Source organism: Coregonus clupeaformis, unplaced genomic scaffold (genome assembly GCF_020615455.1).
Source record: "Coregonus clupeaformis isolate EN_2021a unplaced genomic scaffold, ASM2061545v1 scaf0294, whole genome shotgun sequence".
Lineage (NCBI taxonomy): Eukaryota > Metazoa > Chordata > Actinopteri > Salmoniformes > Salmonidae > Coregonus > Coregonus clupeaformis.
Window position 1 is genome coordinate 152,755 of NW_025533749.1, and position 72,089 is coordinate 224,843.

Consider the following 72,089-nt stretch of genomic DNA (forward strand, 5'->3'; position numbering starts at 1 on the left):
GTTAGAGTGAAACTGACACTACAGTGAGACATAGGAGAGGAAACATCTGTACATCCAACAGAACACATTAAAACACACCACTACTACTAATCTAACTGTCTGTAGGTCCAACAGAACACATTAAAACACACCACTACTACTAATCTAACTGTCTGTAGGTCCAACAGAACACATTAAAACACACCACTACTACTAATCTAACTGTCTGTAGGTCCAACAGAACACATTAAAACACACCACTACTATTCTAACTGTCTGTAGGTCCAACAGAACACATTAAAACACACCACCACCACTAATCTAACTGTCTGTAGGTCCAACAGAACACATTAAAACACACCACTACTACTAATCTAACTGTCTGTAGGTCCAACAGAACACATTAAAAACACACCACTACTACTAATCTAACTGTCTGTAGGTCCAACAGAACACATTAAAACACACCACTACCACTAATCTAACTGTCTGTAGGTCCAACAGAACACATTAAAACACACCACTACTACTAATCTAACTGTCTGTAGGTCCAACAGAACACATTAAAACACACCACTACCACTAATCTACCTTTCTGTAGGTCCAACAGAACACATTAAAACACACCACCACCACTAATCTAACTGTCTGTAGGTCCAACAGAACACATTAAAACACACCACTACTACTAATCTAACTGTCTGTAGGTCCAACAGAACACATTAAAACACACCACTACTACTAATCTAACTGTCTGTAGGTCCAACAGAACACATTAAAACACACCACTACCACTAATCTAACTGTCTGTAGGTCCAACAGAACACATTAAAACACACCACTACTACTAATCTAACTGTCTGTAGGTCCAACAGAACACATTAAAACACACCACTACCACTAATCTAACTGTCTGTAGGTCCAACAGAACACATTAAAACACACCACTACTACTAATCTAACTGTCTGTAGGTCCAACAGAACACATTAAAACACACCACTACCACTAATCTAACTTTCTGTAGGTCCAACAGAACACATTAAAACACACCACTACCACTAATCTAACTGTCTGTAGGTCCAACAGAACACATTAAAACACACCACTACCACTAATCTAACTGTCTGTAGGTCCAACAGAACACATTAAAACACACCACTACCACTAATCTAACTTTCTGTAGGTCCAACAGAACACATTAAAACACACCACTACTACTAATCTAACTGTCTGTAGGTCCAACAGAACACATTAAAACACACCACTACTACTAATCTAACTGTCTGTAGGTCCAACAGAACACATTAAAACAATCTAATTGTAGGAATGATTCCAGAGGAAAACACATGATAAAACATTGCTATGACTCACCTTTGAATGTGTTGGTCATCTATCTGACACAGGGTCACTGAGGAGGAGGAGGAATAAACCCCAAACCCAGGATAGATGGGTTCAGTGAATGTGGTGTGTCCTGTGTAAAGGTGTGTCAGTGTACCAGAGGAGGACACACTATAGAAGGACAAAGTACCAGCTGGCCAGTCCAGATACACTCCAACTCTGTTAGAAACAGGACCAGGGATGGATCTGTTGACTCCAGGATGGTAAAAGTGATATCCACTGTCAATGCAGAATAAACACCAGGACTTCCTATTGGCTCCAATCCAACTGTCCTCCTCTCCCTTCCTCTTCTGTCCTTTGTACACCACACCAATGTCAGCCCCGCCACCATCCCTCTCCACCTCCCAGTAATAACGAGATCCAGATAAGCCTTCTCTGCAGAGAACTTGGGGATTACAGTCAAATCTGTCTGGATGGTCTTCATAATGCTGGTTCTCCTCCACCCGTGTCACCTTCTGTTCCCCTCAGACAGTATCAGGTTTGGGTTTGCTGTATTTGGGTCCAGGGTGAGATGACAGGCATCTGTAGACAAAAGGAGAGTTTAATCAAACCACATCTTCATATAAAATGTTGTTTTGTAGGTAGAGAACAAGTATTGATTAGTTACTATGTTACTGTAGTTCTGAATATGCAGTTAATTAGGATTGAAGAGACTTACATTTCCTCAGCCCTGATTTCAGCCTGAACTCTCCACCATGATCCACACTGTAGGAGAAACAGGTTATTGACTGACAAAGACTTAATAAAGCAGTCAACATTTAAACCATATTGTTGTGTTCTGGTGCACTATCCAAGTTCATTACTAGAGAAATACAGGTATTCTATCCTACGTACTGCATACAGAACAGAGTACAATTCAATACTAGAGACATACAGGTATTCTATCCTACCTACTGCATACAGAACAGAGTACAATTCATTACTAGATACATACAGGTATTCTACCCTACCTACTGCATTCAGAACAGAGTACAATTAATTACTAGATACATACAGGTATTCTACCCTACCTACTGCATACAGAACAGAGTACAATTCATTACTAGAGACATACAGGTATTCTATCCTACCTACTGCATACAGAACAGAGTACAATTCATTACTAGAGACATACAGGTATTCTATCCTACATACTGCATACATAACAGAGTACAATTCATTACTAGATACATACAGGTATTCTACCCTACCTACTGCATTCAGAACAGAGTACAATTCATTACTAGATACATACAGGTATTCTACCCTACCTACTGCATTCAGAACAGAGTACAATTCATTACTAGAGACATACAGGTATTCTATCCTACCTACTGCATACAGAACAGAGTACAATTCATTACTAGAGACATTCAGGTATTCTTTCCTACCTACTGCATACAGAACAGAGTACAATTCCAACAGGATATCAGAGATGCAGAAGAAGAGTATTCATGTGGTGATGATGTATGCTGTGTTGGAGTGCTAAGCCTGCTGGGTAAACTTCCCCTGTATTCTACCATCATGTCCTCATGTTACTGAACCTACTACACTACATAGGACACAACCACTGCTCACACTATTAGGACATCTATTCTGACTTACTTCAGCTTCATCAGTTTATCTGTGGGATCCACCAGAGCAGCTGAAAGCAGTCCCCCTGCAGAGTCTCCTGGGTGATTGTAGCTCAGGTCCAGCTCTTTCAGGTGGGAGGGGTTTGACCTCAGAGCTGAAGACAGAGCAGCACAGCCCTCCTCTGTGACCAGACAGCCAGACAGCCTACAGAGAGACACAACAGCTGTCTAGGTTGGTGAACTGGTGTCAATCATCTTGTAGGACACCCATACATTTGTCCATGACACAAACATTGTCATGAAACATCAGATGTTCAGAGTATTTGTTTTACTAAGCTCAGTACCGACCTGACTGAAACAGCTGTACTTACCCCAGTGTGTGTAGTTTACAGTCTGGATCCTCCAGTCCAGCAGAGGGCAGTGTAACTCAGCTCAGTACCGACCTGACTGAAACAGCTGTACTTACCCCAGTGTGTGTAGTTTACAGTCTGGATCCTCCAGTCCAGCAGAGGGCAGTGTAACTCAGCTCAGTACCGACCTGACTGAAACAGCTGTACTTACCCCAGTGTGTGTAGTTTACAGTCTGGATCCTCCAGTCCAGCAGAGGGCAGTGTAACTCAGCTCAGTACCGACCTGACTGAAACAGCTGTACATACCCCAATGTGTGTAGTTTACAGTCTGGATCCTCCAGTCCAGCAGAGGGCAGTGTAACTCAGCTCAGTACCGACCTGACTAAAACAGCTGTACTTACCCCAGTGTGTGTAGTTTACAGTCTGGATCCTCCAGTCCAGCAGACAGCAGTGTAACTCCTGAGTCCTGCAGGTCATTGTCTCTCAGCTCCAGTTGTTTCAGTTGTGAGTTGGGTGAACTCAGGACTGAGGCCAGATCTGAACAGCAACCCTCTGTCAGACCACACTGACCTAGACTAGAGGGCAGAAGAGCAAATTATTAACAAATGTTTAAAACATCCACATAATAACTCATACTGAAGAAAGTTAACTCACACTAGTGTCTGTATGTTGCAGAGTGGACTGGTTAGTCCAACACAGAGCAGCTCCACTCCTCTGTCTCCCAGGTCATTGTTGCTGAGGTCCAGTTCTCTCAGGGGGGAGTTTGGTGTCTGCAGAGCTGAAGCCAGAGTCTCACAGGATTCATATGTGAGTTTACAGCCAGACAGTCTGGAGAGAGGAGATATGTTGATACACTGTTAAATATGCAAAGCTTTAAGAATAATGAGATGCATTAAGATAATAACAGAAGGACACATACTAACTCACTCAATATATTTACCTTAGTTTTATATATGTTATGTATGTTTCTGGATATGTCCCAAAATGTTAAAATAATTTTAAAAACATACACATACTAACTATACTGAACAGAAATATAAACCCAACATGTAAAGTGTTGGTCCCACGTTTCATGAGCTGAAATAAAATATCCCAGATATGTTCCATACCAGTGGCGGCTCCTGAAAAAATTCTCAGGAGGGGCAATTTTTCTGATGATTTAGGTGACCTACACACATTTAAAAAAAGATATGTCCAGCAACAACATGAAGACAGGGGCAGCATATAAGTCAATACCAGAAGCATTTATTGACTGATCTCAAAAGTGTTGGCTTACCAGGGTTGGTGGAGCCCTCAGTTTCATCTTTGCCTCGCAAAGTTAACTCAAACACTCCGCAAAACTTCACACACTGGATTAGCCGGCTGAGGATGTGGCGGTTCTTGCTAATGTCGTAGTAAATATATTTGTTATAGTGAATATGGAATATGATATGTTGAGTAAAATGTTGTGCTAAGATCTATTTAGGTCAGGAGCTGGTTATAAGTTCTGTTCCTATCCAATAACAATGGACAAAAGGGTCCTATCTTGTCAGCCTTGTCAGCAGGTGGCCAAGGACAACACCCACGCCATAGGCCTCTCAGTTCTTCCAACTCACGAGTTCTTGCTCTGAGGACACACACACACACACACACACATCATCACTGTTAAACACACACACACACACACACACACACATCATCACTGTTAAACACACACACACACACACACACAAAAATCCCCTCTCTTAGGCTGAACATTTGAAGACAGAGAACCCGACTCAGAGCCAATGCAACAGTGACAGTAGCCTGCAGGGGACCTCGCCCAACTCATCAGGACCAATCAGAAGATCAGAACTACTAGATTGAACCTACTTCATTTATTGCATAAAATGTCTGCACACAATGTTTCGGGGCTCTCTTCAGATAATAATAATAATAATAATAATAAGCCATTTAGCAGACGCTTTTATCCAAAGCGACTTACATGCGTGCATACATGCGTGCATACATTTTTGTGTATGGGTGGTCCCGGGGATCGAACCCACTACCTTGGCGTTACAAGCACCATGCTCTACCAGCTGAGCTACAGAAAGTGGATACTCATGGATGCGCATTGCAATTGTAAAATGTCAACACAATTGGAGACACCACGTCATTTTTGGAGACATGTTATTGACAGTAAACTATTGTAGATGCGACTGCTAACTAAATAAAACATTTTAGCTGGCTAGCTAATCATCTTAGCTAAATGTGGGGCAAACAATTCAGTTATTTACCGTTAATTTGAGGGATTGGGGTGAAAGAAATCGAGTTACATAGTGATACTTTACGATATACTGTATTGACAATATCGCAATATTTTAGCGCTAGTTGGCTGTACCTGCACCAAAACACCATTATTGTTCCTTCATAGCTTGTTCTCAATCTTTTCACATTGGGAGCAAATTTGTTTTCAGCACTTTTATTTCCATGACTGATCAAAACTCGTTCTCATGGCTTTCTGATCGCTCTGCAACAGACATATGGTGCGCAATAAAATCACAGTATCGAATCGCAATACGTATAGAATCATGAGACTCGCAATGCTGATGCATATATCTTATCGTGAGGTTCCTGGCAATTCCCAGGCCAAGTTCATTTGCCACAACAAATCTCTTCGCTAGCAAACGCGATGTCTTCTCCAAAACGGAAATGTGTCTCCAGCAATGTTTACTTTTTTGACGTTCTATGGCATCTCCACTTTCCAAGCATATATGACCACATGTAATATTTTGGTAAGTGATGCAAATAGTGAACTATGTAGGGCCAGGATGTAAAATATATGTAGCTGCAGCAATTTCTCTTATCTGATATGGTAAGTAATGGGGCTTAATTTATAGCTCCCTAAGAGTTTGACGAACGGGTCCGTGAACGCGATTCCAGATATATTTACCTCTGAATAAACTGCCTTTATTACACCATATCCACATCCAGTAAACTTGTGATTATCAACACTAACCTCATCGTTGTGGCGGCGGACAGCTAGCCTGTATCCCTCGTCATCCAGTTGAGTGAGTGGCAATGTCTTTTTTCGTTTCGTACCAATTTTTGGAAAATCCTCGGGTGTAGGACTTTCCGCCTTTAGTAGAAACCTGTTGAATTATTAAATTTGGTCTGGGAGGTCCTAATTGTTTCGTTGCCAATTTATCTCCATTTGTTCGCCGACAAAAAGGAACTTCTTTCAAACAATCCACTCTTTTCTCAGTTACGTTCATGGTTACGTAACGTATGACGAAAGCGCGTAAGTGCAAGCCCACAGACACCCATTGAGATTGTATTGAAGGCTCTGAAATTTGAAAAAATAGATTTTACATGGGAGTCTATTACAGACTTCTGGGCGATTTTCAACCTGACTGAAATCGCCCCAAAAGGGGGGGAGCCATTTGAAGCACGACTTTAGCCTGATTCGACATTTAGTGGCAGTGTGGCACTGTGGCAGATCAGACGTATAGATTACAACACTGATAACTACTGTTGCCGTGATATAATTGATTAGAAAAAAAATCCCTTCCTTTTCCCGTTTGGCAGTGCGTCGCCCATATCGCCCTATTGAACAGGCCGCCCCTGCTCAAGACATTTAACCTTAGTTTGATATATTTATCACATTTTATGTATGTTTCTGCATATTTACCAAGACGTCAAATAATGTTAAAAACATACACATACTAACTACATACATAATATATAAACACTCACAGTGGATACTGAAGATATTTAACTCACACTAGTGTCTGTATGTTGCAGAGTGGACTGGTTAGTCCAACACAGAGCAGCTCCACTCCACTGTCTTCCAGGTAATTGTAGCGGAGGTCCAGTTCTCTCAGGGGGGAGTTTGGTGTCTGCAGAGCTGAAGCCAGAGTCTCACAGTATGTATATGTGAGGTCACAGCGATCCAGTCTGGAGAGAGGAGATCATCTGTTAGATATACAAATCCTTCAGAATAATGATAATGTATACATCAACTCAATAACAGAACTTACAGTGCTCTCTTGCAGGTTTTCACTACCGGCAGCAACCTCTGATAACCTTCCTCTGATGTGGTGTATGTCTTCAGGTCAAACTCCTCCAGCACCTCCTCTGACATCAGTAACAGGTAGGCCAGGGCTGAACATTGGTCACGTTTTAGTCTTGTTTCTGAAAGAGTTCCTGATCGCAGGGAGGTTTGCATGTCTTCAACTAGAGAGTTGGCACCAAGTTCATTCAGACAGTGGAACAAGTTGATGATCCTTTCTGGTGAGGATTCCCTTTTGATCTTGTCTGAAATGTACCTGACTGTTCTCTCAACTGTTTCCTCATTGCTCTGTGTTGTACTTCCTGTCTGTGTCAGAAGGCCTCGTAACAGATTCTGATTGGACTCCAGTGAGAGACCCAGAAGGAAGCGGAGGAACAGGTCCAGGTGTCCATTCTCACTCTTCAAGGCCTGGTCCACTGCTCTCCTGTGTAAGTCATACAACGGGTCTGACTTCATGTCTCTGTCCTGTTGTGTGATGACATTTTGGAGTAGGGTTGGAGTGGCTGCTTCATCAGAGTCATCGTCAGAGGAATCATCATCACTATCACTAGTGACTGCTTTGGGGGGGAAAACATTTTCCTTCTTGTCCAGACATGATTCTAAAGCATGCACTGCTGCTAGAAACTCCTGAATGCTCAGATGCACAAAGCTGTAGACCTTGTCTTGGTACAGCCCAGATTCTTCTTTAAAGATCTCTGTACACAATGCTGAGTACTCTGATGCCTCTGTGACATCAAGGCCACACTCTCTCAGGTCCTCCTCATAGAAGATCAGGTTGCCCTTCTGCAGCTGTTGGAAAGCCAGCTTTGCCAGTTTCAGGATCATCTCTTTGTCTGACTGAGACAGTTCCTTTGGGTTTGTCTCTGTGGCTTTGTTGTACTTCTTGTTCTTCACAATGATTTGGATGAGCGTGAAGTGTGTGAACATCTGGGTCAGAGTTTTGGGGACTTCATCCTTCTCTGCCTCTTTCAGCATAATCTCAAGGACAGTGGCTGATATCCAACAGAAGACTGGCATGTGGCACATGATGTGGAGGCTCCTTGATGTCTTCATGTGTTTGATGATTTCATTGGCCAGATTCTGATCTGTGATTTTCTTCCTGAAGTACTCCTCCTTCTGTGGATCATTGAACCCTCGTACCTCTGTCACCTGGTCAACACACTCAGGAGGGATCTGATTGGCTGCTGCAGGCCGTGAGGTTATCCAGAGGAGAGCAGAGGGAAGCAGATTCCCCTTGATGAGGTTTGTCAGCAGCACGTCCACTGAGGTTGGCTTCGTGACATCACAGCACCTCTCATTGTTTTTGAAGTCTAGAGGAAGTCGACACTCATCCAGACCATCAAAAATGAAAATAGTTTTGGTTTCACCATCTTCAATGTTGTCAATCTCTTTCAGCTCTGAGAAGTAGTGGGAAAGAAGTTGCATCAGACTGTATTGGTCCCTTTTCCGGTTCAGATCACGGAAAGGAAGAGGAAACATGAAATGAACGTCCTGATTTGCTTTTCCCTCTGCCCAGTCAAGGATGACCTTCTGCACAGAGACTGTTTTTCCAATGCCAGCGATTCCTTTTGTCAGCACAGTTCTGATTGGTTTGTCTTGTCCAGGTAAAGGCTTGAAGATGTCGTTGCATTTGATTGGTGTCTCTTGTGTGGTTTGTTTCTTGGATGCCATCTCTATAAGTCTCACCTCATGTTCATAATTGACCCCTCCACTTCCACCCTCTGTGATGTAGAGCTCTGTGTAGATGTCATTTAACAGACTTTGGTTTCCATGGTGTCCAATTCCTTCAGATATGTGTTGATACTTGTGTTTCAGTTTAGCCTTAATGTCTTGTTGGACTGTCAGAAGAGTTTGACCTGTAGGAAAACAATGAGAGTTGGGACTCATAAGTGCATGTGTGTGTGTGTGTGTGTGTGTGTGTGTGTGTGTGTGTGTGTGTGTGTGTGTGTGTGTGTGTGTGTGTGTGTGTGTGTGTGTGTGTGTGTTAGAGGGGCCTTTGTCCCGTTCTTTGTAATATTGTATGAAACACAGTCTTACTTCTTCTGTCCAGAAGGTTGTGTGTGATCTTTAATGCATCCTCACTGTCCAAACTCTCCACTTCCTTATTGTCATCTGGTAATGGTTCCTGGCTGAAAGCAGGTGGCTGATCACTCTTCATTGATAGCAGGCTGGGGGCAGGTGACTCTGCTCTGGGCTTCTGGACACTGAACAAAACAGGGAGGCAGATCACCTCATCAATATCTCATCAATACCTCATCTACATCATTTCAACAACTGTATAGCTGAACTCATAGAAGTCCTGATGTTTCTTTATAAAGCTACAGTCTGCAATTGGTAAATCGGTTTTTGGCCTTTTAAATGAATGATATAGGCCTACATTTGATGTAATTTGTGAACAATTTTCTCTTCATTAGTTTGATATTTTTAAGAGAACTGTATATTTTACAATTAATCTCTTACCTCTTAGAACTGGTGTCTTGAGTCATTTTAGAGGTAGTGGTCCCCTCCTCTCTCTCCCCAGAGAGACTCATTTTAGAGCCAGTGGTCCCCTCCTCTCTCTCCCCCAGAGAGACTCATTTTAGAGGCAGTGGTCCCCTCCTCTCTCTCCCCAGAGAGACTCATTTTAGAGGCAGTGGTCCCCTCCTCTCTCTCCCCAGAGAGACTCATTTTAGAGGCAGTGGTCCCCTCCTCTCTCTCCCCAGAGAGACTCATTTTAGAGGCAGTGGTCCCCTCCTCTCTCTCCCCCAGAGAGACTCATTTTAGAGGCAGTGGTCCCCTCCTCTCTCTCCCCCAGAGAGACTCATTTTAGAGGCAGTGGTCCCCTCCTCTCTCTCCCCAGAGAGACTCATTTTAGAGGCAGTGGTCCCCTCCTCTCTCTCCCCAGAGAGACTCATTTTAGAGGCAGTGGTCCCCTCCTCTCTCTCCCCAGAGAGACTCATTTTAGAGTCACAGCTCACTCAGCTACAATAAGAAATAACAGAACAGTCAATATTTCTGAACATTGTTGAAGAACCATTAACAATGACAACACTTTTACTGTCTGTGGTCAAAGTTCAAACAGAGACTTCATGTTGCATTTAAACATGCACAGTTAATTTGATTTGATTTGACTTGGATCCCCATTAGCTGACGCCATAACAACAGCTAGTCTACCTCGGGTAAACACAACTAAAAATACCTTACAGCTTAGATTGACAGACATTATAAACATTTACCAAGTAGACATTACATACAGTTAAAATAGCTGACAGGTATTTCTTCTATACCAAGGGAAGCCAGGCTATAATGTATCTTTCGTCTCTCTTTGCTTCATAATTGTCCTTTAATTCGCAAGAGGCTGAATGTATCTCACAGGAGAAAGCATCCGAGCGAGCTAAACAGCGCCCCTCTGTCTCTCTATGTGTAGGCCATCTATCTGATGCTGTCTGGTCCAAACGAGTATGACATTGTTGCCCGTAGCATTGAAGACAAGGGAAGCCTGCGAACATTTGGCCTTTGATTTAAAAAACTATTAGAAATGAGCCAATCAGCGTTGAGCTAAACTGAGCGAGCTCAACTGTGATTGGTTCTGGTGCTCCAATAAAAGGTGTCAAGGTAAACCAGCTTGGATTTTGACAGAAACTACTTGAATTGTTGCATCTCGTTGTGTTGTTGTCCTCTGGTGTCTAGCTAGTTAGTTAACATTGGTCCTTTCCTAAATGAACCATGGATGGAGATAGGGATTCGGACTTGTGGTTTTACTTAATTCTCCGTACTGGCCAATGATTATAACAGCGATTCTGATCCAACCATTAATTCATACATTGCTGTGCCCCCGGCCTGAGAGGATGGAAGTTCAATATGTAGCTAGATGTAGAAGGCTAATGTAAACTAGCTAACCTTGCCCATGAATGGAAGTTAGGCTAGTGAGCAAGCATTTTAGCCAGGTAGCCTAGGACAATAAAAAATAAAAGTGTGTACTGTATGACAGAGTGATAGACCGTGTACTGTATGACAGAGTGATAGACCGTGTACTGTATGACAGAGTGATAGACCGTGTACTGTATGACAGAGTGATAGACCGTGTACTGTATGACAGAGTGATAGACCGTGTACTGTATGACAGAGTGATAGACCGTGTACTGTATGACAGAGTGATAGACCGTGTACTGTATGACAGAGTGATAGACCGTGTACTGTATGACAGAGTGATAGACCGTGTACTGTATGACAGAGTGATAGACCGTGTACTGTATGACAGAGTGATAGACCGTGTACTGTATGACAGAGTGATAGACCGTGTACTGTATGACAGAGTGATAGACCGTGTACTGTATGACAGAGTGATAGACCGTGTACTGTATGACAGAGTGATAGACCGTGTACTGTATGACAGAGTGATAGACCGTGTACTGTATGACAGAGTGATAGACCGTGTACTGTATGACAGAGTGATAGACCGTGTACTGTATGACAGAGTGATAGACCGTGTACTGTATGACAGAGTGATAGACCGTGTACTGTATGACAGAGTGATAGACCGTGTACTGTATGACAGAGTGATAGACCGTGTACTGTATGACAGACTGATAGACCGTGTACTGTATGACAGAGTGATAGACCGTGTACTGTATGACAGAGTGATAGACCGTGTACTGTATGACAGAGTGATAGACCGTGTACTGTATGACAGAGTGATAGACCATTTTGTCAAGCTTTAGGCTTCTGTAGGACTGAACCTGCCGAGTTGATGTATGAGCTTCGGAATGTTTTAATTATAGGCTGTGCCCGGCCTTTTCTCCGTTTATTTTACAAGTTGTATCATGTTTAAATATCAGCCACTATCGAGAACCACCGTCAGTAAAACCCACATACATTTATAACTGTCACTTTAGTGTTCGTTTTCTTCCATTTGTAGCTTACATTTAGCATAATTCCATTCTGTTTCCCTTTCTTTCCTCTGTCACGTCAGTTGTTCCTGAGGGTCGTTAGCATTAGGCTAACGTTGTGCAAGAATTTAGGACATGTAGCCTGTTTGAATCATTATGGAACTCAGACCACACGTAGCAGGTTAAACCTGTAGCCTGGTTCACGGTTCACGACGACTGAACCGGTTTCATACAGTTCCATGATTAGTGAGAATTAGGGTAAATGTATAGGACCCCCCTATTCAACCCCTATTGTACACTTTTTTCCATCTTCCAATATTTCTGAATAGAAACTATGAGCAGTGCGTAGGAAAGGCGTAATTTCATAAGTTGGAATAGTGCCCTTAGTGAATACACCCATGCACTGCTTGACTTGGTGCCAACAGTTTATCTCGTCCGTTGCACCCGGGCTTGTATTCAGGTGTGCCGACAACGATGCGGAACATTACGCAACAGTGCGCTGGCCAAGTTATATGAAGCGTAGAGCACTGAGCAAAACGGACCACAGCCTTTCTGATCGGTGTCGCCAGAAAGCATTTTCAACTTGAACTTTGATTTATCCCAACATTTAAATAGTTTGTATGCTATTGTTGCGCGTCATTTTTACTTGACTGACTTGTCGAAACAGACTATTTTCTTTAGTGACAGCTTTACATAATTCCGATGCACGTCTTTCTAACGCAGTTTCGACATGCGGATAATAATCACGATAATGTGATGTCAATCGCCTTTACCAATAATACCCTACCTCATAGCCCTGTAGCCTATCACATCACATCACATTGGATCATATTGATTAGGCTAAGCAATATGAATCAACACCAATGTACAGTAAAATTATCATTCTTGAAAGTTGAAATCAGTATTGTATTAACTTTACATTTCTGTAGATGTCTTACCCCTAAATCATCTGTCTCTCTATGATAGCCTAACTTCTCCAGAACACTTTTCTACATTAAATTGTAAAATAAAGCTACAAACCTCCGATGTTTTTGTCTTCTACCCATAACGTCCATTTCTTCCTCTACTTCCTTATACATGGACTTCCTGTGTTGGGACATTTACAACGCCTCGCCTTAAGAGGTGACGTCACTACATTTACAACACCTCACCTTAACAGACTGACTACACTACATTTACAACACCTCACCTTAACAGACTGACTACACTACATTTCCAACACCTCACCTTAACAGACTGACTACACTACATTTACAACACCTCATCTTAACAGATGTGACTACACTACATTTACAACACCTCACCTTAACAGACTGACTACACTACATTTACAACACCTCATCTTAACAGATGTGACTACACTACATTTACAACACCTCACCTTAACAGACTGACTCCACTACATTTACAACACCTCACCTTAACAGACTGACTACACTACATTTACAACACCTCACCTTAACAGACTGACTACACTACATTTACAACACCTCACCTTAACAGACTGACTACACTACATTTACAACACCTCACCTTAACAGACTGACTCCACTACATTTACAACACCTCACCTTAACAGACTGACTACACTACATTTACAACACCTCACCTTAACAGACTGACTACACTACATTTACAACACCTCACCTTAACAGACTGACTACACTACATTTACAACACCTCACCTTAACAGACTGACTCCACTACATTTACAACACCTCACCTTAACAGACTGACTACACTACATTTACAACACCTCACCTTAACAGACTGACTACACTACATTTACAACACCTCACCTTAACAGACTGACTACACTACATTTACAACACCTCACCTTAACAGACTGACTACACTACATTTACAACACCTCACCTTAACAGACTGACTACACTACATTTACAACACCTCACCTTAACAGACTGACTACACTACATTTACAACACCTCACCTTAACAGACTGACTACACTACATTTACAACACCTCACCTTAAGAGACTGACTACACTACATTTACAACACCTCACCTTAACAGACTGACTACACTACATTTACAACGCCTCGCCTTAAGAGACTGACTACACTACATTTACAACACCTCACCTTAACAGACTGACTACACTACATTTACAACACCTCACCTTAACAGACTGACTACACTACATTTACAACGCCTCGCCTTAAGAGGTGACGTCACTACATTTACAACACCTCACCTTAACAGACTGACTACACTACATTTACAACACCTCACCTTAACAGACTGACTACACTACATTTACAACACCTCACCTTAACAGACTGACTACACTACATTTACAACACCTCACCTTAACAGACTGACTACACTACATTTACAACACCTCGCCTTAACAGAGGTGACTACACTACATTTACAACACCTCACCTTAACAGAGGTGACGTCACTACATTTACAACACCTCACCTTGGCAGACTGACTACACTACATTTACAACACCTCGCCTTAACAGAGGTGACTACACTACATTTACAACACCTCACCTTAACAGAGGTGACTACACTACATTTACAACACCTCACCTTAACAGAGGTGACTACACTACATTTACAACACCTCACCTTGACAGACTGACTACACTACATTTACAACACCTCACCTTAACAGACTGACTACACTACGTTTACAACACCTCACCTTAACAGAGGTGACTACACTACATTTACAACACCTCACCTTAACAGACTGACTACACTACATTTACAACACCTCACCTTAACAAACTGACTACACTACATTTACAACACCTCACCTTAACAGAGGTGACTACACTACATTTACAACACCTCACCTTAACAGACTGACTACACTACATTTACAACACCTCACCTTAACAGAGGTGACTACACTACATTTACAACACCTCACCTTAACAGACTGACTACACTACATTTACAACACCTCACCTTAACAGACTGACTACACTACATTTACAACACCTCACCTTAACAGACTGACTACACTACATTTACAACACCTCACCTTAACAGAGGTGACTACACTACATTTACAACACCTCACCTTAACAGACTGACTACACTACATTTACAACACCTCACCTTAACAGAGGTGACGTCACTACATTTACAACACCTCACCTTGGCAGACTGACTACACTACATTTACAACACCTCGCCTTAACAGAGGTGACTACACTACATTTACAACACCTCACCTTAACAGAGGTGACTACACTACATTTACAACACCTCACCTTAACAGACTGACTACACTACATTTACAACACCTCACCTTAACAGACTGACTACACTACATTTACAACACCTCACCTTAACAGAGGTGACTACACTACATTTACAACACCTCACCTTAACAGACTGACTACACTACATTTACAACACCTCACCTTAACAGAGGTGACTACACTACATTTACAACACCTCACCTTAACAGACTGACTACACTACATTTACACCTCACCTTAACAGACTGACTACACTACATTTACAACACCTCACCTTGACAAAGGTGACTACACTACATTTACAACACCTCATCTTAACAGACTGACTACACTACATTTACAACACCTCACCTTAACAGAGGTGACTACACTACATTTACAACACCTCACCTTAACAGACTGACTACACTACATTTACAACACCTCATCTTAACAGACTGACTACACTACATTTACAACACCTCACCTTAACAGACTGACTACACTACATTTACAACACCTCATCTTAACAGACTGACTACACTACATTTACAACACCTCACCTTAACAGACTGACTACACTACATTTACAACACCTCACCTTAACAGACTGACTACACTACATTTACAACACCTCACCTTAACAGACTGACTACACTACATTTACAACACCTCACCTTAACAGACTGACTACACTACATTTACAACACCTCACCTTAACAGACTGACTACACTACATTTACAACACCTCACCTTAACAGACTGACTACACTACATTTACAACGCCTCACCTTAACAGAGGTGACTACACTACATTTACAACACCTCACCTTAACAGACTGACTACACTACATTTACAACACCTCACCTTAACAGAGGTGACTACACTACATTTACAACACCTCACCTTGACAGACTGACTACACTACATTTACAACACCTCACCTTAACAGACTGACTACACTACATTTACAACACCTCACCTTAACAGACTGACTACACTACATTTACAACACCTCACCTTAACAGAGGTGACTACACTACATTTACAACACCTCACCTTAACAGAGGTGACTACACTACATTTACAACACCTCACCTTAACAGAGGTGACTACACTACATTTACAACACCTCACCTTAACAGACTGACTACACTACATTTACAACACCTCACCTTAACAGACTGACTACACTACATTTACAACACCTCACCTTAACAGAGGTGACTACACTACATTTACAACACCTCACCTTAACAGACTGACTACACTACATTTACAACACCTCACCTTAACAGACTGACTACACTACATTTACAACACCTCACCTTAACAGACTGACTACACTACATTTACAACACCTCGCCTTAACAGAGGTGACTACACTAAATGTACAACACCTCACCTTAACAGACTGACTACACTAAATTTACAACACCTCACCTTAACAGACTGACTACACTACATTTACAACACCTCACCTTAACAGAGGTGACTACACTACATTTACAACACCTCACCTTAACAGACTGACTACACTACATTTACAACACCTCACCTTAACAGAGGTGACTACACTACATTTACAACACCTCACCTTAACAGACTGACTACACTACATTTACAACACCTCACCTTAACAGAGGTTACTACACTACATTTACAACACCTCACCTTAACAGAGGTGACTACACTACATTTACAACACCTCACCTTAACAGAGGTGACGTCACTACATTTACAACACCTCACCTTAACAGAGGTGACTACACTACATTTACAACACCTCACCTTAACAGACTGACTACACTACATTTACAACACCTCACCTTAACAGACTGACTACACTACATTTACAACACCTCACCTTAACAGAGGTGACTACACTACATTTACAACACCTCACCTTAACAGACTGACTACACTACATTTACAACACCTCACCTTAACAGACTGACTCCACTACATTTACAACACCTCACCTTAACAGACTGACTACACTACATTTACAACACCTCGCCTTAACAGAGGTGACTACACTAAATGTACAACACCTCACCTTAACAGACTGACTACACTAAATTTACAACACCTCACCTTAACAGACTGACTACACTACATTTACAACACCTCACCTTAACAGAGGTGACTACACTACATTTACAACACCTCACCTTAACAGACTGACTACACTACATTTACAACACCTCACCTTAACAGACTGACTACACTACATTTACAACACCTCACCTCACCTTAACAGACTGACTACACTACATTTACAACACCTCACCTTAACAGACTGACTACACTACATTTACAACACCTCACCTTAACAGACTGACTACACTACATTTACAACACCTCACCTTAACAGACTGACTACACTACATTTACAACACCTCACCTTAACAGAGGTGACGTCACTACATTTACAACACCTCACCTTAACAGAGGTGACGTCACTACATTTACAACACCTCACCTTAACAGACTGACTACACTACATTTACAACACCTCACCTTAACAGACTGACTACACTACATTTACAACACCTCACCTTAACAGACTGACTACACTACATTTACAACACCTCACCGTAACAGACTGACTACACTACATTTACAACACCTCACCTTAACAGACTGACTACACTACATTTACAACACCTCACCTTAACAGAGGTGACTACACTACATTTACAACACCTCACCTTAACAGACTGACTACACTACATTTACAACACCTCACCTTAACAGAGGTGACTACACTACATTTACAACACCTCACCTTAACAGACTGACTACACTACATTTACAACACCTCACCTTAACAGACTGACTACACTACATTTATCCTGTGGTATATATTAAGAATATATTACAATAAAGATATGCTGTATTTAGAATATATTACAATAAAGATATGCTGTGGTATATATTTATAATATATTTTCCATATTGACTGACCTTCATGTCTTAAAGTAATGATGGACTGTCGTTTCTCTTTGCTTATTTGAGCTGTTCTTGCCATAATATGGACTTGGTCTTTTACCAAATAGGGCTATCTTCTGTATACCTTGTCACCACACAACTGATTGGCTCAAAAGCATTAAGAAGGAAAGAAATTCCACAAATTAACTTTTAAGAAGGCACACCTGTTAACGGAAATGCATTCCAGGTGACTACCTCATGAAGCTGGTTGAGAGAATGCCAAGAGTGTGCAAAGCTGTCATCAATGCAAAGGGTGGCTATTTGAAGAATCTCAAATATATTTTGATTTGTTTAACACTTTTTTGGTTTCTACATGATTCCATATTTGTTATTTCATAGTTTTGATGTCTTCACTATTATTCTACAATGTAGAAAATAGTCAAAATAAAGAAAAACCCTTGAATGAGTAGGTGTGTCCAAACGAGTGTATATTTAGAATATATTACAATAGGACCACACATATGAAACATATTAATGTACAGTCAGGTCCAATAATATGGACGTATCTTTTTTTTAAATTACTTGTTAAACAGAATTCTAAAGGCACTAACACATCTGAGCTATCTTTTTTTTTTATCACTGCTCTTGATAGTATCACTGCTCTTGATAGTATCACTGCTCTTGATAGTATCACTGCTCTTGCTAGTATCACTGCTCTTGATAGTATCACTGCTCTTGATAGTATCACTGCTCTTGATAGTATCACTGCTCTTGCTAGTATCACTGCTCTTGATAGTATCACTGCTCTTGATAGTATCACTGCTCTTTAATAAGCTTCATGTATCCGCCTCAAGGCCTTCATCAGAGCTTTTGTGAGTTTTTTTAAAATTAGCACCCTTATGTAGACATAGCTCCACCCACATCCGTTCCACCATCCAATAGGGTTGGAGTCGAGGGAAAACAAGTAAGGGCTACCAAATATAAAAATGTTCATTTCATAAATATTCTAATACAGTGTGTACATAAACGTATTAAACACGTCTGTAAAACCACAATAAGGACGTCGACCCACTGAGCAAGTTTTCATAAATCATTGGGTACAGCGCAAGAAATACGTCAGAGTAATCTGAAATGGGGGCATTAATTCATGTTCACATTTACAACAGAACATACATAGGCATTACATCATTACGACCTTCAGGAAATAATGTCTGGAGGGTGAAAATCCAAAAACATTCTCTTTTGCTCAGAGTATTATTTATATCACCTCCCCTGTCTGATATTTTAACTTTCTCTATGCCACAAAATCTAAAAAGGTAGAAATGTCATGTTTTAGGAAAGAAAGAAAGACAGAGACAGACAGACAGACAGACAGACAGACACACTCACCTTCCCGTTAACTTTAGACCATGCGTATTCACAGTTTCTAGTGGTTGAAGTATTGCGTTGCAAGAAGGCAAGTAGATTAGTACATTTACATTTACGTCATTTAGCAGACGCTCTTATCCAGAGCGACTTACAAATTGGTGCATTAGTATTTTGTGTAAATGTGGGATATGATGGACACGCTTATTCATAACAATAAAAAGGTTAATAACAAGATGCCGTCAGAGAGAAGAGAGATAATGTATTTCGTTTATCTTTGCAATTTAAAATAATTAGAAATAGCCATCTATTTCCTAGGCTATTATTTATTTCGTCTCCATGCTCATTGCATAATAAATTCCTCACCTTTTCTGTGATGGTTTCATACTCACGAGGTAGCATATAGACCTACAAGGTTACCATTCGTCCCATCTCTCAATTGGACCCACTTTCACAGCAGTAAATAGATCAGCTATTTCAAGTATTTTGCTCTATGCAAAATACCAGGGGTCTCATTTATAACCGTTGCCTACACACAAAATATACCACAAAACATGCATGTGCCACTTTTCACGCAAATGTTTTCATTTATAAAAACTGAACTTGATTTTCTACTATGTGCTAATCCTCCTGCAACCTTTAGACCATGCGTGCGCACAGTTTCTAGTGGTTGAAGTCTTGCACATCAAGAAGGCAAAAGTAGCTTTTTGCAAATGGGGAATATATGACGAGACTCTTATTCAGAACAAAACAACCGGTAGGCCTAGCTAAATACAATAACAACCGGTAGGCCTAGCTAAATATAATAACAACAGGTAGGCCTAGCTAAATATAATAACAACCGGTAGCCCTAGCTAAATATAATAACAAGATGCAATCATTTGCTGCTAGTGAAAATCCATTCATCTTTACATTCTAAAATAATTAGAAATAGGCATAGGCCTACATTGCCTGTTATTGCAGAATAAAGCCTATACTCGCCAAATAGCTTATAGGCCTATAACAAGTTAGGATTGGCTACCATTCGTCCCATCTCTCATTTAATAGGACCCACTTCACAGTAGTAAATAGATCAGCTACAGTATTTCCAGCAGCCTATTTTGCTCTATGCGATCCGATCCGAAGCGCAGTTTAACGTTAGAACAGACGATTCACCTTTTCCATTGACGTTTGTAGGCGACGTCTGAATGATGTAATGTGACATTTCTTGCGTAGACAATATTTCATTTATAAACATAATACATTATCATAATCATTGCATAATAAATTCCTCACCTTTTCTGGCCATGATGAGTTCATATTCCCGATGTAGCCATACAACAAATTACCATGCGCATTTCTCATTTAATTGGGCCTATCAGAGAGGCTATTATTTAAAGTGTTTGCTCTATGCAGATGACAGGGTGCGCGGCGCGGTTTATAACATACAGCAGAATGGAACAGGTGAACAGACAGCTGATCTTTTGTATTGAAGTGTGTAGGCTACCAATAAACTCTAGTTCATTTTTATTTTTTCGAGTAGACAACGTTTCCGAATTTGTGGGCAGTGAAACATATTTAGTTTCGGGAAAAAGTGAATGCAAAACATTACTTCATTCCAACGATCTGTTTACAGGTCCACAACAATTTGCAAGTGTTTTTGTCTTTCAGAAACGGTCAGATAGACCGACAGCAAATGTCACTGTAAAATAAAACATTCTGTCAACACCTCCAAAGACATTTGAAGTTCTCCATGGATATTTCCTTTAGATATACTGTCTGGGCCTAATTCCAATCCTTCCCAACTATACCGCAAATAAGGTCTTTATTGTCACCATGAAGGGTGAATGATGGGCGTATTTCACGTGGAGTTATAACTCTCATTGTTACTCATCAAACAACAACTGAGTGAGACAAATAAAACCTTAGTGGTTTGATGAGTAAAACTAAAAACAGCTACAAAGAGACCATTAGGACAATTCAAGTTGCTTTAGCGATGACAAATATACTTTGAAGTGTTCTAATGGTCCTCTTTTTGTAGCTATGTTTTTTATTTTTACTAATCAAACCACAACTGAGTGAGACAAATAAAAACCTTTTGGTTGTATTCAATATCTGACACTAGCAGTAGGCAATCCTCACCAATACGCCATCCATCCTCAACAGCTCCCCCTGTAGGCGGATCGGCAACATTGCTGTTCTGCAGAATGAACAAGTCGTGCTTTCCACCTGGCCACCACATTCAGTAGCGTCTTTTGCACATAACATCACCTATCACCTGCTCATTAAGAGTAGAAGCCTTCTCTGTTCACATAGCCTTGTTGAACTCGTTTTGGGATGGTGCTTTTATGGCGATGTGGGGGCCGTCTATTTCTCCGTTCGTATTTGGGAACCTATTGATGGCAAAGAAACCCCTCTTAACCTGTTGCGCGATGGTGGGAATTGTATGTTACAGTACGTTTTGCTGATGATTGCATCCAAAACATTGGCTCATCGAGGGATGTGAGATGCCGCTGGCCGATCGGCAAGCTCCGGCTGAAAAGTGCCCGTTGCCAAAAACCCGAGGATGGATAACACTTTGACGCGCACCCGAATGGCATGGGTTTTACTTTCTAAAATAGGTCTTAAATCCTCGCAATGATCCTATAAGATTGGTTTTGGGAAACGATATCTGTTGAGCCAATCTGTACTTTCTGCTAAAAAGTCCCACCTGTCTCTAAAAACGTGCTCTCTGTGAAATGCAGCCGTGCCAGATCTTCCAACAGAGCAAGATCAGCCATCTCTCATTGGATTTCCATTATCTCAGTCTTTTATAGGATTTACACAATAGTTTCACTTTCACACGTACCTCTAATTTAACAAATGACTGTACTTTATATTTATTTATTTATGTCATTTAGCAGACGCTCTTATCCAGAGCGACTTACAGGAGCAATTAGGGTTAAGTGCCTTGCTCAAGGGCACATCGACAGATTTTTCACCTAGTCGGCTCGGGGATTAGAACCAGCGACCTTTCGGTTACTGGCACAACGCTCTTAACCACTAAACTACGGATTATTATCGTTACCAATGCACCAATCTGGTCAAATTATATTTAGCCTGTCAAGCCGTTGCATGAAATCACAATGTCAATACAATACAATAAAATAAATAATGTCATTATTACTCTCACAATTAAACCCATTTTCAACATACAGTATATTTTCCCCGTTCTACGCTTGACAAGCAGTTCCCTTATTCCACCACTTGGCACTGATCGTACTCATGGTCATGGGGCTGAACACTCTCAAGCTAACATTTATATTGATCAATCTCACAACTATCTAGTAATCATTACTTTTAATGCTGTTAACAAATGTCGATGCTATAATATTATTTTTGCTATAAAGGCGATGGACTTTATTGCTTTTTTCATATTGTTAAACAACATTCTAAGTCTGCTAACATTTCCTAATTAAATGTTAAGAATTTCAGTATAAAAAAAATCACTATCATCATTGATCTACAATCAGAGGTGGACCCGTTCCTCTACTTCATTATAAATGGACTTCCTGTTTCAACACAGTGGGAGGATTCAACACCCATAGGTTCATGTAAAGTCTTCATACACTTAATACAAGTATTCAGCCTATAGGTTAAGATTCTATCTAGTAAAACTGAAATTACATTTTGTATTTAAAAAGGTGATGTTTTGCAGTGCTACCAGGAGGGGGCAGTGTGACACAACAACCAGGTTTGGCAGAAGGACTCCAGACCAGTGGTTCCCAACCTGTGGTCCTTGGGGGGTGGTGCAGGTGGTCCTCAATTATTTTTTAGATTGTAGTATTTTATTATTCAAAAATAATAACAGTTGGGAGTATTAATGGTATTATAAGCAATTTTACATTCCTTTTCACAATGCAACTAGTTGGCCTCTGACCGCAAGGCACTACAGAGGGTAGTGCGTACGGCCCAGTACATCACTGGGGCAAAGCTCCCTGCCATCCAAGACCTCTATACCAGGCGGTGTCAGAGGAAGGCCCTCAAAATTGTCAAAGACTCCAGCCACCCTAGTCATAGACTGTTCTCTCTGCTACCGCACGGCAAGCGGTACCGGAGTGCCAAGTCTAGGTCCAAAAGACTTCTCAACAGCTTCTACCCACAAGCCATAAGACTCCTGAACAGCTAATCATGGCTACCCGGACTATTTGCACTGCCCCCCCACCCCATCCTTTTTACGCTGCTGCTACTCTGTTAAGTATGTATGCATAGTCACTTTAACTCTACCCACATGTACATATTACCTCAACTACCTCAACTAGCCGGTGCCCCCGCACATTGACTCTGCACCGGTACCCCCCTGTATATATAGCCTCCCTACTGTCACTTTATTTTACTTCTGCTCTTTGTTTTTCTCAACACTTTTTTTGTTGTTGTTTTATTCTTACTTTTTTTGTTTAAAATAAACGCACTGTTGGTTAAGGGCTGTAAGTAAGCATTTCACTGTAATGTCTGCACTTGTTGTATTCGGCGCATGTGACCAATAAAATTTGATTTGATTTGATAATAAAAATAATAGACCTTTACAGGCTTTGTTACATTCTCATCTATTGATAGAATTTGACCGGCAATATATTTGATGTGAAAAAAGAACAGCGACTCCGTGAATGGTGGTCCTCAAGAGCTTTGGACGGTGATTTGATGGTCTCCAGAATGGGAAAGTTTGGGAACCGCTGAGCTAGACAGTCACATCTGTGTGGTAACATGATAGGATGGAAAACCAATGATATACAATGATTCTGCAAACCCAAAACAGACTGATTATAATGTATAGTATATGACGTTACATTGAACTAATCACAGTAATCAGAGACCAACTCACACACATTATATACAAAGACACACACACACACAAAATACATTCCTAGGTGAAGAAGTGTCTTAGTCCACAGACTAGGAGACAGGCCTCAGCGTCTTCAGATTAGGTGAAGTAGTGTCTTAGTCCACAGACTAGGAGACAGGCCTCAGCATCTTCAGATTAGGTGAAGAAGTGTCTTAGTCCACAGACTAGGAGACAGGCCTCAGCATCTTCAGATCAGGTGAAGAAGTGTCTTAGTCCACAGACTAGGAGACAGGCCTCAGCATCTTCAGATTAGGTGAAGAAGTGTCTTAGTCCACAGACTAGGAGACAGGCCTCAGCGGCTTCAGATTAGGTGAAGAAGTGTCTTAGTCCACAGACTAGGAGACAGGCCTCAGCGGCTTCAGATTAGGTGAAGAAGTGTCTTAGTCCACAGACTAGGAGACAGGCCTCAGCGTCTTCAGATTAGGTGAAGAAGTGTCTTAGTCCACAGACTAGGAGACAGGCCTCAGCGTCTTCAGATTAGGTTCTATAAGAAAGAGGATGGAGGAGAAGGGAAGAGAGAGATCAGAAAGTATGGAGGAGATGGGAAGAGAGAGATCAGAAAGTATGGAGGAGAAGGAAAGAAGAGAGATCAGAAAGTATGGAGGAGAAGGGGAGAGAGAGATCAGAAAGTATGGAGGAGAAGGGAAGAGAAATCAAAAAGTATGGAGGAGAAGGGAAGAGAGAGATCAGAAAGTATGGAGGAGAAGGGAAGAGAGAGATCAGAAAGTATGGAGGAGAAGGGAAGAGAGAGATCAGAAAGTATGGAGGAGAAGGAGGAGTTCCACCTGAGATAATGATGTGATGATGATGTGATGGTCCTATGATGTAACTACAATAAGATAACAGTCATTTATTACAGACAGAAACACTAAAACATGCTTCCATTCTGGAAAAACAGTTCCTATTTGATCTGGGTAGCTGTGTTTTTATTTGACCTATATTTAATCATTACACATATTTAAGGGAGGGAGCAATGAAAACTGTCTTACCCAGATTCACTCAAGTCCTTAACAAGATGGTTTTCATGTTCAACGAGAGCTTTGAGACAAGCTCCCGTCACTTCTGGTCCTTTGGGGATGACTGCTTTCAGTAGTTTTCTCATTCGGTCCTGTTCAGTTGTTTCAGCTGTTATTCTGGAGTGCTCTTCTTCACCAATCATGTTCTTTGACCACAGATCATCTGCTATTGGCATTGAGTTTTTGGTTCGCTGAATTAGTTTAGCCCAGTGTTTCTTCAGAAACTCCTCAGCAGGAATGTCAGGGACTGTTAATGCTGAAGGGGGGGTAAATTAAATTAATATGGCTTTAGGGTTAACAGCAGATGTTTCTACATCTTCCAGTCTCTCCAGTTATCATTCCTCTGATAGTCATTTCTTGTATAGAGCCGACTCCAGGGTTGTGGTCAATTCCAATTAAAGTCAGTCAATTTAAAATAAAAAATTGAAATAATAATTTTTCCTATTAGGTTTATTGAGAAGTCATTGAAAATAGATTATTAATGTTTTATCAACAATCTACTCAGAATAATCTAATGTCAAAGTGGACTTGTCCCCCATACATTCAACATCTGGAAGGTCCCTCAGTCAAGTATCGCATTTCAAGCACAGATTCAACTATATACAAAGACCAGGGATCTTTTAGAAAGCCTCATAAAGAAGGGCAGTGATTGGTAGATGGGTAACAATAACACATCAGACATTGAATATCTCTTTAAGCATGGTCAAGTTAATAATTATCCTGTGGGTGATGTATTAAACCACCCAGACACATCAAAGATGCAGTCGTCCTTCTGAACTGAGCTGCAGGACAGGAAGGAAACTGCTTAGTGATGTCACCATGAGGCCATTGGTGATTTTAAAACAGCTACAGAGTTCAATGTCTGTGACGGGAGAAAACTGAGGATGGATCAACAACATTGTAGTGACTCCACAATAATGACTTAAAATAACACAAATATACAGAATAAAAATATTCCAAAACATGCATCTTATCTGCAACAAGGTACTAAAGTAATACTGCAAAAGGAAACGGCAAAGGAATCCACTTTTTGGCCTAAATGCAAAGCCTCATGTTTGGGGCAAATCCAACATTTTTTGCCTCTTGCCTCCTTATTTTCAAGCACGGTGGTGGCTGCATCATGTTATGGGTATACTTGACAATACTGAGGAGTTTTTCAGGATAAAAAGAAACGGGATGGAGCTAAGAACAGACTAAATCCAAGAGGAAAACCTGCTTCAGTCTACTTTTCACCAGACACTGGGAGAGGAATTCACCTTTCAGCAGGACAATAACCTACAACACAAGGCCACATCTACGCTGGAGTTGCTTACCAAGAAGACAGTGAATGTTCCTGAGTGGCCGAGTTACAGTTTTGACTTAAACCTGCTTGAAAATCAATGGTAAGACTTGAAAACTGCAGTCTAGCCACGATCCCCAACATCTTGACAGAGCTTGAAGAATTATGAAAAGAATAATGGGCTAATATTGTACAATCCAGGTGTGGAAAGCTCTTAGAGACTTACCCAAGAAGACTCCCAGCTGTAATGGCTGCCAAGGTGTTTCTAACATGTATTGACTCAGGGAGCTATTTCATTTCTATCAATCCAAATATATATATATAAATATTCTTCCACTTTGACATTTGAGTATTTTGTGTAGATTGTTGACATAAAATGACAATTAAATCCCCTTTAATCCCGCTTTGTAACACAATAAAATGTGATGCAGATACTTTTGCAAGGCACTGGGTTTCTGTCTGAATGTTCTGTAGCATTACACACTACTGAACACGACTCATGAAGACCTTCATCACCCCACTGAACACGACTCATGAAGGTCTTCATCACCCCACTGAACATGACTCAAGAAGACCTTCATCACCCCACTGAACATGACTCATGAAGGTCTTCATCACCCCACTGAACATGACTCATGAAGACCTTCATCACCCCACTGAACACGACTCATGAAGGTCTTCATCACCCCACTGAACACGACTCATGAAGACCTTCATCACCCCACTGAACATGACTCATGAAGACCTTCATCACCCCACTGAACATGACTCATGAAGACCTTCATCACCCCACTGAACATGACTCATGAAGACCTTCATCACCCCACTGAACATGACTCATGAAGACCTTCATCACCCCACTGAACATGACTCATGAAGATCTTCATCACCCCACTGAACATGACTCATGAAGACCTTCATCACCCCACTGAACATGACTCATGAAGACCTTCATCACCCCACTGAACATGACTCATGAAGACCTTCATCACCCCACTGAACACGACTCATGAAGGTCTTCATCACCCCACTGAACACGACTCATGAAGACCTTCATCACCCCACTGAACATGACTCATGAAGACCTTCATCACCCCACTGAACATGACTCATGAAGACCTTCATCACCCCACTGAACATGACTCATGAAGACCTTCATCACCCCACTGAACATGACTCATGAAGACCTTCATCACCCCACTGAACATGACTCATGAAGATCTTCATCACCCCACTGAACATGACTCATGAAGACCTTCATCACCCCACTGAACATGACTCATGAAGACCTTCATCACCCCACTGAACATGACTCATGAAGACCTTCATCACCCCACTGAACATGACTCATGAAGGTCTTCATCACCCCACTGAACATGACTCATGAAGGTCTTCATCAGTGTCCTTCATCACAACTTGAAGAGACGTTCGCTCTATAACCCGTTTTATAAACCTCGTCCACAAAAACAAACGTACCTATTGGATGAGAGTCTTTGCTGTATTCATCTAAAAGACAAACAAGAGAAAACATCATAAAAACATTTTAATAGCATCTGTAAGAAAAGGACATTTATGATTGACATACTGTTCATGTATAGTATTTCTTACCTTTTGATACCACTGATTTCCATACTGTCCTCTCATCATCCCCGATTAACTCCATCTCAATGTCAACCCCTGTGTTTCTCATAACCATCTTACAACAGCTTGGTGTGGTGTCTGCAGGTAACAGCTGAATCTTCTGTAGAAGGTCATATGGTGCAACGATTGAGACAACAGACAGAGAAAGAGAGAAAGAAATAGAATGATATTCCAGTTATTAATATATTATATGACAGATTCATGTCCTCAGCCTGCTAAAACTGCACCTCTGGATAGATGGAGGAGGAATGGGGATTCTTGACTGCAAACCAACTGTTCAGCTTTAAGGACCCGTTTGGACTTGACAGCAGAAATTCTGAATATCCTTGGGACACCTGATTCTTCTCCCGGTCCCGAACAGCCTACAAAATGAGCAGTGTAGTAGTTAGTCTGAACAATGTAGTCTAATAATTCACACAACATGCAGCTCACTGAGCAATCCTTTTTTGTCAACATCAAAAAAATGTGTACACTATTTTTTATTTATTTTACCCTTATTTTACCAGGTAATTGACTGAGAAGAGAGTCTATTTTACAGCAACGACATCGGGAAGTGTTACAGGGGAAAGGGGATGAATGAGCCAATTGGAAGCTGGGGATGATTAGGTGGCCGTGATGGTATGAGGGCCAGATAGTGAATTTAGCCAGGACACCGGGGTTAACACCCCTACTCTTACGATAAGTGCCATGGGATCTTTAGTGACCACAGAGCGTCAGGAAACATGTTTAACGTCCCATGCGAAAGACAGCACCTTACACGGGGCAATGTCCCCTTCACTGCCCCGGGGCATTGGGTTCTCCTTCGAACAGAGAGAAGAGTGCCGTCTACTGGCTCTTCAAATGAATGAGACAGAAATAGATTTCTCACAGAGCTGCATGTTGTCTTTGTAATCTATAGATTTTCAACAAACTATCAGCTTTCCTTTAGTAAGTTTCAACATACTGTTGTCACTTCAATGATGGTGCCTCACCTCTTTCTGACTGGAGTTTCTGAGGAGCATGTACAGCCGTGAAATTACTGTTGCCTTTTTTACTGCCATATAGAGGACCACGTCACAGTGGACATCTACGTTCCAAAAAAAGATATAGCTCAGTATAACAGCGATAGCTGAGAACTTGGGATGGAGAATTTTGGCATGGAATCTGGTGACCTCATGCACTTCCTCAACAGACACTCCATGTTCCTCTACATGAAGAATCTTCATCTCATTCCTCAGGGAAGGGTTGGTCCCTGAACAACACAATAAAAAAGGAGACAGAAAGACAAATATTATATTATTCATCCAACTAAAACACAAAGAATATGCAGTATCAGATCACAGTAAACTCAAACTCCCAGAATATTCATTTATTCATTCAGGAAGTGAAACTCAGTTACATGGAAATGTCTTTCTGAATACTATGTCTATATGCTTTTACCTAAACAGACAAAGTGTGGCAGATGAACTTCCTCCAGTTCACCTAACTCCATAGTGATGTCCAGCAATGGACCACCTTGTCCGTACTGCATGTCTTTCAGAAGGTGACTGTAGGGTTCCCAGTTCCTGAAGTGATACTTCAGAATGACATCTCTGTCACACACCCAGCGGAGCCCAGACACTGTGCACTCATAACGCCCTTTGGGTGTCCTGTGCCTGAGGGCAACAACAAGATATGGTAGAGAGGGTCAATCGTCAAATGGAGAGGTTGGATTAGAAGCCTATTCCCAAAGGTAATGGGGAAATACACTAGCAAGTGGAATGAAATGTTAAAAGTAGTTATTTTACCTGAACATTGTCACTCCCTGGACAGTGGAAGTCAAGGGTTCAATCTGAAGCCAGTGTGTGGAGTCCTGAACAAGGACAAGCATGTCAGTTATACATATGGGGCCAATTTCCTGGACACAGATTGAGTCTAGTGCTAGACTTAAAGCATGATCAATAGAAGTTTCAATAGAAAGTTATTTAAGGTCTAAGACTAGGCTTAATCTTTGTCCGGGAAACTGGCCCATTAAATGAACAAAGTAATTTATCGAATGTATTTATTCAATGTTACATGGAATGCTGGCGATTGATCCAATTAAACTGTCTAATGACAAAATATGACAGCAGTTAAAATCCTGAACACAGGACTGTCTATATCCCAGTATGATTGGTTGGTCAGTACACACCTGGCTTTCAGACTGTGTTTATATTACTAAAGCAGAACACAGGACTGTCTATATCCCAGTATGAATGGTTGGTCAGTACACACCTGGCTTTCAGACTGTGTTTATATTACTAAAGCAGAACACAGGACTGTCTATATCCCAGTATGAATGGTTGGTCAGTACACACCTGGCTTTCAGACTGTGTTTATATTACTAAAGCAGAACACAGGACTGTCTATATCCCAGTATGAATGGTTGGTCAGTACACACCTGGCTTTCAGACTGTGTTTATATTACTAAAGCAGAACACAGGACTGTCTATATCCCAGTATGAATGGTTGGTCAGTACACACCTGGCTTTCAGACTGTGTTTATATTACTAAAGCAGAACACAGGACTGTCTATATCCCAGTATGAATGGTTGGTCAGTACACACCTGGCTTTCAGACTGTGTATATATTACTAAAGCAGAACACAGGACTGTCTATATCCCAGTATGAATGGTTGGTCAGTACACACCTGGCTTTCAGACTGTGTTTATATTACTAAAGCAGAACACAGGACTGTCTATATCCCAGTATGAATGGTTGGTCAGTACACACCTGGCTTTCAGACTGTGGATATATTACTAAAGCAGAACACAGGACTGTCTATATCCCAGTATGAATGGTTGGTCAGTACACACCTGGCTTTCAGACTGTGTTTATATTACTAAAGCAGAACACAGGACTGTCTATATCCCAGTATGAATGGTTGGTCAGTACACACCTGGCTTTCAGACTGTGTTTATATTACTAAAGCAGAACACAGGACTGTCTATATCCCAGTATGAATGGTTGGTCACTACACACCTGGCTTTCAGACTGTGTTTATATTACTAAAGCAGAACACAGGACTGTCTATATCCCAGTATGAATGGTTGGTCAGTACACACCTGGCTTTCAGACTGTGCCTGACTCCTGAAGGTATGTAAAAGTGAGAATTGACATTATGACTTACCTCAACATGGTCACAAGTCTTACAGCTCTGAGGAATCCCTGAAGTCAAAAGTAGTTGTTATTTAAAACTGACAATCTCACGTAATAATGAATTAATAAATATTAAACAGACTTGTAATAAAAATGAATGTAAGTGAGCAACAGTCTCAGAATGTACACTCATTATCATACCATAATCTGACATTAGTGTTATATTAATGAATGTTTGTGGAAGCAGGAAACAACATGGTTCTGGTCCATGTTTTGGAGATGTTGGGGGCCTGATTTCTGGTAGATCCCAGGATGAGAGCTTAAAGGTAGAGTCAGCTAAATGATGTTGTGCGAGCAGCACCGCAGATATTGTGATGAGCAAGATGCCTGACTTCTCTCTCACACAGTATCTGCCCAGGTGCACGGGGTTCTCTTCACTCTCTTATAGCGTGGTAGCCACGGGACCAAAACAGAGGAGTTTAGCATCGTGCTCCAACGCCCTTAGTTGTTGTAGAAGTTTACCCACTATGATGTTTACTTTGTGCATCTACATCATATTGCTGACTCTACCTTTAAGTTTGTTTTGACCAAATAGATCGTGATTGTGTTCCTTGCCTGGGACTCAAGAACGCTTTAATCGTATTTTGATTTTAAAACATTTATCAGTTAACACTCACATATCTGGTCTCTGGTGTTCTCAGGTCCAGGCTTGATACAACACTCTCCACCATGGTCTCTGCTGTTGGGAAAGCAGATGGATAGACTGTGATTAAACTAAATACAACTTATAAAGGCTTTATATAGCATACATACAGTCTTCATAAGCAATACTAAGGGTGTATAAAGGGTGACAGAACAGCTCCCTATGTAGGGTGCATTGCCAAATGTGACATAACACTATGTCAACTTCCATGGAGTCAATACTGATGGTGACATTACAGGTGACATTGCTTATCTTGATGAAAGCCCCTAGAGACGTGATGTCACCCGGTATCATGAGTTACTGTCTGTAGGTCCAACAGAACACATTAAAACACACCACTACTAATCTAACTGTCTGTAGGTCCAACAGAACACATTAAAACACACCACTACTAATCTAACTGTCTGTAGGTCCAACAGAACACATTAAAACACACCACCACTACTAATCTAACTGTCTGTAGGTCCAACAGAACACATTAAAACACACCACTACTAATCTAATTGTAGGAATGATTCCAGAGGAAAACACATGATAAAACATTGTCATGACTCACCTTTGAATGTGTTGGTCATCTATCTGACACAGGGTCACTGAGGAGGAGGAATAATCCTCAAACCCAAACCCAGGATAGAGGGGTTCAGTGAATGTGGTGTGTTCTGTGTAAAGGTGTGTCAGTGTACCAGAGGAGGACACACTATAGAAGGACAAAGTACCAGCTGGCCAGTCCAGATACACTCCAACTCTGTTAGAAACAGGACCAGGGATGGATCTGCCGACTCCAGCATGGTAAAAGTCATATCCACTGTCAGAGCAGACTAAACTCCAGGACTTCCTGTTGCCTCCAATCCAACTGTCCATCACTCCCTTCCTCTGCATTCCTTTGTACACCACACCAATGTGAGAAATGCCACCATCCCTCTCCACCTCCCAGTAATAACGAGATCCAGATAAGCCTTCTCTGCAGAGAACTTGGGAATCATGGTCAAATCTGTCTGGATGGTCTTCATAATGCTGCTTCTCCTCCACCCGTGTCACCTTCCTGTTCCCCTCAGACAGTATCAGGTATGGGTTTGCTGTATTTGGGTCCAGGGTGAGATGACAGGCATCTGTAGACAAAAGGAGAGTTTAATCAAACCACATCTTCATATAAAATGTTGTTTTGTAGGTAGAGAACAAGTATTGATTAGTTACTATGTAACTGTAGTTCTGAATATGTAGTTAATTAGGATTGAAGAGACTTACATTTCCTCAGCCCTGGTTTCAGCCTGAACTCTCCACCATGATCCACCCTGTAGGAGAAACAGGTTATTGACTGACAAAGACCTAATAAAGCAGTCAACATTTAAACCATATTGTTGTGTTCTGGTGCACTATCCAAGTTCATTACTAGAGAAATACAGGTATTCTACCCTACCTACTGCATACAGAACAGAGTACAATTCAATACTAGAGACATACAGTTATTCTATCCTACATACTGCATACAGAACAGAGTACAATTCATTACTAGATACATACAGGTATTCTATCCTACATACTGCATACAGAACAGAGTACAATTCATTACTAGAGACATACAGGTATTCTATCCTACATACTGCATACAGAACAGAGTACAATTAATTACTAGAGAAATACAGGTATTCTATCCTACATACTGCATACAGAACAGAGTACAATTCATTACTAGAGAAATACAGGTATTCTATCCTACCTACTGCATACAGAACAGAGTTCAATTCCAACAGGATATCAGAGATGCAGAAGAAGAGTATTCATGTGGTTATGATGTATGCTGTGTTGGAGTGCTAAGCCTGCTGGGTAAACGTCCCCTGTATTCTACCATCATGTCCTCATGTTACTGAACCTACTACACTACATAGGACACAACCACTGCTCACACTATTAGGACATCTATTCTGACTTACTTCAGCTTCATCAGTTTATCTGTGGGATCCACCAGAGCAGCTGAAAGCAGTCCCCCTGCAGAGTCTCCTGGGTGATTGTAGCTCAGGTCCAGCTCTTTCAGGTGGGAGGGGTTTGACCTCAGAGCTGAAGACAGAGCAGCACAGCCCTCCTCTGTGACCAGACAGCCAGACAGCCTACAGAGAGACACAACAGCTGTCTAGGTTGGTGGACTGGTGTCAATCATCTTGTAGGACACCCATAATTTTGACACAAACATTGTCATGAAACATTAGATTTTCAGAGTATTTGTTTTACTAAGCTCAGTACCGACCTGATTGAAACAGCTGTACATACCCCAGTGTGTGTAGTTTACAGTCTGGATCCTCCAGTCCAGCAGAGGGCAGTGTAACTCAGCTCAGTGCCGACCTGACTGAAACAGCTGTACATACCCCAGTGTGTGTAGTTTACAGTCTGGATCCTCCAGTCCAGCAGAGGGCAGTGTAACTCAGCTCAGTACCGACCTGACTGAAACAGCTGTACATACCCCAGTGTGTGTAGTTTACAGTCTGGATCCTCCAGTCCAGCAGACAGCAGTGTAACTCCTGAGTCCTGCAGGTCATTGTCTCTCAGCTCCAGTTGTTTCAGTTGTGAGTTGGGTGAACTCAGGACTGAGGCCAGATCTGAACAGCAACCCTCTGTCAGACCACACTGACCTAGACTAGAAGGCAGAAGAGCACATGATTAACAAATGTTTAAAACATCCACATAATAACTCATACTGAAGATAGTTAACTCACACTAGTGTCTGTATGTTGCAGAGTGGACTGGTTAGTCCAACACAGAGCAGCTCCACTCCTCTGTCCCCCAGGTCATTGTAGCTGAGGTCCAGTTCTCTCAGGGGGGAGTTTGGTGTCTGCAGAGCTGAAGCCAGAGTCTCACAGGATTCATATGTGAGTTTACAGCCAGACAGTCTGGAGAGAGGAGATATGTTGATACACTTAAATATGCAAAGCTTTAAGAATAATGAGATGCATTAAGACAATAACAGAAGGACACATGATTAACCAATGTTAAAAACATACTAACTCACTCAAGATATTTACCTTAATTTTATATATGTTATGTATGTTTCTGGATATGTCCCAAAAATGTTAAAATAATGTTAAAAACATACACATACTAACTATACTGAACAGAAATATAAACCCAACATGTAAAGTGTTGGTCCCACATTTCATGAGCTGAAATAAAAGATCCCAGATATGTTCCATACGCACAAAAGCTTATTTCTCTCAAATGTTGTGCATAAATTTGTTTAGATCCCTGTTAGTGAGCATTTCTCCTTTGTTAAGATAATACATTTTGTTAAGATAATCCATTCACCTGACAGGTGTGGTATATCAAGAAGCTGATTAATCTGCATGATCATTACACAGGTGCACCTTGTGCTGGGGACAATAAAAGGCCACTCTGAAATGTACAGTTTTGTCACACAACACAATGCCACAGATGTGTCAAGTTTTGAGGGAGCGTGCAATTGGCATGATGACTGCAGGAATGTCCACCAGAGCTGTTGCTAGAGAATTTCATGTTAATTTCTCTACCATAAACCGCCTCCAACATCATTTTAGAGAATTTGGCAGTACATCCTGCCGGCCTCACAACCGCAGACCACATGTAACCACGCCAGCCCAGGACCTCCACATCCGGCTTCTTCACCTGCAGGATGGTCTGAGACAAGCCACCAGGACAGCTGATTTAACTGTGGGTTTTCACAACCGAAAAAGTTCTGCACAAACAGTCAGAAACCTTCTCAGGGAAGCTCATCTGCGTGCTCGTCATCCTCACCAGGGTCTAAAACTGACTGCAGTTCAGCGTCGTAACCGCCTTCAGTGGGCAAATGCTCACCTTCGATGGCCACTGACACACTGGAGAAGTGTGCTCTTCACGGATGAATCCCGGTTTCAACTGTACCGGGAAGATGGCAGAAAGCGTTTATGGCGTCGTGATGGCATTGTGTGGGCGAGCGGTTTGCTGATGTCAACGTTGTGAACAGAGTGCCCCATGGTGGCGGTGGGGTTATGGTATGGGCCGGCATAAGCTACGGACAATGAACAAAATCACATTTTATCGATGGCAATTTGAATGCACAGAGATACTGTGATGAGATCCTGAGGCCCATTGTCGTGCCATTCATCTGCCGCCATCACCTCATGTTTCAGCATGATAATGCACGGCCCCATGTCGCAAGGATCTGTATACAATTCCTGGAAGCTGAAAATGTCCCAGTTCTTCCATGGACTGCATACTCACCAGACATGTATGTTTGGGATGCTCTGGATCGACGTGTACGACAGCGTCTTCCAATTCCCGGAAGTTTTCAGCAACTTCGCACAGCCATTGAAGAGGAGTGGGACAACATTCCACAGGCCACAATCAACAGCCTGATCAACTCTATGTGAAGGAGACGTGTCGCGCTGCATGAGGCAAATGGTGGTCACACCAGATACGGACTGGTTTTCTGATACACACCCATACTTTTTTTTAAGGTATCTGTGACCAACAGATGCATATCTGAATTCCCATTTATGTAAAATCCATAGATTAGGGCCTAATGAATTTATTTCAATTGACTGATTTCCTCATATGAACTGTAACTAAGTAAAACCTTTCAAATTGTTGCATGTTGCGTTTATATTCTTGTTCAGTATATAGTTTCTTGTTCAGCTGGTAGAGCACGGCGCTTGTAACGCCAAGGTAGTGGGTTCGATCCCCGGGACCACCCATACACAAAAATGTATGCACGCATGACTGTAAGTCGCTTTGGATAAAAGAGTCTGCTAAATGGCATATTATTATTATTATTCTTAAACACTCACAGTGGATAATGAAGATATTTAACTCACACTAGTGTCTGTATGTTGCAGAGTGAACTGGTTAGTCCAACACAGAGCAGCTCCACTCCTCTGTCTCCCAGGTCATTGTAGCTGAGGTCCAGTTCTCTCAGGGGGGAGTTTGGTGTCTGCAGAGCTGAAGCCAGAGTCTCACAGGATTCATATGTGAGTTTACAGCCAGCCAGTCTGGAGAGAGGAGATATAGTGATACACTGTTAAATATGCAAAGCTTTAAGAATAATGAGATGCATTAAGACAATAACAGAAGGACACATGATTAACCAATGTCAAAAACATACTAACTCACTCAAGACATTTAACCTTAGTTTGATATATTTATCACATTTTATGTATGTTTCTGCATATTTACCAAGACGTTCAAATAATGTTAAAAACATACACATACTAACTACATACATAATATATAAACATTCACAGTGGATACTGAAGATATTTAACTCACACTAGTGTCTGTATGTTGCAGAGTGGACTGGTTAGTCCAATACAGAGCAGCTCCACTCCTCTGTCTCCCAGGTCATTGTAGCTGAGGTCCAGTTCTCTCAGAGGGGAGTTTGGTGTCTGCAGAGCTGAAGCCAGAGTCTCACAGGGTTCATATGTGAGGTCACAGTGATCCAGTCTGGAGAGAGGAGATCATCTGTTAGATATACAAATCCTTCAGAATAATGATACTGTATACATCAACTCAATAGCAGAACTTACAGTGCTCTCCTGCAGGTATTCACTACCGGCATTAACCTCTGATAACCTTCCTCTGATGTGGTGTATGTCTTCAGGTCAAACTCCTCCAGCACCTCCTCTGACATCAGTAACAGGTAGGCCAGGGCTGAACATTGGTCAGGTTTTAGGTCTGTTTCTGAAAGAGTTCCTGATCGCAGGGAGGTTTGCATTTCTTCAACTAGAGAGTTGGCACCAAGTTCATTCAGACAGTGGAACAAGTTGATGATCCTTTCTGGTGAGGATTCCCATTCGATCTTGTCTGAAAGGTACCTGACTGTTCTCTCAACTGTTTCCTCATTGCTCTGTGTTGTACTTCCTGTCTGTGTCAGAAGGCCTCGTAACAGATTCTGATTGGACTCCAGTGAGAGGCCCAGAAGGAAGCGGAGGAACAGGTCCAGGTGTCCATTCTCACTCTTCAAGGCCTGGTCCACTGCTCTCCTGTGTAAGTCATACAACGGGTCTGACTTCATGTCTCTGTCCTGTTGTGTGATGACATTTTGGAGTAGGGTTGGAGTGGCTGCTTCATCATAGTCATCGTCAGAGGAATCATCATCACTATCACTAGTGACTGCTTTGTGGGGGAAAACATTTTCCTTCTTGTCCAGACATGATTCTAAAGCATGCACTGCTGCTAGAAACTCCTGAATGCTCAGATGCACAAAGCTGTAGACCTTCTCTTGGTACAGCCCAGATTCTTCTTTAAAGATCTCTGTACACAATGCTGAGTACTCTGATGCCTCTGTGACATCAAGGCCACACTCTCTCAGGTCCTCCTCATAGAAGATCAGGTTGCCCTTCTGCAGCTGTTGGAAAGCCAGCTTTGCCAGTTTCAGGATCATCTCTTTGTCTGACTGAGACAGTTCCTTTGGGTTTGTCTCTGTGGCTTTGTTGTACTTCTTGTTCTTCACAATGATTTGGATGAGCGTGAAGTGTGTGAACATCTGGGTCAGAGTTTTGGGGACTTCATCCTTCTCTGCCTCTTTCAGCATCATCTCAAGGACAGTGGCTGATATCCAACAGAAGACTGGCATGTGGCACATGATGTGGAGGCTCCTTGATGTCTTCATGTGTTTGATGATTTCATTGGCCAGATTCTGATCTGTGATTTTCTTCCTGAAGTACTCCTCCTTCTGTGGATCATTGAACCCTCGTACCTCTGTCACCTGGTCAACACACTCAGGAGGGATCTGATTGGCTGCTGCAGGCCGTGAGGTTATCCAGAGGAGAGCAGAGGGAAGCAGATTCCCCTTGATGAGGTTTGTCAGCAGCACGTCCACTGAGGTTGGCTTCGTGACATCACAGCACCTCTCATTGTTTTTGAAGTCTAGAGGAAGTCGACACTCATCCAGACCATCAAAAATGAAAACAGTTTTGGTTTCACCATCTTCAATGCTGTCAATCTCTTTCAGCTCTGAGAAGTAGTGGGAAAGAAGTTGCATCAGACTGTATTGGTCCTTTTTCAGGTTCAGATCACGGAAAGGAAGAGGAAACATGAAATGAACGTCCTGATTTGCTTTTCCCTCTGCCCAGTCAAGGATGACCTTCTGCACAGAGACTGTTTTTCCAATGCCAGCGATTCCTTTTGTCAGCACAGTTCTGATAGGTTTGTCTTGTCCAGCTAAAGGCTTGAAGATGTCGTTGCATTTGATTGGTGTCTCTTGTGTGGTTTGTTTCTTGGATGTCATCTCTATCTGTCTCACCTCATGTTCATTATTGACCCCTCCACTTCCACCCTCTGTGATGTAGAGCTCTGTGTAGATGTCCTTTAACAGACTTTGGTTTCCATGGTGTCCAATTCCTTCAGATATGTGTTGATACTTGTGTTTCAGTTTAGCCTTAATGTCTTGTTGGACTGTCAGAAGAGTTTGACCTGTAGGAAAACAATGAGAGTTGGGACTCATAAGTGCATGTGTGTGTGTGTGTGTGTGTGTGTGTGTGTGTGTGTGTGTGTGTGTGTGTGTGTGTGTGTGTGTGTGTGTGTGTGTGTGTGTGTGTGTGTGTGTGTGTGTGTGTGTGTGTGTGTGTGTGTGTGTGTGTGTGTGTGTGTGTGTGTGTGTGTGTGTGTGTTTTAGAGGGGCCTTTGTCCCGTTCTTTGTAATATTGTATGAAACACAGTCTTACTTCTTCTGTCCAGAAGGTTGTGTGTGATCTTTAATGCATCCTCACTGTCCAAACTCTCCACTTCCTTATTGTCATCTGGTAATGGTTCCTGGCTGAAAGCAGGTGGCTGATCACTCTTCATTGATAGCAGGCTGGGGGCAGGTGACTCTGCTCTGGGCTTCTGGACACTGAACAAAACAGGGAGGCAGATCACCTCATCAATATCTCATCAGTACCTCATCTACATCATTTCAACAACTGTATAGCTGAACTCATAGAAGTCCTGATGTTTCTTTATAAAGCTACAGTCTGCAATTGGTAAATCGGTTTGGGGACTTTTCAATAAATGATATAGGCCTACATTTGATGTAATTTGTGAACACTTTTCTCTTCATTAGTTTGATATTTTTAAGAGAACTGTATATTTTACAATTAATCTCTTACCTCTTAGAACTGGTGTCTTGAGTCTTTTTAGAGGCAGTGGTCCCCTCCTCTCTCTCCCCAGAGAGACTCATTTTAGAGGCAGTGGTCCCCTCCTCTCTCTCCCCAGAGAGACTCATTTTAGAGGCAGTGGTCCCCTCCTCTCTCTCCCCAGAGAGACTCATTTTAGATGTAAGTCACAGCTCACTCAGCTACAATAAGAAATAACAGAACAGTCAATATTTCTGAACAATGTTGAAGAACCATTAACAATGACAACATTTTTACTGTCTGTGGTCAGAGTTCAAACAGAGATTTCATATTGCATTTAAACATGCACAGTCCAATATGTTATTAATTTGATTTGATTTGACTTGACTTGGATCCCCATTAGCTGACGCCATAACAACAGCTAGTCTACCTCGGGTAAACACAACTAAAAAGACGTTACAGCTTAGATTGACAGACATTATAAACATTTACCAAGTAGACATTACATACAGTTAAAATAGCTGACAGGTATTTATTCTATACCAAAGGAAGCCAGGCTATAATGTATCTTTCGTCTCTCTTTGCTTCATAATTGTCCTTTAATTCGCAAGAGGCTGAATGTATCTCACAGGAGAAAGCATCCGAGCGAGCTAAACAGCGCCCCTCTGTCTCTCTATGTGTAGGCCATCTATCTGATGCTGTCTGGTCCAAACAAGTATGACATTGTTGCCCGTAGCATTGAAGACAAGGGAAGCCTGCGAGCATTTGGCCTTTGATTTAAAAAACTATTAGAAATGAGCCAATCAGCGTTGAGCTAAACTGAGCGAGCTCAACTGTGATTGGTTCTGGTGCACCAATAAAAGGTGTCAAGGTAAACCAGCTTGGATTTTGACAGAAACAACTTGAATTGTTGCATCTCGTTGTGTTGTTGTCCTCTGGTGTCTAGCTAGTTAGTTAACATTGGTCCTTTCCTAAATGAGCCATGGATGGAGATAGGGATTCGGACTTGTGGTTTTACTTAATTCTCCAAGCATTTTAGCCAGGTAGGAAAGGCGTAATTTCATAAGTTGGAATAGTGCCCTTAGTGAATACACCCATGCACTGCTTGACTTCACATGAGGTGCCAACAGTTTATCTCGTCCGTTGCACCCGGGCTTGTATTCAGGTGTGCAGACAACGATGCGGAACATTACGCAACAGTGCGCTGGCCAAGTTATATGAAGCGTACAGCACTGAGCAAAACGGACCACAGCCTTTCTGATCCGTGTCGCCAGAAAGCATTTTCAACTTGAACTTTGATTTATCCCAACATTTAAATAGTTTCTATGCTATTGTTGCGCGTCATTTTTACTTGACTGACTTGTCGAAACAGACTATTTTCTTTAGTGACAGCTTTACATAATTCCGATGCACGTCTTTCTAACGCAGTTTCGACATACGGATAATAATCACGATAATGTGATGTCAATCGCCTTTACCATTAATACCCTACCTCATAGCCCTGTAGCCTATAACATCACATCACATTGGATCATATTGATTAGGCTAAGCAATATGAATCAACACCAATGTACAGTAAAATTATCATTCTTGAAAGTTGAAATCAGTATTGTATTAACTTTACATTTCTGTAGATGTCTTACCCCTAAATCATCTGTCTCTCTATGATAGCCTAACTTCTCCAGAACACTTTTCTACATTAAATTGTAAAAGAAAGCTACAAACCTCCGATGTTTTTGTCTTCTACCCATAACGTCCATGTATTCCTCTACTTCCTTATACATGGACTTCCTGTGTTGGGACATTTACAACGCCTCGCCTTAAGAGGTGACGTCACTACATTTACAACACCTCACCTTAACAGACTGACTACACTACATTTACAACACCTCACCTTAACAGACTGACTACACTACATTTCCAACACCTCACCTTAACAGACTGACTACACTACATTTACAACACCTCATCTTAACAGATGTGACTACACTACATTTACAACACCTCACCTTAACAGACTGACTACACTACATTTACAACACCTCACCTTAACAGACTGACTACACTACATTTACAACACCTCACCTTAACAGACTGACTACACTACATTTACAACACCTCACCTTAACAGACTGACTACACTACATTTACAACACCTCACCTTAACAGACTGACTACACTACATTTACAACACCTCACCTTAACAGACTGACTACACTACATTTACAACACCTCACCTTAACAGACTGACTACACTACATTTACAACACCTCACCTTAACAGAGGTGACTACACTACATTTACAACACCTCACCTTAACAGAGGTGACTACACTACATTTACAACACCTCACCTTAACAGACTGACTACACTACATTTACAACACCTCACCTTAACAGACTGACTACACTACATTTACAACACCTCACCTTAACGGTCAAAACGGTCAAAACAACTGGGAACTCTCCGACTTTCGACTTCAGTGTGGTCAAAACAACTGGGAACTCTCCGACTTTCGACTTCAGTGTGGTCAAAACAACTGGGAACTCTCCGACTTTCGACTTCAGTGTGGTCAAAACAACTGGGAACTCTCCGACTTTCGACTTCAGTGTGGTCAAAACAACTTGGAACTCGGGAGAAAAAAAAAATGTTTCAATGCCCATTGCTGCACGCCACTTTTACTTGGCCGAATTGACTAGATGGACTTTTTTTTCAAAGAAACTAGTTTACCTGATACACGTCTTTCTCCAGTAATTGAAAGAGCGCAAAGCTAATATCACGATCATGTGCAGTCAATCGCCCATACCCTACCTCATAGCCCTGTAGCCTATAATATAACATTGATTCATATTGACTAGGATAATCAATATGATCCAGCGACAATGTAAGTAAGCCTAAAATGATCCATATTGAACATTGAAATCAGTATTTGAATAAGTTAACAATTCTGCGGATGTCTTACCCCCTAAATCACCTCTCTCTGCGATGGCCTAACTTTTACAAAACACTTTTCTACATCAAATTGTAAAAGAACGCTACAAACCTCAGAAACATTTTTCTTCGACCGATAGTGTCCATTTCTTTCTCTATTTCCTTATAAATGTACTTCCTATTTAAACACAGTGGGCGGGTTCACCACGTATAGGTTTATAGTATATATTTATGTAATGTAAAGTCTTCATAAACTTAATGCAAGTATTCAGCCCATAAATACATATTTTATCTAGTAAAAGTGGATTTTTATTTCAGGATTTGATTTAGTGATGTTTTGCAGGTGTTACCAAGAGAGGGCCCTGTGACAACACCCAGGTTTGGCAGAAGGACGCTAGACGGTCATATCTGTGTGGTAACATGATAGGATGGGTAACCAATGATATACAATGATTCTGCAAACCCCCAAAAATTATTTATTGTAATGTATAGCATATGAATTTAAAAATGGACTATTTATAATGTGAAGTTACATTGAATTAATCACACTTATCAAAGACACATTCACACACACAGAGATCGACCGAAACACATTCACAGAAACACACACACATAAATGCATTCCATTCCTTTTAATTTCATTTATTGAAAATGTAATTGACAGTGATACTGCACATCATTCAACATTTCTGTGAATGTGCCAGATTTAGCCAGCTAGCTAGTTTCCAACTGTAGTCCCTGGGCAGGTAGATAAACATTTTAATAAATACTAAATACATGTTTTTGCCCTAGCACCAACACATCTGATTCTACTCATCAAAGGCTTGATGATAATTAGTTCATTAGTTGAATCAAGTGTGTTACTTCTAGGGCAAAAACAACAAATGTTTTATTTTATTTTTATTTAACCTTTATTTAACCAGGTAAGCCAGTTGAGAACAAGTGTCACAATCGTCGTAGGATTTAGTAGACCAAGGCGCAGCGTTGCAAGCAAACATATTCTTTAATAAGTGAAACACGATCAAAACAAACAAAGACGACAACGTGACAGTACACGATGAAACTAAACTAACTCGAAACAAGAACCCACAAAACCAAAGGAAAAACCGACAGATTAAATATGGCTCCCAATCAGAGACGACCAGCCGACAGCTGACACTCGTTGCCTCTGATTGGGAGTCACACCGGCAAACATAGAAAATCGACAACCTAGAACACCCACCGAAGAAACAGAAAACATAGAATGAACACACCCTGGCTCAACATAATGAGTCCCCGAGCCAGGGTGTGACAACAAGTTCTCATTTACAACTGCGACCTGGCCAAGATAAAGCAAAGCAGTGCGATAAAAACAACAACATAGAGTTACATATGGGGTAAAACAAAACAAAGTCAAAAATACAACAGAAATAAATATATATACAGTGTGTGCAAATGTAGCAAGTTATGGAGGTAAGGCAATAAATAGGCTATAGTGCAAAATAATTACAATTAGTATTAACACTGGAATGATAGATGTGCAAGAGATGATGTGCAAATAGAGATACTGGGGTACAAATTAGCAAAATAAATAACAATATAGGGATGAGGTAGTTGGGTGGGCTAATTTCAGATGGGCTGTGTACAGGTGCAGTGATCGGTAAGGTGCTCTGACAACTGATGCTTAAAGTTAGTGAGGGAGATAAGTGTCTCCAGCTTCAGAGATTTTTGCAATTCGTTCCAGTCATTGGCAGCAGAGAACATGAAGGAATGGCGGCCAAAGGAGGTGTTGGCTTTGGGGATGACCAGTGAGATATACCTGCTGGAGCGCATACTACGGGTGGGTGTTGCTATGGTGACCAATGAGCTAAGATAAGGCGGGGATTTGCCTAGCAGTGATTTATAGATGGCCTGGAGCCAGTGGGTTTGGCGACGAATATGTAGTGAGGACCAGCCAACAAGAGCGTACAGGTCACAGTGGTGGGTAGTATATATATATATATATATTTTTATTTATTTCACCTTTATTTAACCAGGTAAGCCAGTTGAGAACAGGTTCTCATTTACAACTGCGACCTGGCCAAGATAAAGCAAAGTAGTGCAATAAAAACAACACAGAGTTACATATGGGGTAAAAAAAACATAAAGTCAGAAATACAACAGAAAATATATATACAGTGTGTGCAAATGTAGCAAGTTATGGAGGTAAGGCAATAAATAGGCTATAGTGCAGAATAATTACAATAGTATTAACACTGGAATGCTAGATGTGCAAGAGATTATGTGCAAATAGAGATACTGGGGTGCAAAAGAGCAAAATAAATAACAATATAGGGATGAGGTAGTTGGGTGGGCTAATTTCAGATGGGCTGTGTACAGGTGCAGTGATCGGTAAGGTGCTCTGACAACTGATGCTTAAAGTTATTGAGGGAGATAAGAGTCTCCAGCTTCAGAGATTTTTGCAATTCGTTCCAGTCATTGGCAGCAGAGAACTGGAAGGAATGGCGGCCAAAGGAGGTGTTGGCTTTGGGAATGACCAGTGAGATATACCTGCTGGAGCGCAGACTACGGGTGGGTGCTGCTATGGTGACCAATGAGCTAAGATAAGGCGGGATTTGCCTAGCAGTGATTTATAGATGGCCTGGAGCCAGTGGGTTTGACGACGAACATGTAGTGAGGACCAGCCAACAAGAGCGTACAGGTCACAGTGGTGGGTAGTGTATGGGGCTTTGGAGACAAAACGGATGGCACTGTGATAGACTACATCCAATTTGCTGAGTAGAGTGTTGGAGACTATTTTGTAAATGACATCGCCGAAGTCAAGGATCGGTAGGATAGTCAGTTTTACGAGGGCATGTTTGGCAGCATGAGTGAAGGAGGCTTTGTTGCAAAATAGGAAGCCGATTCTAGATTTAACTTTGGATTGGAGATTCTTTATGTGAGTCTGGAAGTTGAGTTTACAGTCTAACCAGACACCTAGATATTTGTAGTTGTCCACATACTCTAGGTCAGACCCGTCGAGAGTGGTGATTCTAGTCGGGTGGGCGGGTGCTAGCAGCGTTCGATTGAAAAGCATGCATTTAGTTTTACTAGTGTTTAAGAGCAGTTGAAGGCTACTGAAGGATTGTTGTATGGCATTGAAGCTCGTTTGGAGGTTTGTTAACACAGTGTCCAATGAAGGGCCAGATGTATACAAAATGGTGTCGTCTGCGTAGAGGTGGATCTGAGAGTCACCAGCAGCAAGAGCGACATCATTGATATACACGGAGAAAAGTGTCGGCCCAAGAATTGAACCCTGTGGCACCCCCATAGAGACTGCCATAGGTCCAGACAACAGGCCCTCCGATTTGACACACTGAACTCTATCTGAGAAGTAGTTGGTGAACCAGGCGAGGCAGTCATTTGAGAAACCAAGGCTATTTAGTCTGCCAATAAGAATGCGGTGGTTGACAGAGTCGAAAGCCTTGGCCAGGTCGATGAAGACGGCTGCACAGTACTGTCTATTATCAATCGCGGTTATAATATCGTTTAGGACCTTGAGCGTGGCTGAAGTGCACCCGTGACCAGCTCGGAAACCAGATTGCATAGCGGAGAAGGTACGGTGGTATTCGAAATGGTCGATGATCTGTTTGTTAACTTGGCTTTCGAATACTTTCGAAAGGCAGGGCAGGATGGATATAGGTCTGTAGCAGTTTGGATCAAGAGTGTCATCCCCTTTGAAGAGGGGGATGACCGCGGCAGCTTTCCAATCTCTGGGGATCTCAGACGTTATGAAAGAGAGGTTGAACAGACTAGTAATAGGGGTTGCGACAATTTCGGCGGCTAGTTTTAGGAAGAAAGGGTCCAGATTGTCTAGCCCAGCTGATTTGTAGGGGTCCAGATTTTGCAGCGCTTTCAAAACATCAGCTGTCTGAATTTGTGTGAAGGAGAAGCGGGGGGGCATGGGCAAGTTGCAGCAGAGGGTGCAGAGTTGGTGGCCGGGTTAGTGGTAGCCAGATGGAAAGCATGGCCAGCTGTAGCAAAATGCTTGTTGAAATTCTCGATTATTGTAGATTTATCGGTGGTGATAGTGTTTCCTAGCCTCAGTGCAGTGGGCAGCTGGGAGGAAGTGCTCTTATTCTCCATGGACTTTACAGTGTCCCAAAACTTTTTGGAGTTAGTGCTACAGGATGCAAATTTCTGTTTGAAAAAGTTAGCCTTTGCTTTCCTGACTGCTTGTGTATATTGGTTCCTAACTTCCCTGAAAAGTTGCATATCGCGGGGGCTATTTGATGCTAATGCTGTACGCCACACGATGTTTTTGTGCTGGTCAAGGGCAGTCAAGTCTGAGGAGAACCAGGGGCTATATCGGTTCTTAGTTCTGTATTTTTGAATGGGGCATGTTTATTTAAGATTGAGAGGAAATTACTTTTAAGGAACAACCAGGCATCCTCTACTGACGGAATGAGATCTATATCCATCCAGGATACCTGGGCCAGGTCAATTAGGAAGGCCTCCTCGCTAAAGTGTTTTAGGGAGCGTTTGACAGTGATGAGGGGTGGTCGTTTGACCGCGTACCCGTTACGGACGCAGGCAATAAGGCAGTGATCGCTGAGATCCTGGTTGAAGACAGCTGAGGTGTATTTAGAGGGTATGTTAGTCAGGATGATATCTATGAGGGTACCCATGTTTAAGGATTTAGGGTTGTACCTGGTAGGTTCGTTGATAATTTGCGTGAGGTTGAGGGCATCTAGCTTGGATTGTAGGATGGCTGGGGTATTAAGCATATCCCAATTTAGGTCACCAAGCAGTACAAACTCAGAGGATAAATGGGGGCAATCAATTCACATATGGTGTCCAGGGCACAGCTGGGGGCTGAGGGGGGTCTGTAGCAAGCGGCAACAGTGAGAGACTTATTTCTGGAAAGGTGGATTTTTAGAAGTAGAAGCTCAAACTGTTTGGGCACAGACCTGGATAGTATGATAGAGCTCTGCAGTCTATCTCTACAGTAGATTGCAACTCCACCCCCTTTGGCAGTTCTATCTAGACGGAAAATGTTATAGTTGGGGATGGAAATTTCAGAATTTTTGGTGGCCTTCCTGAGCCAGGATTCAGACACTGCTAGAACATCAGGGTTGGCAGAGTGTGCTAACGCAGTGAATAACTCAAACTTAGGAAGTAGACTTCTGATATTTATGTGCAAGAAACCAAGACTTTTGCGATTACAGAAGTCAACAAATGATAGCTCCTGGGGAGTAGGAGTGATACTGGGGGCTACAGGGCCTGGGTTAGCCTCTACATCACCAGAGGAACAGAGGAGGACTAGAATAAGGATACGGCTAAAGGCTTTAAGAACTGGTCTTCTAGTGCGTTGGGTACATAGAATAAAGGGGGCAGATTTCCGGGTGTTATAGAAAAGATTCAGGGCATTATGTACAGACAAGGATATGGAAGGATATGAGTAAAGTGGAGGTAAACCTAAGCGTTGGGTAACAATGAAAGAGATAGTATCTCTAGAGGCATCAATTGAGTCGGTCTCTGAGTGTATGGGGGGAGGGACAAAGGAGCTAACTAAGGCAGGTTTAGCTAGGCTGGGGGGTCTACAGTGATATAGTACAATTAGAAATAACCGAAACAACAATAAACTAACCATGTTTGGGCTGAGGCTAAACATAAACAGGATGTAGTACCGTAAAAGGAACAGTCCAGCAGATATCAGCTGTATAGCTGAGTTATCATAAGGTCCGGTGGTGAAGCGCTAGTGAGTAAGAGGCCACGGCTAGCGTGTGCTACGTCCGTTTTGTTGTAGCCAGCTGGTAGCGATGAATCCGGAGTTAAAGGTCCAGTGATTCAGTGATTCCGGCGGAAAAACTGATATGTTCTGGGTCGATAACACGCTGTGCTGACTGGCCGAATATCCGGTGATCAATGTCCAGTGATTAAAATTAATCCCGCGGAAAAAAATCAAATGTTCTGGGTGAAACACCGCTAGCTGTGGCTAATAGCAGGTAGCTAGTTCAGTAGCTAGTTCAGTTTAGTGAGTAAGAGGCCACGGATAGCGTGTGCTAACGGGCCAGGGCTAGCAGATGGATGGAATCTTCGTGGTTACGTCGTAACCACATCAGACGATTTCGTCGGCAGACCAGTCGTGTAGGATCGGCGGGGCTCCGTGTCAACACTAGGTGGTCCCGTCCGGTTGATAGAGAGGTAGATAGCCGGGAGATTGGCCTAGCTCAGGATGATTAGCCAGACCACAGCGTCCGTTTTGTTGTAGCCAGCTGGTAGCGATGAATCCGGAGTTAAAGGTCCAGTGAATCAGTGATTCCGGCGGAAAAACTGATATGTTCTGGGTCGATAACGCGCTGTGCAGACTGGCCGAATATCCGGTGATCAATGTCCAGTGATTAAAATTAATCCCGCGGAAAAAAATCCAATGTTCTGGGTGAAACACCGCTAGCTGTGGCTAATAGCAAGTAGCTAGTTAGCTGGCTAGCTAGTTTCAACTGGAGATTCTAGATTCTAGATAAAAGGTAAGTCAATAATAGAATCCGTTCCACATTGAGTGAGGCGGGTTGCAGGAAAGTATATTTTGTAGAAGGATGAAAAGTCTGATAGGGAAATATGTACGAAAAATACAAAAAACAGGGTATTTACAGGCTATTTACAGACACACGACAGAAACAGGACTGCACTACTTCGCCATCTTGGAATATATGGGGCTTTGGAGGAATATATGGGGCTTTGGAGACAAAACGGATGGCACTGTGATAGACTACATCCAATTTGCTGAGTAGAGTGTTGGAGGCTATTTTGTAAATGACATCGCCGAAGTCAAGGATCGGTAGGATAATCAGTTTTACGAGGGCATGTTTGGCAGCATGAGTGAAGGAGGCTTTGTTGCGAAATAGGAAACCGATTCTAGATTTAACTTTGGACTGGAGATTCTTAATGTGAGTCTGAAAGGAGAGTTTACAGTCTAACCAGACACCTAGGTATTTGTAATTGTCCACATACTCTAGGTCAGACCCGTCGAGAGTGGTGATTCTAGTCGGGTGGGCGGGTGCAAGCAGCGTTCGGTTGAAGAGCATGCATTTAGTTTTGCTAGTGTTTAAGAGCGATTGGAGGCTACTGAAGGAGTGTAGTATGGCACTGAAGCTCGTTTGTAGGTTTGTTAACACAGTGTCCAATGAAGGGCCAGATGTATACAAAATGGTGTCGTCTGCGTAGAGGTGGATCTGAGAGTCACCGGCAGCAAGAGCGACATCATTGATATACACTGAGAAAAGTGTTGGCCCAAGAATTGAACCCTGTGGCACCCCCATAGAGACTGCCATAGGTCCAGACAACAGGCCCTCCGATTTGACACACTGAACTCTATCTGAGAAGTAGTTGGTGAACCAGGCGAGGCAGTCATTTGAGAAACCAAGGCTATTTAGTCTGCCAATAAGAATGCGGTGGTTGACAGAGTCGAAAGCCTTGGCCAGGTCGATGAAGACGGCTGCACAGTACTGTCTATTATCAATCGCGGTTATAATATCGTTTAGGACCTTGAGCGTGGCTGAAGTGCACCCATGACCAGCTCGGAAACCGGATTGCATAGCGGAGAAGGTACGGTGGGATTCGAAATGGTCGGTGATCTGTTTGTTAACTTGGCTTTCAAAAACGTTTGAAAGGCAGGGCAGGATGGATATGGGTCTGTAACAGTTTGGATCTAGAGTGTCACCCCCTTTGAAGAGGGGGATGACCGCGGCAGCTTTCCAATCTCTGGGGATCTCAGGCGTTACGAAAGAGAGGTTGAACAGGCTAGTAATAGGGGTTGCGACAATTTCGGCGGCTAGTTTTAGAAAGAAAGGGTCCAGATTGTCTAGCCCAGATTATTTGTAGGGGTCCAGATTTTGCAGCTCTTTCAGAACATCAGCTGTCTGGATTTGTGTGAAGGAGAAGCGGGGGGGGATCCCAGAGGAAATGTTGGAATACACTGACCTAGAGTAATGTGATCCTTAGGGATCCCAGAGGAGAGGTTGGAATACACTGACCTAGAGTAATGGGATCCTTAGGGATCCCAGAGGAGAGGTTGGAATACACTGACCTAGAATAATGGGATACAAATTAACTCATTATTTATTCATTATCACACCAATTCTCTCTCTCTCACACACACACACACACACACACACACACACACACACACACACACACACACTAAGGATATACACAAACACAGACACACACAGAGAGATTAAAACACTACAGGATAATAAACACAATATTTCACTTTTCCTAAAAATATCAATAAGGTCTATATTTTCATAGTGACTATGTACATGGTTGGAGTCACTTCCATTTGAATTCCAGTCCAGTCAGAAAGGAAACCAAATTCCAAATCCAAATTGTCTTCATTGAAAAGCATTGAGGAGAATTGGAATTAGAATGTCAGTCTACTTCCTGAATTGACTGGAACTTAAATGAAATTGACCCCAACCCTGACTATGTATTGGTTTACCAACATTTCTCTATATATTTTTCAATAATGAATTCTCACACCCAGGGGCCATTTAAATCAAATCAAATCTTATTGGTCTCATACACATATTTAGCAGATGTTATTGTGGGTGTAGTGAAATGCTTGGGTTCCTAGCTCCAACAGTGCAGTAGTATCTAACAATACACAACAATACACACAAATCTAAAAGTAGAAGAATGGAATTAAGAAACATAGAAATATGTGAAGACACACAGACAGACACACACACACACACACACACACACAGAGAGAGAGACAGACAGACACACACTCACCTTCCTGCAAACGTTAGACCATGCGTGCGCACAGTTTCTAGTGGTTGAAGTCTTGCATATTAAGAAGGCAAAAGTAGCCTAGTAGCTTTGTGCAGATGGGGAATATATGACGAGACTCTTATTCACAACAAAACAACAGGTAGGCCTAGCTAAATATAACAACAAGATGCAATCATTTCCTGTTAGTGAAAGAGCGAAAATCGATCTATCTTTACATTCTAAAATAATTAGAAATAGACATATATTTCCTGTTTTTATTTCATTTCCATGATCATTACAGAACAAAGCCTATACTCGCCAAATATCCTATAGGCCTACAACAAGTTCGGATTGGCTACCATTCGTCCCATCTCTCATTTAATAGGACCCACTTCACAGTAGTAAATAGATCAGCTCCAGTATTTCCAGCAGCCTATTTTGCTCTATGCGATCCGATGCGCAGTTTAACGTTAGAACAGAAGATTCACCTTTTCCATTGACGTTTGTAGGCGACGTATGAATGATAAATATAATAATATAGATAATAATATGCCATTTAGCAGACGCTTTTATCCAAAGCGACTTACAGTCATGCGTGCATACATTTTTTGTGTATGGGTGGTCCCGGGGATCGAACCCACTACCTTGGCGTTACAAGCGCCGTGCTCTACCAGCTGAGCTACAGAGGACTACAACAATGATGTAATGTGACATTTCTTGCGTAGACAATATTTCATTTATAAACATAATACATTATCATAATCATTGCATAATAAATTCCTCACCTTTTCTGGCCATGATGAGTTCATATTCCCGATGTAGCCATACAACAAATGACCATGCGCATTTCTCATTTAATTGGGCCTATTAGATAGGCTATTATTTAAAGTGTTTGCTCTATGCAGATGACAGGGTGCGCGGCGCGGTTTATAACATACAGCAGAATGGAAAAGGTGAACAGACAGATGATCTTTTGTATTGAAGTGTGTAGGCTACCAATAAACTCTAGTTTATTTTTATTTTTTCGAGTAGACAATATTTCCGAATTTGTGGGCAGTGAAGCATATTTAGTTTCGGGAAAAAGTGAATGCAAAACATTACTTCATTCCAACGATCTGTTTACAGGTCCACAACAATTTGCAATTGTTTTTGTCTTTCAGAAACGGTCAGATAGACCGACAGCAAATGTCACTGTAAAATAAAACATTCTGCCAACACCTCCAAAGACATTTGAAGTTCGCCATGGATATTTCCTTTAGATATACTGTCTGGGCCTAATTCCAATACTTCCCAACTATACAGCAAATAAGGTAGTTATTGTCACCATGAAGGGTGAATGATGGGCGTATTTCACGTGGAGTTATAACGCTCATTGTTACTCATCAAACCACAACTGAGTGAGACAAATAAAACCTTTTGGTTGTGTTCAATATCTGACACTAGCAGTAGGCAATACTCACCAATACGCCATCCATCCTCAACAGCTCCCCCTGTAGGCGGATCGGCAACATTGCTGTTCTGCAGAATGAACAAGTCGTGCTTTCCACCTGAGCACTAAATTCAGTAGCATCTTTTGCACATAACATCACCTATCACCTGCTCATTAAGAGTAGAAGCCTTCTCTGTTCACATAGCCTAGTTGAACTCGTTTTGGGATGGTGCTTTTATGGCGATGTGGGGATCGTCTATTTCTCCGTTCGTATTTGATGGCAAAGAAACCCCTCTTAACCTGTTGCGCGATGGTGGAAATTGTATGTTACAGTACGTTTTGCTGATGATTGCATCCAAACCATTGGCTCATCGAGGGATGTGAGATGCCGCTGGCCGATCGGAAAGCTCCGGCTAAAAAGTGCCCTGTTGCCAAAAACCTGAGGATGGATAACACTTTGACGCGCACCCGAATGGCATGGGTTTGCCTTTCTAAAGTAGGTCTTAAATCCTCTCAAAGATCCTATAAGATTGGTTTTGGGAAACGATATCTGATGAGCCAATCTGTACTTTCTGCTAAAAAGTCCCACCTGTCTCTAAAAACGTGCTCTCTGTGAAATGCAGCGGTGCCAGATCTTCCAACAGAGCTCATTGGATTTCCATTATCTCAGTCTTTTATAGGATTTACACAATAGTTTCACTTTCACACGTACCTCTAATTTAACAAATGACTGTACTTTATATGGATTATTATCGTTACAAAAGCACTGATGTGGTCAAAATATATATCCTGTCAAGACATGTTGCATGAATTCACAATGTCAATATAATTACATAAAAAAACGTCATTATTACTCTCACAATTTCACACATTTTATATTCATACCCTGCCCCCACCACCCAACATACTCTTACCCTGCCCCCACCACCACCCAACAGACTCTTACCCTGCCCCCACCACCACCCAACATACTCTTACCCTGCCCCCACCACCACCCAACAGACTCTTACCCTGCCCCCACCACCACCCAACAGACTCTTACCCTGCCCCCACCACCACCCAACAGACTCTTACCCTGCCCCCACCACCACCCAACAGACTCTTAGCCTGCCCCCCCCACCACCCAACATACTCTTACCCTGCCCCCACCACCCAACAGACTCTTACCCTGCCCCCACCACCCAATAGACTCTTACCCTGCCCCCACCACCACCCAACAGACTCTTACCCTGCCCCCACCACCACCCAACAGACTCTTACCCTGCCCCCACCACCACCCAACAGACTCTTACCCTGCCCCCCACCACCACCCAACAGACTCTTACCCTGCCCCCACCACCACCCAACAGACTCTTACCCTGCCCCCACCACCACCCAACAGACTCTTACCCTGCCCCCCACCACCACCCAACAGACTCTTACCCTGCCCCCACCACCCAACAGACTCTTACCCTGCCCCCCACCACCCAACAGACTCTTACCCTGCCCCCACCACCCAACAGACGCGTACCCTGCCCCCACCACCCAATAGACTCTTACCCTGCCCCCACCACCCAACAGACTCTTACCCTGCCCCCACCACCCAACAGACTCTTACCCTGCCCCCACCACCCAACAGACTCTTACCCTGCCCCCACCACCCAACAGACTCTTACCCTGCCCCCACCACCCAACTCACTCTTACCCTGCCCCCACCACCCAATAGACTCTTACCCTGCCCCCACCACCACCCAACAGACTCTTACCCTGCCCCCACCACCCAACAGACTCTTACCCTGCCCCCACCACCCAACAGACTCTTACCCTGCCCCCCACCACCCAACAGACGCGTACCCTGCCCCCACCACCCAATAGACTCTTACCCTGCCCCCCACCACCCAACAGACTCTTACCCTGCCCCCACCACCCAACAGACTCTTACCCTGCCCCCACCACCCAACAGACTCTTACCCTGCCCCCACCACCCAACTCACTCTTACCCTGCCCCCACCACCCAATAGACTCTTACCCTGCCCCCACCACCACCCAACAGACTCTTACCCTGCCCCCCACCACCCAACAGACTCTTACCCTGCCCCCACCACCCAACAGACTCTTACCCTGCCCCCACCACCCAACAGACTCTTACCCTGCCCCCACCACCCAACTCACTCTTACCCTGCCCCCACCACCCAATAGACTCTTACCCTGCCCCCACCACCACCCAACAGACTCTTACCCTGCCCCCACCACCCAACAGACTCTTACCCTGCCCCCACCACCCAACAGACTCTTACCCTGCCCCCACCACCCAACAGACTCTTACCCTGCCCCCACCACCCAACAGACTCTTACCCTGCCCCCCCACCACCCAACACTCTTACCCTGCCCCCACCACCCAACAGACTCTTACCCTGCCCCCCACCACCCAACAGACTCTTACCCTGCCCCCACCCCCCAACAGACTCTTACCCTGCCCCCACCACCCAACAGACTCTTACCCTGCCCCCCACCACCCAACTCACTCTTACCCTGCCCCCACCACCCAATAGACTCTTACCCTGCCCCCACCACCACCCAACAGACTCTTACCCTGCCCCCCACCACCCAACGGACTCTTACCCTGCCCCCCACCACCACCCAACGGACTCTTTCCCTGCCCCCACCACCACCCAACATACTCTTACCCTGCCCCCACCACCCAACAGACTCTTACCCTGCCCCCACCACCCAACATACTCTTACCCTGCCCCCACCACCACCCAACAGACTCTTACCCTGCCCCCACCACCCAACAGACTCTTACCCTGCCCCCACCACCACCCAACAGACTCTTACCCTGCCCCCCTCCACCATCCAGTTGTAAATGTCTACATATTATTATCATCTTTATCTTGTCTCATTCACTTCTCTTGATTTGATTTGATTTATTTTGACCTACGCTGTTGGAGCCCAGAGCACCAGATTTTGCGTCCCTCTCCATGTGACTAATAAACTCATCTAATCTAATTAACGATGGGATTTTAGAGTGTTTTCTAAAATTGATTATTATAATAATTGTATTATTATTTTTATTATTAATAGTAGCATCATAAATGTTATTTGTATTACTGCTGTTACCATGACAACTGTCTAGTAATCATTACTTTCAATGCTGTTAACAAATGTCAATGCTATAATATTATTTGTGCTATAAAGGCGGTTGACTTTATTGCTTTTTTCCATATTGTTAAACAACATTCTAAGTCACAATACATTCCTTTTAATTGACATGTACAACATGTATTTGACAGGGATACAGCACATCAATCAGCATTTCTGTAAATGTGCCAGATTTAGCTGTAGTCCCTGGGCAGGTAGATACACATAGAAAAATACAACGTTATAAAACATTTAGTAAAACATTGGGTATAGATGGGGGCTGATTGGTCCTTCAGCCACTCAAGTCATTGGTAAAGGGGAGAGAGGTTGAACAGCTCCTTAAATGTCCTTCAGCCACTCTCAAGTCATTGGTAAAGGGGAGAGAGGTTGAACAGCTCCTTATATATGTCCTTCAGCCTCTCAAGTCATTGGTAAAGGGGAGAGAGGTTGAACAGCTCCTTATATGTCCTTCAGCCACTCTCAAGTCATTGGTAAAGGGGAGAGAGGTTGAACAGCTCCTTAAATGTCCTTCAGCCACTCTCAAGTCATTGGTAAAGGGGAGAGAGGTTGAACAGCTCCTTATATGTCCTTCAGCCACTCTCAAGTCATTGGTAAAGGGGAGAGAGGTTGAACAGCTCCTTATGTCCTTCAGCCTCTCAAGTCATTGGTAAAGGGGAGAGAGGTTGAACAGCTCCTTATATGTCCTTCAGCCACTCTCAAGTCATTGGTAAAGGGGAGAGAGGTTGAACAGCTCCTTATATGTCCTTCAGCCACTCTCAAGTCATTGGTAAAGGGGTGAGAGGTTGAACAGCTCCTTATGTCTGTTAATGGTCAATGTGCTCTCACTGAGAAAACTAGTACCTAGTGGAGGACTAACTGACCCTCCTGCTAGATAGGGGTCCACCTAGGTACCTAGTGGAGGACTAACTGACCCTCCTGCTAGATAGGGGTCCAGCTAGGTACCTAGTGGAGGACTAACTGATCCTCCTGCTAGATAGGGGTCCATCCCTAGGTACCTAGTGGAGGACTAACTGACCCTCCTGCTAGATAGGGGTCCAGCTAGGTACCTAGTGGAGGACTAACTGACCCTCCTGCTAGATAGGGGTCCAGCTAGGTACCTAGTGGAGGACTAACTGACCCTCCTGCTAGATAGGGGTCCAGCTAGGTACCTAGTGGAGGACTAACTGACCCTCCTGCTAGATAGGGGTCCATACCTAGGTACCTAGTGGAGGACTAACTGACCCTCCTGCTAGATAGGGGTCCAGCTAGATACCTAGTGGAGGACTAACTGACCCTCCTGCTAGATAGGGGGTCCAGCTAGGTACCTAGTGGAGGACTAACTGACCCTCCTGCTAGATAGGGGTCCAGCTAGGTACCTAGTGGAGGACTAACTGACCCTCCTGCTAGATAGGGGTCCATACCTAGGTACCTAGTGGAGGACTAACTGACCCTCCTGCTAGATAGGGGTCCAGCTAGGTACCTAGTGGAGGACTAACTGACCCTCCTGCTAGATAGGGGTCCATACCTAGGTACCTAGTGGAGGACTAACTGACCCTCCTGCTAGATAGGGGTCCAGCTAGGTACCTAGTGGAGGACTAACTGACCCTCCTGCTAGATAGGGGTCCAGCTAGGTACCTAGTGGAGGACTAACTGACCCTCCTGCTAGATAGGGGTCCAGCTAGGTACCTAGTGGAGGACTAACTGACCCTCCTGCTAGATAGGGGTCCAGCTAGGTACCTAGTGGAGGACTAACTGACCCTCCTGCTAGATAGGGGTCCAGCTAGGTACCTAGTGGAGGACTAACTGACCCTCCTGCTAGAAGATCCACACCTCCAGGAGGCTGCAGAAGGAGAGAGGCTGTGTGGCTGGACCTTTGGTTAGTTTATTGCGATTATAGTGGTCATGTTTGATTGACATTTCCTGTACATTTTTAGGAGCCTGAATTAAAGCAACAGACAACAAGACCATGTTGAACCACCCTGCCTGTCTATTCTGCCTGGTCTCCCCACACCCAGGGGTTGGCTACAACTTTAGATCTGAAGCTGTGTACAAAGACAGGGGTCCAGCTCCCCAAGAAGGTTGATCATCCTGGAACATGACTCAGTTCCTTTTCTCAACACCATGTCGATGATGTCACGTGCCTTCTCTGCCCTCTCAGCTATCACCTTTACTGACTCCATTTCCTCCTGGTTGATGACTGTGTGCTGCAGGAGTCCGTCCAGCAGACCATCCAGGACAGGTCCTGACACTCGTCTCACAAACTCTGTCCGTACAGAACACAGCTGCTGCTCTGCAGAACCAGTCAGACTGCTCTCAGCCAGACGCCCTGCCCCCAACACAGCACCTGAGAGAGGCAGGTTACAAAATAACTACATTTGTTCATTCACATTTCAGACATTTAGAAACAGACTTCTTTCAGAGTGACCTACAATAAAAGTATTCATTGTATTATTAATATTTGCATTAAGAACACATTCTGTAACAATAACAACCTGCATCAATGAACACATCACACCACTACTGTTTCATTCATATTTAGGGTCGGTTTTCATAGACGTAGAAAAACAGGCTGGGGCATTCAGAACCAGGCTAATCTACATCACGTCCTGGAGGAGATGTCATTGATCTTGAAGACAGCCTTTTATAATCAGGACTAGTCCAACAGTAAACCATGTCGACTGGCCCTCAAGCCATTGGTTTGTACAGTGCATTTGGAAAGTATTCAGACCCCTTAACTTTTTCCACATTTTGTTACGTTACAGCCTTATTTTAAAATGGATTAACTGCATGTTTTTCCTCATCAATCTACACACAATACCCCATAATGACAAAGCGAAAACAGGTTTTTGTAAATGTTTACAAATGTATTAAAAATAAAAAGACAGAAATACCTTATTTACATAAGTATTCAGACCCTTTGCTATGAGACTCGAAATTGAGCTCAGGTGCATCCTGTTTCCATTGATCATCCTTGAGATGTTTCTACAACTTGATTGGAGTTCACCTGTGGTAAATTCAATTGATTGGACATGATTTGGAAAGGCACACACCTGTCTATATAAGGTCCCACAGTTGACAGTGCATGTCAGAGCAAAAACCAAGCAATGAGGTCGAAGGATTATGTCAAGGTCCAGATCTGGGGAAGGGTACCGAAAAAGTTATGCAGCATTGAAGGTCCCCAAGAACACAGTGGCCTCCATCATTCTTAAATGGAAGAAGTTTGGAACCACCAAGACTCTTCCTAGTGCTGGCCGCCCGGACAAACTGAGCAATCGGGGGAGAAGGGCCTTTGTCAGGGAGGTGACCAAGAACCCGATGGTCACTCTGACAGAGCTCCAGAGTTCCTCTGTGGAGATGGGAGAACCTTCCAGAAGGACAACCATCTCTGCAGCACTCCACCAATCAGGCCTTTATGGTAGAGTGGCCAGACGGAAGCCACTCCTCAGTAAAAGGCACATGACAGCCCGCTTGGAGTTTGCCAAAAGGCACCTAAAGGACTCTCAGATGATGAGAAACAAGATTCTCTGGTCTGATGAAACTAAGATTAAAATCTTTGGCGTGAACGCCAAGCGTCATGTCTGGAGAAAACCTGGCACCATCCCTATGGTGAAGCATGGTGGTGGCAGCATCATGCTGTGGAGATGTTTTTCAGCAGAAGGGACTAGGAGACTAGTCAGGATCGAGGGAAAGATGAACTCAGCTAAGTACAGAGAGATACTTAATGAAAACCTACTCCAGAGCGCTCAGGACCTCAGACTGGGGCCAAGGTTCACCTTCCAACGGGACAACTACCCTAAGCACATAGACAAGACAACGCAGGAGTGGCTTCGGGACAAGTCTCTGAATGTCCTTGAGTGGCCCAGCCAGAGCCCGGACTTGAACCCGATCGAACATCTCTGGAGAGACCTGAAAATAGCTGTGCAGCGACACTCCCCATCCAACCTGACAGAGCTTCTGCAGAGAAGAATGGGAGAAACTCCCCAACTACAGGTGTGCCAAGCTTGTAGCGTCATACCCAAGAAGACTCAAGGCTGTAATCGCTGCCAAAGGTGCTTCAACAAAGTACTGAGTAAAGGGTCTGAATACTTATGTAAATGTGATATTTCAGTTTTTTTTTATGTATACATTTGCAACAATGTCTAAAAACCTGTTTTTGCTTTGTCATTATGGGGTATTTTGTGTAGATTGATGAGGGGAAAAACTATTTTATCCATTTTATAATAAGGCTAACGTAACAAAATGTGGAAAAAGTCAAGGGGTCTGAATACTTTCTGAATGCACTGTAACTCATGTTTACTTACTTGTTGAATGGGTGGCAGTGATGTATTCATCTGAAAGATAAACCAAATGAGGTTATATCACTCTAAATAGCATCTGTTACAAAAGTACAAAGTTATGATTGACATATGCTCCTACCTTGTGATACCACTTCTTTCCATGCAATCCTCTCATCATCATCGAATAACTCCATCTCAATGTTAACCCCTGTCATTTTCACAACCGCCCTGAAAAAGCTTGGTGTGGAGTCTCTATGTATGAGATGAATCTTCTGGAGAGAGATGGAGAGAGCGAGAGAGAGATTGCTTGCAATGTAAACATATGTTTCCCATGCCAACAAAGCCATTTGAATTGAGAGCCATCGAGCGAGAGAGAGCAATGGATAGAAATGTGATTTAAATCTCAGATTCATGTTCTTAGTCTACTAAAACTGTACCGGTGGATTGATGGCGGTAGAACAGGGAATGTTCAGCCTGAAGTAACTATTCAGTTTGAAGGCCTGCTCCGGTCTTGAGATGAGAACCCTTGAAGACCCTTCAGACTTTTCCTGTTGTTTCACAGCCTGCGAAACGAGGCATGAAATACACAACCAGTCAATGTATAGTCTTATTCAAACATTATTCAGAAAACTAGCAACACACTATTATCTTCATGTTATGAGTGTCAACATAAACCGTACCACTGCTTAGTTAAGGTCACCTCTAAAAGAATGGTACCTCACCTGTATTTGGCTGGGGTTACTGGGGAACAGGTATAGGCGTGGAATTAGTGTTTGCTTTTTCACTGACAGATAGAGCATCAGCTCACAGTGGACATCTATGTTCCGCCAAAAGATATAGCTCAGTATAACAGAGATAACTGAGAACTTGGGATGGAGAATTTTGGCATGGAATCTGGTGACCTCATGCACTTCCTCAACAGACACTCCATGTTCCTCTACATGAAGAATCTTCATCTCATTCCTCAGGGAAGGGTTGGTCCCTGAACAACACAATAAAAAGGAGACAGAAAGACAAATATTGGATTATTCATCCAACTAAAACACAAAGAATATGCAGTATCAGATCACAGTAAACTCAAACTCCCAGAATATTCATTCATTCATTCAGGAAGTGAAACTCAGTTACATGGAAATGTATTTCTGAATATTATGTCTATATGGTTTTACCTAAACAGACAAAGTGTGGCAGATGAACTTCCTCCAGTTCACCTAACTCCATAGTGATGTCCAGCAATGGACCACCTTGTCCGTACTGCATGTCTTTCAGAAGTTGACTGTAGGGTTCCCAGTTCCTGAAGTGATACTTCAGAATGACATCTCTGTCACACACCCAGCGGAGCCCAGACACTGTGCACTCATAACGCCCCTTGGGTGTCCTGTGCCTGAGGGCAACAACAGGATATGGTAGAGAGGGTCAATCGTCAAATGGAGAGGTTGGATTAGAAGCCTATTCCCAAAGGTAATGGGGAAATACACTAGCAAATGGAATGAAATGTTAAAAGTAGTTATTTTACCTGAACATTTTCACTCCCTGGACAGTGGAAGTCAAGGGTTCAATCTGAAGCCAGTGTGTGGAGTCCTGAACAAGGACAAGCATGTCAGTTATACATATGGGGCCAGTTTCCTGGACACAGATTGAGTCTAGTGCTGGACTTAAAGCATGATCAATGGAAGTTTCAATAGAAGTTTTTTAAGGTCCAAGATTAGGCTTAATCTTTGTCCGGGAAACTGGCTCATTAAATGAACAAAGGAATTTATCTAATGTATTTATTCAATGTTACATGGAATGCTGGTGATTGATCTAATTAAACTGTCTAATGACAAAATATGACAGAAGTTAAAATCCTGCATTCCTACAAGCAGAACACAGGACTGTCTATATCCCAGTATGAATGGTTGGTCAGTACACACCTGGCTTTCAGACTGTGTTTATATTACTAAAGCAGAACACAGGACTGTCTATATCCCAGTATGAATGGTTGGTCAGTACACACCTGGCTTTCAGACTGTGTTTATATTACTAAAGCAGAACACAGGACTGTCTATATCCCAGTATGAATGGTTGGTCAGTACACACCTGGCTTTCAGACTGTGTTTATATTACTAAAGCAGAACACAGGACTGTCTATATCCCAGTATGAATGGTTGGTCAGTACACACCTGGCTTTCAGACTGTGTTTATATTACTAAAGCAGAACACAGGACTGTCTATATCCCAGTATGAATGGTTGGTCAGTACACACCTGGCTTTCAGACTGTGTTTATATTACTAAAGCAGAACACAGGACTGTCTATATCCCAGTATGAATGGTTGGTCAGTACACACCTGGCTTTCAGACTGTGTTTATATTACTAAAGCAGAACACAGGACTGTCTATATCCCAGTATGAATGGTTGGTCAGTACACACCTGGCTTTCAGACTGTGTTTATATTACTAAAGCAGAACACAGGACTGTCTATATCCCAGTATGAATGGTTGGTCAGTACACACCTGGCTTTCAGACTGTGTTTATATTACTAAAGCAGAACACAGGACTGTCTATATCCCAGTATGAATGGTTGGTCAGTACACACCTGGCTTTCAGACTGTGTTTATATTACTAAAGCAGAACACAGGACTGTCTATATCCCAGTATGAATGGTTGGTCAGTACACACCTGGCTTTCAGACTGTGTTTATATTACTAAAGCAGAACACAGGACTGTCTATATCCCAGTATGAATGGTTGGTCAGTACACACCTGGCTTTCAGACTGTGTTTATATTACTAAAGCAGAACACAGGACTGTCTATATCCCAGTATGAATGGTTGGTCAGTACACACCTGGCTTTCAGACTGTGTTTATATTACTAAAGCAGAACACAGGACTGTCTATATCCCAGTATGAATGGTTGGTCAGTACACACCTGGCTTTCAGACTGTGTTTATATTACTAAAGCAGAACACAGGACTGTCTATATCCCAGTATGAATGGTTGGTCAGTACACACCTGGCTTTCAGACTGTGTTTATATTACTAAAGCAGAACACAGGACTGTCTATATCCCAGTATGAATGGTTGGTCAGTACACACCTGGCTTTCAGACTGTGTTTATATTACTAAAGCAGAACACAGGACTGTCTATATCCCAGTATGAATGGTTGGTCAGTACACACCTGGCTTTCAGACTGTGTTTATATTACTAAAGCAGAACACAGGACTGTCTATATCCCAGTATGAATGGTTGGTCAGTACACACCTGGCTTTCAGACTGTGTTTATATTACTAAAGCAGAACACAGGACTGTCTATATCCCAGTATGAATGGTTGGTCAGTACACACCTGGCTTTCAGACTGTGCCTGACTCCTGCAGGTATGTAAAAGTGAGAATTGACATTATGACTTACCTCAACATGGTCACAAGTCTTACAGCTCTGAGGAATCCCTGAAGTCAAAAGTAGTTGTTATTTAAAACGGACAATCTCATGTAATAATGAATTAATAAATATTAAACAGACTTGTAATAAAAATGAATGTAAGTGAGCAACAGTCTCAGAATGTACACTCATTATCATACCATAATCTGACATTAGTGTTATATTAATGAATGTTTGTGGAAGCAGGAAACAACATGGTTCTGGTCCATGTTTTGGAGATGTTGGGGGCCTGATTTCTGGTAGATCCCAGGATGAGAGCTTAAAGGTAGAGTCAGCTAAATTATGTTGTACGAGCAGCACCGCAGATATTGTGATGAGCAAGATGCCTGACTTCTCTCTCACACAGTATCTGCCCATGTGCACGGGTTCTCTTCACTCTTACAGCGTGGTAGCCACGGGACCAAAACAGAGAAGTTTAGCATCGCGCTCCAATGCTCTTAGTTGTTGTAGAAGTTTACCCACTATGATGTTTACTTTGTGCATCTACATCATATTGCTGACTCTACCTTTAAGTTTGTTTTGACCAAATAGATCATGATTGTGTTCCTTGCCTGGGACTCAAGAACGCTTTAATCGTATTTTGATTTTAAAACAATTATCAGTTAACACTCACATATCTGGTCTCTGGTGTTCTCAGGTCCAGGCTTGATACAACACTCTCCACCATGGTCTCTGCTGTTGGGAAAGCAGAAGGATAGACTGTGATTAAACTAAATACAACTTATAAAGGCTTTATATAGCATACATACAGTCTTCATAAGCAATACAAAGGGTGTATAAAGGGTGACAGAACAGCTCCCTATGTAGGGTGCATTGCCAAATGTGACATAACACTATGTCAACTTCCATGAAGTCAATACTGATGGTGACATTACAGGTGACATTGCTTATCTTGATGAAAGCCCCTAGAGACGTGAAGTCACCAGGTATCATTTTAACAGGTTCTGATGCCCTCTTGTGGTTAGAGTGAAACTGACACTACAGTGAGACATAGGAGAGGAAACATCTGTACATCCAACAGAACACATTAAAACACACCACTACTAATCTAACTGTCTGTAGGTCCAACAGAACACATTAAAACACACCACCACCACTAATCTAACTGTCTGTAGGTCCAACAGAACACATTAAAACACACCACTACTACTAATCTAACTGTCTGTAGGTCCAACAGAACACATTAAAACACACCACTACTACTAATCTAACTGTCTGTAGGTCCAACAGAACACATTAAAACACACCACTACTACTAATCTAACTGTCTGTAGGTCCAACAGAACACATTAAAACACACCACTACTACTAATCTAATTGTAGGAATGATTCCAGAGGAAAACACATGATGAAACATTGCTATGACTCACCTTTGAATGTGTTGGTCATCTATCTGACACAGGGTCACTGAGGAGGAGTAAACCTCAAACCCAGGATAGAGGGGTTCAGTGAATGTGGTGTGTTTTGTGTAAAGGTGTGTCAGTGTACCAGAGGAGGACACACTATAGAAGGACAAAGTACCAGCTGGCCAGTCCAGATACACTCCAACTCTGTTAGAAACAGGACCAGGGATGGATCTGATGACTCCAGCATGGTGAAAGTTATAACCTCTGTTAGAGCAGAATAAACCCCAGGACTTCCTGTTGAATCCAATATAACTGTCCTTCTCCACTCCCTTCCTCTTCATTCCTTTGTACGCCACACCAATGCCAGCCCCGTCATCATCCCTCTCCACCTCCCAGTAATAACGAGATCCAGATAAGCCTTCTCTGCAGAGAACTTGGGGAAGACGGTCAAATCTGTCTGGATGGTCTTCATAATGCTGCTTCTCCTCCACCCATGTCACCTTCCTGTTCCCCTCATACAGTATCAGGTTTGGGTTTTCTGTATTTGGGTCCAGGGTGAGATGACAGGCATCTGTAGACAAAAGGAGAGTTTAATCAAACCACATCTTCATATAAAATGTTGTTTTGTAGGTAGAGAACAAGTATTGATTAGTTACTATGTTACTGTAGTTCTGAATATGCAGTTAATTAGGATTGAAGAGACTTACATTTCCTCAGCCCTGATTTCAGCCTGAACTCTCCACCATGATCCACACTGTAGGAGAAACAGGTTATTGACTGACAGAGACCTAATAAAGCAGTCAACATTTACACCATATTGTTGTGTTCTGGTGCACTATCCAAGTTCATTACTAGAGAAATACAGGTATTCTACCCTACCTACTGCATACAGAACAGAGTACAATTCATTACTAGAGACATACAGGTATTCTATCATACCTACTGCATACAGAACAGAGTACAATTCATTACTAGAGACATACAGGTATTCTATCATACCTACTGCATACAGAACAGAGTACAATTCATTACTAGAGACATACAGGTATTCTATCCTACCTACTGCATACAGAACAGAGTACAATTCATTACTAGAGACATACAGGTATTCTATCATACCTACTGCATACAGAACAGAGTACAATTCATTACTAGAGACATACAGGTATTCTATCCTACCTACTGCATACAGAACAGAGTACAATTCCAACAGGAAATCAGAGATGCAGAAGAAGAGTATTCATGTGGTGATGATGTATGCTGTGTTGGAGTGCTAAGCCTGCTGGGTAAACGTCCCCTGTATTCTACCATCATGTCCTCATGTTACTGAACCTACTACACTACATAGGACACAACCACTGCTCACACTATTAGGACATCTATTCTGACTTACTTCAGCTTCATCAGTTTATCTGTGGGATCCACCAGAGCAGCTGAAAGCAGTCCCCCTGCAGAGTCTCCTGGGTGATTGTAGCTCAGGTCCAGCTCTTTCAGGTGGGAGGGGTTTGACCTCAGAGCTGAAGACAGAGCAGCACAGCCCTCCTCTGTGACCAGACAGCGAGACAGCCTACAGAGAGACACAACAGCTGTCTAGGTTGGTGGACTGGTGTCAATCATCTTGTAGGACACTCATACATTTGTCCATGACACAAACATTGTGATGAAACATCAGATGTTCAGAGTATTTGTTTTACTAAGCTCAGTACCGACCTGACTGAAACAGCTGTACATACCCCAGTGTGTGTAGTTTACAGTCTGGATCCTCCAGTCCAGCAGAGGGCAGTGTAACTCAGCTCAGTACCGACCTGACTGAAACAGCTGTACATACCCCCAGTGTGTGTAGTTTACAGTCTGGATCCTCCAGTCCAGCAGAGGGCAGTGTAACTCAGCTCAGTACCGACCTGACTGAAACAGCTGTACTTACCCCAGTGTGTGTAGTTTACAGTCTGGATCCTCCAGTCCAGCAGAGGGCAGTGTAACTCAGCTCAGTATCGACCTGACTGAAACAGCTGTACATACCCCAGTGTGTGTAGTTTACAGTCTGGATCCTCCAGTCCAGCAGACAGCAGTGTAACTCCTGAGTCCTGCAGGTCATTGCCTCTCAGCTCCAGTTGTTTCAGTTGTGAGTTGGGTGAACTCAGGACTGAGGCCAGATCTGAACAGCAACCCTCTGTCAGACCACACTGACCTAGACTAGAGGGCAGAAGAGCACATGATTAACAAATGTTTAAAACATCCACATAATAACTCATACTGAAGATATTTAACTCACACTAGTGTCTGTATGTTGCAGAGTGGACTGGTTAGTCCAACACAGAGCAGCTCCACTCCTCTGTCTCCCAGGTCATTGTAGCTGAGGTCCAGTTCTCTCAGGGGGGAGTTTGGTGTCTGCAGAGCTGAAGCCAGAGTCTCACAGGATTCATATGTGAGTTTACAGCCAGCCAGTCTGGAGAGAGGAGATATAGTGATATACTGTTAAATATGCAAAGCTTTAAGAATAATGAGATGCATTAAGACAATAACAGAAGGACACATGATTAACCAATGTTTAAAACATACTAACTCACTCAAGACATTTAACCTTAGTTTGATATATTTATCGCATTTTATGTATGTTTCTGCATATTTACCAAGACGTTCAAATAATGTTAAAAACATACACATACTAACTACATACATAATATATAAACACTCACAGTGGATACTGAAGATATTTAACTCACACTAGTGTCTGTATGTTGCTGAGTGGACTGGTTAGTCCAACACAGAGCAGCTTCACTCCTCTGTCTCCCAGGTCATTGTAGCTGAGGTCCAGTTCTCTCAGGGGGGAGTTTGGTGTCTGCAGAGCTGAAGCCAGAGTCTCACAGAATTTATATGTGAGGTCACAGCGATCCAGTCTGGAGAGAAGAGATAATCTGTTAGATATACAAATCCTTCAGAATAATGATACTGTATACATCAACTCAATTACAGAACTTACAGTGCTCTCTTGCAGGTTTTCACTACCGGCAGCAACCTCTGATAACCTTCCTCTGATGTGGTGTATGTCTTCAGGTCAAACTCCTCCAGCACCTCCTCTGACATCAGTAACAGGTAGGCCAGGGCTGAACATTGGTCAAGTTGTAGGTATGTTTCTGAAAGAGTTCCTGATCGCAGGGAGGTTTGCATTTCTTCAACTAGAGAGTTGGCACCAAGTTCATTCAGACAGTGGAACAAGTTGATGATCCTTTCTGGTGAGGATTCCCTTTTGATCTTGTCTGAAAGGTACCAGACTGTTCTCTCAACTGTTTCCTCATTGCTCTGTGTTGTACTTCCTGTCTGTGTCAGAAGGCCTTGTAGCAGATTCTGATTGGACTCCAGTGAGAGACCCAGAAGGAAGCGGAGGAACAGGTCCAGGTGTCCATTCTCACTCTTCAAGGCCTGGTCCACTGCTCTCCTGTGTAAGTCAGACAACTGGATTGACTCCTCATCTTCATCCTCACTAGTGGTGGAAAAAACATTTTCCTTCTTGTCCAGACATGATTCTAAAGCATGCACTGCTGCTAGAAACTCCTGCATGCTCAGATGCACAAAGCTGTAGACCTTCTCTTGGTTCAGCCCAGATTCTTCTTTAAAGATCTCTGTACACAATGCTGAGTACTCTGATGCCTCTGTGACATCAAGGCCACACTCTCTCAGGTCCTCCTCATAGAAGATCAGGTTGCCCTTCTGCAGCTGTTGGAAAGCCAGCTTTGCCAGTTTCAGGATCATCTCTTTGTCTGACTGAGACAGTTCCTTTGGGTTTGTCTCTGTGGCTTTGTTGTACTTCTTGTTCTTCACAATGATTTGGATGAGCGTGAAGTGTGTGAACATCTGGGTCAGAGTTTTGGGGACTTCATCCTTCTCTGCCTCTTTCAGCATCATCTCAAGGACAGTGGCTGATATCCAACAGAAGACTGGCATGTGGCACATGATGTGGAGGCTCCTTGATGTCTTCATGTGTTTGATGATTTCATTGGCCAGATTCTGATCTGTGATTTTCTTCCTGAAGTACTCCTCCTTCTGTGGATCATTGAACCCTCGTACCTCTGTCACCTGGTCAACACACTCAGGAGGGATCTGATTGGCTGCTGCAGGCCGTGAGGTTATCCAGAGGAGAGCAGAGGGAAGCAGATTCCCCTTGATGAGGTTTGTCAGCAGCACGTCCACCGAGGTTGGCTTCGTGACATCACAGCACCTGTCATTGTTTTTGAAGTCTAGAGGAAGTCGACACTCATCCAGACCATCAAAAATGAAAATAGTTTTGGTTTCACCATCTTCAATGCTGTCAATCTCTTTCAGCTCTGAGAAGTAGTGGGAAAGAAGTTGCATCAGACTGTATTGGTCCTTTTTCAGGTTCAGATCACGGAAAGGAAGAGGAAACATGAAATGAACGTCCTGATTTGCTTTTCCCTCTGCCCAGTCAAGGATGACCTTCTGCACAGAGACTGTTTTTCCAATGCCAGCGATTCCTTTTGTCAGCACAGTTCTGATAGGTTTGTCTTGTCCAGCTAAAGGCTTGAAGATGTCGTTGCATTTGATTGGTGTCTCTTGTGTGGTTTGTTTCTTGGATGCCATCTCTATCTGTCTCACCTCATGTTCCTTATTGACCCCTCCACTTCCACCCTCTGTGATGTAGAGCTCTGTGTAGATGTCCTTTAACAGACTTTGGTTTCCAATTCCTTCAGATATGTGTTGATACTTGTGTTTCAGTTTAGCCTTAATGTCTTGTTGGACTGTCAGAAGAGTTTGACCTGTAGGAAAACAATGAGAGTTGGGACTCATAAGTTTGTGTGTGTGTGTGTTTGTGTTTGTGTTTGTGTTTGTGTGTGTGTGTGTGTGTGTGTGTGTGTGTGTGTGTGTGTGTGTGTGTGTGTGTGTGTGTGTGTGTGTTAGAGGGGCCTTTGTCCCGTTCTTTGTAATATTGTATGAAACACAGTCTTACTTCTTCTGTCCAGAAGGTTGTGTGTGATCTTTAATGCATCCTCACTGTCCAAACTCTCCACTTCCTTATTGTCATCTGGTAATGGTTCCTGGCTGAAAGCAGGTGGCTGATCACTCTTCATTGATAGCAGGCTGGGGGCAGGTGACTCTGCTCTGGGCTTCTGGACACTGAACAAAACAGGGAGGCAGATCACCTCATCAATATCTCATCAGTACCTCATCTACATCATTTCAACAACTGTATAGCTGAACTCATAGAAGTCCTGATGTTTCTTTATAAAGCTACAGTCTGCAATTGGTAAATCGGTTTGGGGACTTTTAAATGAATGATATAGGCCTACATGTTATGTAATTTGTGAACAATTTTCTCTTCATTAGTTTGATATTATTAAGAGAACTGTATATTTTACAATTAATCTCTTACCTCTTAGAACTGGTGTCTTGAGTCATTTTAGAGGCAGTGGCCCCCTCCTCTCTCTCCCCAGAGAGACTCATTTTAGAGGCAGTGGTCCCCTCCTCTCTCTCCCCAGAGAGACTCATTTTAGAGGCAGTGGTCCCCTCCTCTCTCTCCCCAGAGAGACTCATTTTAGAGGCAGTGGTCCCCTCCTCTCTCTCCCCAGAGAGACTCATTTTAGAGGCAGTGGTCCCCTCCTCTCTCTCCCCAGAGAGACTCATTTTAGAGGCAGTGGTCCCCTCCTCTCTCTCCCCAGAGAGACTCATTTTAGCGGCAGTGGTCCCCTCCTCTCTCTCCCCAGAGAGACTCCTTTTAGCGGCAGTGGTCCCATCCTCTCTCTCCCCAGAGATAATAATTTTCGAGTCACAGCTCACTTAGCTACACTAAGAAATAACAGAACAGTCAATATTTCTGAACATTAACAATGACAACACTTTTACTGTCTGTGGTCAAAGTTCAAACAGAGACTTCATGTTGCATTTAAACATGCACAGTCCAATGTGTTATTAATTTGATTTGATTTGACTTGGATCCCCATTAGCTGACTCCATAACAACAGCTAGTCTACCTGGTTGGATCCCCATTAACTGACTCCATAACAACAGCTAGTCTACCTGGTTGGATCCCCATTAGCTGACTCCATAACAACAGCTAGTCTACCTGGTTGGATCCCCATTAGCTGACTCCATAACAACAGCTAGTCTACCTGGTTGGATCCCCATTAGCTGCCTCCATAACAACAGCTAGTCTACCTGGTTGGATCCCCATTAGCTGACTCCATAACAACAGCTAGTCTACCTGGTTGGATCCCCATTAGCTGACTCCATAACAACAGCTAGTCTACCTGGTTGGATCCCCATTAGCTGACTCCATAACAACAGCTAGTCTACCTGGTTGGATCCCCATTAGCTGACTCCATAACAACAGCTAGTCTACCTGGTTGGATCCCCATTAGCTGAGTCCATAACAACAGCTAGTCTACCTGGTAGGATCCCCATTAACTGACTCCATAACAACAGCTAGTCTACCTGGTTGGATCTCCATTAGCTGACTCCATAACAA

At 42.8% G+C, this 72,089-nt stretch overlaps 4 protein-coding genes and 1 long non-coding RNA gene across 5 annotated transcripts in view; all 5 read right to left on the reverse strand.

Moving 5' to 3' along the window:
• Window positions 1-8,383, reverse strand: part of LOC121562713 (NACHT, LRR and PYD domains-containing protein 12-like) — an 8,706-nt gene extending 323 nt beyond the window's left edge. The window contains exons 1-7 of the mRNA XM_045214671.1: window positions 7,280-8,383; window positions 7,031-7,196; window positions 3,936-3,955; window positions 3,683-3,856; window positions 2,963-3,136; window positions 2,037-2,083; window positions 1,352-1,900 (exon numbers count right to left, since the gene is read on the reverse strand). Coding sequence (XP_045070606.1) covers window positions 1,827-1,900; window positions 2,037-2,083; window positions 2,963-3,136; window positions 3,683-3,856; window positions 3,936-3,955; window positions 7,031-7,196; window positions 7,280-8,364 — 1,740 coding nt within the window. The 5' untranslated portion in view covers window positions 8,365-8,383 and the 3' untranslated portion in view covers window positions 1,352-1,826. The remainder of the gene's footprint in view (window positions 1-1,351; window positions 1,901-2,036; window positions 2,084-2,962; window positions 3,137-3,682; window positions 3,857-3,935; window positions 3,956-7,030; window positions 7,197-7,279) is intronic.
• Window positions 8,384-25,021: 16,638 nt separating this feature from the next.
• Window positions 25,022-43,454, reverse strand: LOC121560596 (NACHT, LRR and PYD domains-containing protein 5-like). The gene is made up of 19 exons (XM_045214668.1): window positions 43,397-43,454; window positions 40,387-40,574; window positions 39,964-40,130; window positions 38,412-39,712; window positions 37,825-38,306; window positions 35,008-35,181; window positions 34,231-34,404; window positions 33,545-33,591; window positions 32,856-33,408; window positions 32,274-32,335; window positions 31,628-31,665; window positions 30,267-30,331; window positions 29,920-30,134; window positions 29,472-29,731; window positions 28,728-28,862; window positions 28,468-28,600; window positions 28,336-28,365; window positions 25,554-25,836; window positions 25,022-25,048 (listed from the first exon to the last, which is right to left on the reverse strand). The coding sequence occupies exons 2-19, from the start codon at window positions 40,545-40,547 to the stop codon at window positions 25,042-25,044; spliced, it is 4,287 nt and encodes a 1,428-aa protein (XP_045070603.1). The 5' UTR covers window positions 40,548-40,574; window positions 43,397-43,454; the 3' UTR covers window positions 25,022-25,041.
• A 15,041-nt stretch (window positions 43,455-58,495) lies between these two features.
• Window positions 58,496-67,139, reverse strand: LOC121562607 (NACHT, LRR and PYD domains-containing protein 1 homolog). Its single transcript, XM_045214663.1, has 12 exons — window positions 67,005-67,139; window positions 66,319-66,365; window positions 65,636-66,182; window positions 64,879-64,940; window positions 64,236-64,273; window positions 62,363-62,427; window positions 62,016-62,230; window positions 61,569-61,828; window positions 61,284-61,409; window positions 60,986-61,118; window positions 60,871-60,900; window positions 58,496-58,913 (listed from the first exon to the last, which is right to left on the reverse strand). The coding sequence occupies exons 1-12, from the start codon at window positions 67,013-67,015 to the stop codon at window positions 58,600-58,602; spliced, it is 1,848 nt and encodes a 615-aa protein (XP_045070598.1). The 5' UTR covers window positions 67,016-67,139; the 3' UTR covers window positions 58,496-58,599.
• Window positions 67,140-67,146: 7 nt separating this feature from the next.
• Window positions 67,147-67,927, reverse strand: LOC123484378. Its single transcript, XR_006658511.1, has 3 exons — window positions 67,884-67,927; window positions 67,631-67,804; window positions 67,147-67,178 (listed from the first exon to the last, which is right to left on the reverse strand). It is a non-coding gene; the product is annotated as an uncharacterized LOC123484378 (long non-coding RNA).
• Window positions 67,928-68,207: 280 nt separating this feature from the next.
• Window positions 68,208-71,081, reverse strand: LOC123484380 (protein NLRC3-like). The gene is made up of 5 exons (XM_045214672.1): window positions 70,998-71,081; window positions 70,575-70,741; window positions 68,592-70,383; window positions 68,404-68,508; window positions 68,208-68,229 (listed from the first exon to the last, which is right to left on the reverse strand). The coding sequence occupies exons 1-5, from the start codon at window positions 71,066-71,068 to the stop codon at window positions 68,208-68,210; spliced, it is 2,157 nt and encodes a 718-aa protein (XP_045070607.1). The 5' UTR covers window positions 71,069-71,081.
• Window positions 71,082-72,089: the final 1,008 nt, after the last annotated feature.

Coding starts and splice junctions, on each gene's coding strand:
- LOC121562607 (XM_045214663.1), bottom strand. Junction 64,941..65,635: donor GATGACCAACACATTCAAAG/GTGAGTCATAGC, acceptor CTTTCCCAACAG/CAGAGACCATGGTGGAGAGT. Junction 62,231..62,362: donor CAGGGAGTGAAAATGTTCAG/GTAAAATAACTA, acceptor TGTTGCCCTCAG/GCACAGGACACCCAAGGGGC.
- LOC121560596 (XM_045214668.1), bottom strand. CDS start 40,547: ATGAGTCTCTCTGGGGAGAGAGAGGAGGGGACCACTGCCTCTAAAATG. Junction 32,336..32,855: donor GATGACCAACACATTCAAAG/GTGAGTCATGAC, acceptor CTTTCCCAACAG/CAGAGACCATGGTGGAGAGT. Junction 28,863..29,471: donor GAAACTCCAGTCAGAAAGAG/GTGAGGCACCAT, acceptor CTCATTTTGTAG/GCTGTTCGGGACCGGGAGAA.
- LOC123484380 (XM_045214672.1), bottom strand. CDS start 71,068: ATGAGTCTCTCTGGGGAGAGAGAGGAGGGGGCCACTGCCTCTAAAATG. Junction 70,384..70,574: donor CAACCTTCTGGACAGAAGAA/GTAAGACTGTGT, acceptor GTTTTCCTACAG/GTCAAACTCTTCTGACAGTC. Junction 68,230..68,403: donor GACCTCAGCTACAATGACCT/GGGAGACAGAGG, acceptor GTAAATATGCAG/AAACATACATAAAATGCGAT.